The 72,089-nt window shown below is 38.9% G+C and overlaps 2 long non-coding RNA genes across 2 annotated transcripts; both read right to left on the minus strand.

Moving 5' to 3' along the window:
• Positions 1-4,071: 4,071 nt before the first annotated feature.
• LOC145723271 (uncharacterized) lies at positions 4,072-25,345 on the minus strand. Its single transcript, XR_014148197.1, has 3 exons — positions 25,147-25,345; positions 6,258-6,343; positions 4,072-4,683 (listed from the first exon to the last, which is right to left on the minus strand). It is a non-coding gene; the product is annotated as an uncharacterized LOC145723271 (long non-coding RNA).
• Positions 25,346-31,529: 6,184 nt separating this feature from the next.
• On the minus strand, positions 31,530-57,872 carry LOC145723272 (uncharacterized). The gene is made up of 3 exons (XR_014148198.1): positions 57,689-57,872; positions 37,344-37,518; positions 31,530-36,068 (listed from the first exon to the last, which is right to left on the minus strand). It is a non-coding gene; the product is annotated as an uncharacterized LOC145723272 (long non-coding RNA).
• Positions 57,873-72,089: the final 14,217 nt, after the last annotated feature.

Here is a 72,089-nt window from a genome sequence, read left to right on the forward strand (position 1 = left end):
CAGCATATGTCTTAGCCTCCTACTTCAAGGAGAAAATAGAAGCCTACTAGCAATGTTCTCAACTTCATGCAACCAAAGCAATTTCTTTGCACCTGCACTTATCCTCTCCTCCTTTCTCTCGCTCTCATTTCAGTGCATGAATTAACTGTCTAGTGCTAATATCTCCACCTGGGCTCTTGATCTCCTTTCTTTTCACCTTCCAGCATTCTCCCTCGATGAAAAGGGGAGGATTCCTTCTCCTGTACCTCTAGCTCTACCATTATATTGAGATTGCTCCCTATCAGTACTAATCAGGCTCAAGTGTTGCCTAACTTTAGAACAACCTCTTTGAAAACTCATTATTCTCCTAGCCACCAACTTCCTTATCATCTTTCTTACATAGAGGCAGACTTTGAAATTGTTAACCATCTTTGTGGTTATTCTCTTCCCACTCATACTTCAATCCACCATACAGTTGTTCCTCAACTTCTGATTGGGTTATGTCCCAATAAACCCATTGTATGTTGAAAACATCCTACGTCAAAAATGCATTTACTACACCTAATCCACTAAACATCATAGCTTAGCCTAGCCTGCCTTAAATATGCTCAGAACACTTACCTTAACCTGTAGTTGGGCAAAATCATCTAGGACAAAACTTATTTTATAAGATGGTGTTGGATATCTCATGCAATTTATTCACTACTGTACTGACAGTGAAAAATGGAATGATTGAATGGGCACAGAATCATTGTAAGTGTTTAGTAAGGGTTGTGTACCCTTGTGATGGCAGGGCTGTTTGGGAGCTGCAGCTTGCTGCCCATCCAGCATCACAAGGGATACTGTACCACATATGACTAGTCCAGGAAAAGATTTAAAAAATTCAAGTATGGTTTCTACTGAATTCATATCACCTTAGCGTCATTGCGAAATCAAAAATTCATAAGTCAGTTTATCATAAGTCAAGAACTGTGTGTATCCTAGCTTTCGCCCCTACCCACTATACTGAGACAGTTACGCTAAATCTTAGAATAAAGTCTTTGTAGCATAATTGATAATATTTAGAATCCTGCATTTTGATCCCCTGCATGTCTTCCTCAGTGTTTCTGTGCCCACCTCTCCCCTTCCTCCACACTCTATGCACACAGCTTCTTGTAAGTCTTAGGACATATAATGATGTCTCTCCTTCTCTGACTTTCAGGATTTCATGTCTTATAACTTTGGCTGATTGGTTAGCATTCGTATATTTTCCAAGTCTCATTTGGAAATTACTTTATTCAGAATATTTCTCTCCTTAGTTTTCTCCCAAGTCTGAGGTTAAGGTTGTCCAGTATGTTGTCCCATAGCAAGTCATATTTCTCTTCACATTGTAATTGCTCATTTGTCTATATCCCCCACTAGATCACAAATTTCATTATGGCATAAAGCTTTGTTTGTCCTTGTCATCCATGTTGCCAAACATGGACCTTGTAGGCCATCAGTAAACACACACACACAAACACACACAGTATGACTTAGTCATAGTGAAATTTGTGATATATACATATGGGGTGTGTGTGTGTGTGTGTGTGTGTAGTAATTCTAACAATAAACCTTTCATGTTCCCATTTGCAAACAAATAGAATTTGTGAAGCCAAAGATGAAAACATAGGGTTACACTGCCACTGTAAATCATCACACTGGCTTAATATTTTTGAAATACTAGAGAATCACTTCCATAGCTATTGTTAAATACAAATGTATTTTTATAATAATATAGGCAAAATTTAATATAATATGCATGTAATATTAGTATTTATTAATGTAGTATAGACATTAGCTAAATATTAGGGCACCCAGGACTTACTCCTTGATCTCATCCCTTTCCTGTCCATCATTCTTTAGATTTTTGTAATGAATCTCTTTGTTTAAGTATTCTAACAGTTATCTTGCTCTGTAACCAATCATCCCAAAATTTGGTGGTATAAAACAATAATTTGTTATCTTTCATGGTTCTGTGGATGGTTATTCCTGACTTACTCACTCAGCTGTGTTCACCTGGAAGGTAGGTTAGAAGGTCCAGGATGGCCTCATACATAGGTGTGGCAGTTGGTTCTGACTGTCAACTGGGATGTTTTTGTTCTCCTGCTTATTGCCTCTCATCCTCTTATTGATCAGATGGGCTTCCTTATGTGACAGTTTCAGAACAGAGTTCTTAAGAGGGTAGAAGGGAGAGCTGAAAGGCCTGTACAGATCTAACCTCAAAAGTCGTATCATCCCTTCTGACACAGTCTGTTGGTTGAAGCAAGTTGCTAGAGCAATGCACATTCAAGAGACATGAAAATACATTTCACTTTTTGGTGAAAGTAGAACAAAGTCATATCATAAAGGTAATTGTGGCAAACTGCTCAAAACACCACCTTCTCCATCCCAAATAATGGCAAATCCATCCCTCTAGCTGCTCTGGCAAAATCCTTGATGTTGTCCTTGTCTAGAGTGGCTATATAATTTATCATCCAAACTGGGATACATTTGGGTGAGAAAACAGAAATGAAAAATAATTGAAATTATATAGTTTTTGAAATGGGTATTTCTCAATGGAAAATTTGATTTTATTGTGGATCTAGAAAAGAGTTTATTCAAAACTACCTTTGAAAATAATTTTCTATATAAAATTTACATTTCAAAATACAAAATAGTAATTTTGAATTACTGATGCAGTCAGTAGATTCTTCTCTGTACACTATAATATTTTTAAATGAGAAGAACACTATATCCACAAGTTTCAAGGATCCCAGGAAGCTCAGAGAAAATTCTGTTGAATGGAAGAAATCTCAATTCTAATTTCTTTCACTAAAGTGCATATATGGTTCATTTGAAATAGGCCACAAGTACTTTCTTTTTGCTTCCATCAAGGGGACCTTTCTTTGAGAAATATTTTTATGATAAAAATTTGTCAAATAATTTTCTCTACATATTTTTCTTTTGAGTGTTGCACCAAATTTAAATACTGCAAAACCATAGGACTTTGCAATCTTATCCTACTGGCATAGAGTATACATATATACAATTAAAAATTCTATGAGGGGTGCCTGGGTGGCTTGGTCGGTTAAGCATCTGCCTTTGTTCAGGTCGTGATCCCAGGGCCCTGAGATAGAGCCCTGTATCTAGCCCTATATAGGGCTCCCTGCTCAGTGGGGAGCCTGCTTCTCCCTCTCTCTCTGCCTGCCACTCCCCCTGCTTGTGTGGGCTCTTTCTCTCTGTCAAATAAATAAATAAATCTTAAAAAAATAAATAAAAGTTCTATGAAATGAGTCTTTCTAGAGACACTTGGAATATTGCAAAGTGAAGTTGTAAAATTTCAAAATGAAATTGTGTACCTCATTTGACCTGTCATCACTTACTTTGTCCTGTTATTCCTTTATTTTTATAGAGATAAATATAAAAGTCTTTCTGTTTTCAGGCTTTAGTTTTAATAATTAGCTGCAATGCATTAATATCTTTAGTAGCTGGAGTTTTGCTTTGTTTTGTTTAGGTTTTCTCATTACTGAATACTTCAGTTAAAGACTTCCAATGCTTTTGAACAGAAATCAACCAACAATTAGAAGGCACAGTCAGAAAAATTTCATTGCCATTTAGAATACTGTTGTGTTTGAAAGGATCAGCTATGGGTTCCACCACTTTGCTGACAGCAGCTATTCGTAGCTGTTTTTTTAAATTAAATATCAGCTTTGTAGCTCAGTTTTTCTGTGTGCTTATAAATTATTTGTAAATTTGGACAACTTTCATTTTTATTTTTAGAATATCACCCCAAATTTGGACTCAGTTTTGAGTTGTGTGTGTTCCACAATCAATTCCAATATACTTCTACTTCATGAGGATCTTAATTAGGACGAATGTTGTTCTTTGCATTATGATTATGATACTGTAGTCCCCAAAATTTGCATTCAAATTTTCACTGCAAAACAAATAATTTTATCTTTATTGTTGCACTTAGCCAACTGGAATGTGAAATAATGTTAGAAATTTCACCTTCAAAGGGATGAAATTTTAAAAGCTTTACTTCGAACTAGCTGAATAAAGTAATCTAAGCATTACTGAATTAACGGACTTTCTATTTGAAAAATCTGATGACACTCACAGGGCACCAGCATCAATCATTCACGAAGCTCTTCAGCTGTTGGACCATAAGAAAGCTTGAAATGGAAGCTGAGCAAACGTAATTTAAAATAATGAACATTGGGGGCACCTGGGTGGCTCAGTCGGTTAGGCGGCTGCCTTCGCCTCAGGTCATGATCCCAGGGTTCTTGGATCGAGCCCCACATTGGGCTCCCTGCTCAGCAGGAAGCCTGCTTCTCCCTCTGCCTGCCTCCCTGTGCTCTCTCTCTGACAAATAAATAAATCAAATCTTAAAAAAAAATGAACATTGATCTAAATGAAAAGACATTCTTCATTTAGTGATCTGTGAACTTCCATCTGGGAGGTGCATATATAAAATCATTTTGAGGGACAATCTTCTTTAAATAAAAAACTTGATGTAGACACTGATGTTTCTTCATCTTTGCCCTCTGTTTTTCTTTTTCTTCTTCTTCTTTTTTTAATCAGCACCAGTACCACCACATTTGATGTTGACAGGATCGAGGATCTCGCTCCTGGAAGATGGAGATGGGCTTTCCATTGGTGACAAGTTTCCCATTTTCAGCTTTGACTGTGCCCTTGAATTTGCTGTGGGTAGAATCATACGGGAACATGTTCAGCATCGTGTCCCGTGGGCATGGCTGGCACTGCACCAGATGATGGGCTGTCTGTAGAAGGGGGAGGAGCAAGAGCTGTCCTCTGATTTTCATTGACCTGTGGTATCATTAATACCCCCATGGGGGCGCCTGGGTGGCTCAGTTGGTTAGGCGACTGCCTTCGGCTCAGGTCATGATCCTGGAGTCCTGGGATCGAGTCCCATATCGGGCTCCTTGCTCAGCGGGGGGTCTGCTTCTCCCTCTGACCCTCCCCCCTCTCATGTGCTTGCTCTCTCTCATTCTCTCTCTCTCAAATAAATAAATAAAATCTTTAAAAAAAAAAAAAATACCCCCATGGAAGATGGTAAAGATCATCAAGAGTTTATGTAGGTTGCATATTTATCATCAACTTTCTTGAGGAATGGAGACTATAGTCTTTTTTGTTTAATTATTAAACATGAATTTAGTGTTTTTTAGTTTAGTGTAGCCAAAAAAGTATATTGCAAACAATTACAAAATAGTAAAACAAATAGTTTTAGATCTATGCCATGTAATGTCTGACTAATAATACAATAGATGGTAAAACTATGTAGCAAGCATGCTCAGATTCTTTTCTATACAGGAATAGCCAATTTCTAATCTCTCATATTTCAGAAGCATTGTGGACACTGCTGACTGGTGATCTGGCAGCATGGTGTGCCTCCCAGGCCTGGTGGGCACAACTGGTGAGTACCCCAAGTGGTCGGCCGGAATGATGGTGCCGAATACTTCTGTCCACTGGAGAGCATGGAGTTACTGTTTCTAAGGGAACACACTTCATTTGCTCAGAGGAGCATAGATTTTTCTTTTCTCTACCTCACACCCAATCCATCAGCACATCCTGTTTTCTCTACCTGAATAATTTGTCTAGAATCTTATCGTATCTTGCGATCTCCTTGGCTACCTCTATGGTTCACATAACCATCTTACCTAGCCTGGATTCCTAGCACTAGCCTCTTATCTGGTCTCCATGTCTACCTTTGTTCCTCAGTAGTCTATTGTTAATACAGTAGCTAAGTGAAATTTTAAAGATTTAAGTTAACACCATCATTCCTCTATTAGAAACCCTGTACTGGCTCTCTAGTTAGCTCAGAGTAACAGCCAAAATCCTGCTCTTGAACTCCAAAACCCTACTCCATCTGGCACCATTCCTCCTCTGAACTCATCTCCTGTCACCATCCCCCTTTTACAAGCCAGGGCCAGCCACAGACAACTCTTTGATGGTCCCACATACTGTATGCATGTGAGGGCCTTTTGTCTAGTTGGTGCATTTATAGGGAATTCTCCTTCCCCAGATATCCCTTTGGCAAAATTCTCTCACCTTATTCTAGAATGCAAATGCAAATCTCATCTCCTCAGTGGGTTTACTTGATTATTCTATTTAATACTGCTATCTGAACATGCCCCTGTGAGCCCCTGAACTCTAGCACTTTTCAGTGTTTATACACTGTATGAGTTCCAGTACTGGTCAGCTTAGCCTATCATATTACTATCAGAGCATAGTAACAAAACACCTCCATTACTTACAATAACATTTTATTTCCATAGATTAACTGAGGCTGTGCTTCAATGTCGTTTTCATTCTGAATATTCCATGCTGAATTGCCTTTCTCCTGGTAGAGAGAAAAGAGAGACAACAGAAACTTCTGCTTGGAATAGCACCCATTATTCCCACTGACATTTCATTGGCTAAAACAGGTAATTTGGTCAAGCCTGAAGTAAAAAATGTAGGAAGAGAATCCTCCCATAGAAAGGGCTTAATACTAGTTAATGTTTATTATTCATTGTGTTCCCCCCACCAGCTTCTCAAGGGCAGTGCTCTTTATCTCTTCTGTTTGTGTTTTTTTCCCCCGATAAGTATTAAGTACACAGAACAGAGCTTGGCATATGGGACATATTAAGTAAAATTTTATTGAATAAATGAACAAAAATACACTACTATATAGTCTTACATTTCCATAGCTATCTAAAGTTCTTTAGAATTTCCATGGTTAAGGTAAATGCTATTGCTATTAGTTAAAAAAATATTGTAGGCTTGTATAACATTTTATTATTAATAACTAATTTCCAGTGAGAATATAAGAATATGGTGGAGGATAATGAATAACATTCCAATAAGGGGATAAGGGGCCCGTTGTTTCTATAGCTTTCTAAGTGGCTGCTTGGCCTCAGACATGTTTCCTTTGCTAATAGGATTCATATAGCACTGCGACTAACCCAAAGGGGTGTGCCATGATTAGTCTGGGCCAATAATGGCACTTGTTTTCTTCTCTTACCCCTTGCGGAGATTGTTCTAGGATGATTTCCTAAAGAAGAAATTTGGTGAAAGCATCTGGAAGTCAGTTTGCTCCCTAATGAAAGAGATAGTTGTGTAAGGAGAATATCTTCCTTAGCCCTATTCTCCTTCTTTTTCTAGTTGGGTGCTGTTGGATGAAGATGACATGCCTAGAGCTATGGCAGCCATTTTGTGACCATGAAGTGACAAATATGGGGATGAAAATAAACACATGGAGAATGAAGGATTAGCGCAGTGGAAAGAACCAGTATCTTTTATCACATCATTAAGCTGCCAAAACAACTCTGCCATTACCTGAATACAGCATTCTTGGTAAGTAAACAATATATATACTTGCATAGTGGTTCAAGACACTGCAGTTTAGACATTTTGTTCTGGCAGCTGAAGGCATCCTAACTGAGACAGATCTCTTGGGTCAAAAAAATCACGAACAGATATTGCAACATCTCACTGTATAGTATGCTTCAAATATGTTTCAAAAACATCTGAAATAAATAAGGAATCCAGATTTAAAAAAGTAACTTTGGCATATTGCCAGTATAATTGATACGGTCAAAATGCTAGAATGTAAACTGGTTTGACTAGCTATAAATGGGGAAGAACTTCCAGAACTGACCCAAAGAAGTAATCTGAGTTGTTGCTTGTCAACCAGCTGTTCTAAAATCATATTGATTTAATCATAAATTGAAATGTTCTAGACCATGCTATATTACCATATTAATGTAGAAATACAAAATACATGGTAATTATTTTACTATTTAGCATATATGCTTGACTTTAAAAGGATCTAATACTAATTTGGGGCTAAAAATGGTTTTATAATTTCATAGACAATGGTACATACCTTTGGAAGCATTTGGCAATCAATATGAGATTTTGAATATTAATGTACCACCTGTGGAAAATGGATGTTTTGCTCCAAAGCCAGGAAGACATTCTGAATTTCAGAAAAGGACATAGGAACCTGAAGAGCTCAGTTTGCCCCTATGAGAAGATGTTACTGACATGAGGAAGAGAGTAAATGGCATTTATGTTGAATTGAAGCATGTATTAGATGTAGTTATGAATTCACTTGGTAGTAAATAACAGACAGTTCTATTACCATGGCTTAAATAGGATGTTGTCTCATGAAACAGGAAGTTAAAGGTTGGGAAATTCAGGGTTGCCATGACAGTTCAATGGTACCATTAGGAACTAAAGCTCTTTCTATCCTCAGCTACTCCATCCCTACTATGCATTCACTAACTTACTATTTCCTGTCTCAGGGTTGAAGAATGGGATTTTTCACCTTATGTCAGCATTCCTGGACAGAGGAAGGGCAAAGACTAACGTTCACTAGGTTATGCCTTTTGATTTTGGGAAGCAAACCCCGGACTTCTGGTGATATCCATTGGCCAGAACTGTGTCACAAGCCTACCCAGGGCAGCAAGGCAGAGTGGGAAATTGGTTATTTTAACTTGCTAGCCTTTACAGTAGAATAATGCAAGGATGAAAGAATCACAAGTGGGTTCTGGACACTTGAGAAAGTATGATAATATGGAAAATAGTTATTAATTTTTATGGTCTGTCTTGTCTGAAGCTGAGAAAGTACTTATGAATCTCCATAAATACAGCTGGATAAAGTGTCCCTTTCTACCATACCCATTTTCCCTGCCTGTGATCCATTGCCTTTCTCCATTTCTCCTGTATGAACATTACCCATCTTTCGAATTAACTACATAATTTGCAGTGCCTAGCACAGAATGAAAACTCAGGGCCCTGACCGCGGGTCAGGAAGTCTGTCTCCCAGTCTGACGGGACTACCACCCCAACCCCTGGCGACAGGTGACCTCCCCCCAACCCCTCCCCCAAGGGATGGCATCCTCTGTGCTGGGACACGCTTTACCGAAATGGGGAGTTGGTGAGAAGCCTCTACTGAATTGCCACTGAATCTGCCTTTCCTGACTCTTCCAGGTCTTCGTAATCCCCAGTTGTGCCCTGTGGGTAACCATGATTCCCTAGCCTGATTATGAACTTCCTGGGTGGTTGCAGCTTTGCCTTACACCGTTTTTAGCGTTATCCCAGAACTGAGCCCTTGTAGATCGCTCACACGTCATTAATTGTTCCTGCCTTTTGTCCTTAACTACAGCAGGGATCTCTTAGTGGTAGTCATGAATCCTATTATTTGGTGGCCAGTAGTAAAGTCTTGACCTATATCATAGAGCTAAATGTTTGGCACAGAGACCTTTCCAAAGGTTTCCACCATGCTCTAGGTCAACACCCTCCTTGGGGATTCTATGACCAAGGCTTCATGGACCTTAAGGCCACATGCTGCATCTCCAATTCAAGAAGGACTGTAGAGACAGAACTCACTTACTCCCTCCTGGCTTTAGACTTAGTTTCTTCTTTAATTCCTCTTATAAGCTGGGTCCTGACATTGTCTATTTTCTCTGTACACTGTCACATTCAGAGAAAGAGCTCAGCAATCAAAAAGTAATTAGAAGCAATCCTACCTTTTTACTAGTATTTCTTGAAGAAGATCCAAGGGATTCAATGCATAATTCATATCAATATCCTCACACTCTGTCATTGCTCCCCAAACCTTTGCATCCACACCTTGTATCCTCATCCTACAAAAACTCTTAGAGAAACACATATTATTGGCTCTTGGAATCTTCACTGTCTCCCTCACTGTATTAGATCTTCTCTTTTTTTTTTCCTTTGAGTGTGAGTGTTGTTTCTTCTGATCCTCCTAGCTTAATGATATTCCCTCCCCACCCCCCACAAGATGCATAGAAAGGCCCAGAGTTTTCTCTTACAGGCTCAACATCTCCCTTTGAAGTTTGGAGAGACAGAGAGACCTAAAAGCGGTGAGACGTTACTTTTGAAGGAGGGAAGAGGGAGAAGTTTGAAACATTCATAATTGAATATCTTTTTAAAATCCCCATCTCTCTGAGAATCACTGTCCATGCTGCCCGGACTTCCTTCCCCCAGACAAGAAAGAGATCTGTCTCACTGAGTACACACAGAACTGTGCTTGGGGGCAGAGAGTCAAGATTGGTTTCTGTTTATCATGGGAAAGAGCTCAAGGTACTTAGTTTTAAACTGCACTGAATCTAGTATCATTCATCTGTTTATGTTCTTTTAAAAAAGCCTTTAAAAATTCAGTGCAGAACAACAACAACAACAAAAAAGCAAATTGTCCTTTGATTCCATAATGGCTTTTATTCCCCAGAACTGCAGTGTGCAAATAAAGGAAAGCAAATTATGTTCTGAATTAAACTTTTCTTGCTTCAGCTAGGCTGAGTCACCTTTGACGTTCCATTTTTTGAACAGAGCCAACCGCATGTCTAGAGTTATTTTCAAAGATGTCACGTACAAACCTGCAAACTTTAGGATGTTCCACTTCAGGCAAGTCATCTAAAGGAAGGTAACTGAGCTGCATTTACCCATATATTTCCCTAGGCTTTGGTTCCTTTCCAAATCTATTGGTATCTACAATAGCATCCAGAATATTAAAACACAGTCATTATAGATGCAGGCCTCTCTGGTCCTTTTGAACGCACCACAGATGGCAAGATGCAATTGGAGGGGGGAGATAAGTGCATTAAACTTCTCCTTGCATATATCCCATGGTAGGGAGATAAGCAAATGGTAAGCAATTTTTCAGTACACTATTTCAGAATGTTTCTTGGGCTTTCAAATAGCCGAGAAGCATTAGCCTATAGTCCTTATAACTTAAATAAATCCATGGCACATTCAGAAAGAATGTTCTCTGTAGAGGATGAGAGGAGAGTGATATAGAATGTACATAATTAACATTAAGCAGAGGACCTAACCAGTAGTATTGTATATCTCTGTGCTCTTTCTATAGAATCAGTTTTTTCACTAAAAGATAGACATGAAGGCATCCTGTGCAGTTAACAGAAGGTCCCAAATTTCTCAACGGGAGGGACTTGGGGCATCAATCTGGTGAGAGAGTAAATGCAGCTAGTCTGGAAACTGTTCATTTCTAAGTGCCTAATTTTATTTAGATAACATAGATATTCAGAGTACCTTGGAGAGTGCTGATGGGGATTATTCAAGGAGGGGAAGCTGCCTAGCACCCTTCTAAGCCACTCCTGCCTTGGTGCCCTATCTGTGCAGAGTTCAATCTTCCAAAGAGTGAAGGTATCACTTCAAAATATTTCTGAGAAACATTCACTTTCAGTGATTTGAAACAAACCTCCAGAGAAAGCCCTAGAATCAACTGAATACTTCTGATTTTTTGGAGTTTTAAAGGAGGCAGGTCGATGTATGGCTTGGGGCATGGATTTTAGAGTCAGAGAGAATTGTTTTTAAATCCCAGTTCCCCCGTTTAGTTGTTGTTTGACCTTGGGCAAGTCACTTTATCTCCCTGACTCTTAGATTCTTTATTTGTAAGTAACCTACTGCCTAAGATTATGTGGATCAAGATGGTATGTGCATAGCTCCTAAGATATTGCTTGGCACCCCATTGGTGCTTAGAAATGATGGCTATTATAATCACTGTCATCATTGATGTTATTATTATATTGAACAAGTATCTGCTCCAAAGTGTTGCCCTTCGATATATTATCCTCATTCATTCACTTGACAAAAAACAAGGGTCTTTATCTTGACCCAGGGCTTGTCATAGGTCAGGAAGACACTGAGTTGAGAAGTTGAAAGTTTGGCAAAATGGAAAGACTTGCACATGAATTTCTAACAATAACTTGGCAATTATGTATAAAGTGCTAGTGGTGTGCTGAGGAGCAGGCTCTGAATCCTGACTGTGGGGAGTAGGGTAGGATTTGTAGAAGAGCTGATGTACTTTAGCTGGTTCACAAGGATGGATAGAAGTTCACTAGTTGGGGATGGGATGGGGGTGGAGAATTTCAAACTGAGAGAAAGAACAGTGTGAGTAAAGGAGAACAGGTTTAGAGGTGCCAAGTTCCTTAGAGTCACCAGTCCTCAGAAACCAGAGCATAATTTTAATGAAAGGGAGAGAGTTGGGAGGTTGGGATAGGAGAGGAGGGGTGGGAGAACAGGGGCTATCGTCAGAGACCCTGTAAGGCCTTTGGGCTCCTGCTTAGTCTGTGTGTACCACAGAGCCACTGGGAGGTTTTTAAGCCAGGAGATGTCACAGTAAGATTTGTGTTTTGGAAGGATAATTCTGATATGCTATGAAGAGTTTGTGTGGGAGAAATACGAGATGAGATGCAGGGACACTAATTAGAAAATTATTGCAATAAGGAGGCATTTTAGGTCAGAGGCAGTGGAAATAAGAGAGATGAAGGTGTAGTTCAGGGAAGGTGTAGTTCAGAAAGGCAGGGCTCTGCAGTGAAAATATTTATACCTCACTGCCGAGTCTCTTTCAGATATTCTAAGACAACTGTTGTGAGCTTCCTAGAGCTTCCATTTGTCAAACCAAACATCTCCCCTTCTTTGTTTTGATTTAGAGATGCTTTGTCTTCCCTAGCATACTTTTTGTGAGTAATCTTAGTTTGTCATTTTCCTCTTTTATAATGAGGTGCTTGGATTGAAACCCATATTCAAATGTAGGCCTATCACCCCACCACAAATCAGACACTGTACGTTTATTAATTTATCATAAAACGGCATTATCTTTTCAAGAGTCTTATCATCATCTTGGCATCTTTTGAAACTGTAGTCAACTAATAGCCCCAGACCTTTTTTTTTTTTTTTTCCTTTAACTGTTATGCTACCTTTTAGCATTTGATTTCCAAGGTTGGGCAATGTCTGGGAAAAATCCCTGGAAGATTATATTATGAAGTGTTTTATATTTCTAAATAAGAAAGAGTGATTTATAGATAACCACATCTATTAAGCTGTTTGGTAAGCTGTTGATATAGACTTAAATAGAATAAGTCATGATGCAAAACATTTATCTTAATTCTGGAGTCTAAGACACCTAGTTCTGGAATGCACCCCCCCCACACAATCTATTTCATGGTAGAGGAATTTTGAGGCAGTGGGGAATCTATCTTTAAAAAGTACTTTTAAACTCCATTTGATTCATAGATCAACAAATTCACCTATAATTCCTCATTAACCCAAATCATCTAGATAAATATAAGATGGCATAATGATAATTCATGTTCAAAATAAACCAACTAAATATTTTTGTTGGTAAACTCCTAATGTTGCCTTGGGCAGATCATCCTCACAGTGCCTTAGTTTCTACTTTTGTAAAATAGGGAAAACAACAATAAAAATAAAAACAGTATCTCAAGGGGGCATTATGAAGATTAATCATATTTGTAGGATAATTTGAATTCCTCCAGGCTTATGAAAAGCACTTTATAGTAAACATAATGTAAATGTTTGCTAACTTAGGTAAGTATGATTTTCTTCCATCACTACCAAACTGAAGTAGCTACTACCCACATGGAGAAGGTCAAAGACCTCAGTTGTTTTCTCTGTTCTCTAGTTTACCTTCAGCTGAATAAGAATATCTGATCATTCACCGGGAAGCATTTACTAAGGACCTACTATATTCCACATGCTGTGTTTAACTTGTGCTTATAAAATATTAATAAGACATGATCTTTGCTTAAAAAATTTAGAGGCTAGGGATGCCTGGGTGGCTCAGTCAGTTAAGTGTCTGCCTTCTGCTCAGGTCATCATCCCAGAGCCCTGGGATCAAGTCCCGCATCGGGCTCCTTGCTCAGCAGGGAGCCTGCTTCTCCCTCTGCCTGCCGCTCCCCTTGCTTGTGCGCTCTCTCTCTCTCTGCCAAATAAATAAAATATTTTAAAAAATTTAGAGTCTAGTAAATTTTAACAAATACTTAAACCACAATTACAGCACAGGTCACATGGACAGATCAGTGCTTTCAGCCATATAGTACTCGGGTATCTCTATGCACTTACATATTTTCTCAAAAAATGTATCTAGAAGTATGACTATTGCATGTGGTAGGGAGTTGGGGACTGTAATGTGTTTTATCCTCAAAATAATCTTTAAAAATGTAGCCACTATGGATCTCTTAGAAACAGATGAGAAATACTGGGTACAGGAGTGACTAGAATATAATGGGGATAAAGCTAGTGCCAAATTAAAGGTGGAAAGAAATTGTGGGCATATTTATGCATCATGGAAGTTGTCCTTGCTAGACTGTTTCAGACATTGTCATCTCAAACCTTGTTTTCTGCAATGAGATAATAAACGTAAATATAAACTGTGCATATGGATCAATAAAACACCTCCTATCTGAGCCTTCCAGTACCCGACACATGAACCAGAGGTCAAGTGGCATTGCGCAGACGTTGATCTTTCACTACCCTACTGCGGTCGTTCCAAACACTTCCAATCATTCTTCACTGACAGCACTATTATGAGTCAATTCACCTTGCAGTACTCTATGCTTATTAGGATGACAGCTGAAGTGGTGCCAGCAGCTGGGTAGCACTTTCCTGCCTAGAGCCAAAGTCTACTTGTACTTCTTTCAAACACGGCAGAAGACGAAGCTGGTGTAACAAGGCTGCATCCAACCTCTGTCCTAGCACAGAGCAACTTAAACTGGTTCTAGCCGGTGCCACTCCCTTTTCTCCATCACCCGTCCTTCTCTTGGGATTACAGGTGTTCTGGAACATTGCAGGATAAATTGAGGTGATAAACTGAACAGGCCAAGCCAGGTCTGCTGGCCCAGAAGGGTGCCACTGGGGGACTTGCCATGGAGGATGCCCATGAAGGCCAGTGTCCCCCTGCAATGAATGGGAAGGCATCCCAGTTGAAGCCTTGGCTTCAGGCTTTGGATGGACCTCAGTGGAGTGAAGGCTGGATGTTTGCAAAGTATGATATGGTGTCCACAGAGCTTTGGAACACAGCAAAAATGTCTGTGCTGGGAATAACTTGGCTGAGACATCTGTCATTCCTGTATGAACCTTGTAGATTCAGCACGTTTCCAGGAATCTTTGTTTTTCATCCTTCTCCTCTCAAATGCATTGCCTCCATTTTTATGCTTTTGACACAGAGGCATCTAAAATAATGCATCTAACAGAATTTAAGCATCTGAGAACACTAGAGACAGATTGGCAGGCTATTTCTGCTTTCTACTCTGGCAAACTTAAGGACATGGACCAGGAACCTACTAACTGCTTGAATGGAGGTATTTAAGGGAAAGGAGGGACAGTTTGGGAACAGGTAAGAAATATAAACATGGAAGAGAAAAACTGGCCAGCATTTCAAACAACTCTACAATAGCTCAATCAGATATAGAGTCCTCCCTCATTTCATGGACCCTAGAATGAAGTTGCAAGGATTCGGTTCCTGTTCTGGAACTTGCTAGCTGCGTAACTTTCAGCAAGTGATTTCCTCTCTCTAGGCCTCCTCTGTGGATGAGGATAACAACAGCACTCTTTCTCATGGGTGGTTACAAGGATAAAGCGAGTAAATGCATAACATACTTAGAAGCATGCACTAATAAGCATGCAAAAGTTGAAATGTTTTAGTGACCTTTATTTTTTATTTAACAGACTCTGATAGAACCATTATTATAAGTGAATTCATTTTTTGGACTCTCCTATTTATAAACCTCAAATAATGCATATTACCAATCCTAAAATTGACCATGATTTGGAAGGGTTAGACTGGTAGTGTTGTGGTTATGGTCTCTATTAAAAGGTAACTACTAAGGCTCGGAAAAATACCAAGACAAAAGGAACTTTGAGATTGAGCTCAAGTTGCTATGGATGTAAAGACAAAGGAAAACTTCTCAAGTCTGGGGAAGAAGAGAAGAGTCTGGAACAGGGGCAGGAAAGAGATTTCAAGGCCGAGCCAATGGTGTAGAATGTCTTAATTTGCCTTAGACTTAACCACCCCCTCAACTACTTCATTGCTGGCAGGTATTTTTTTTGCTTTTGTTTTGTTTCGTTTGTCTCCGATTCTAACAGACGATATTTTCCATGGGAACATATTTCTGGCTATAAATAGGAAATCAATGGAAATGCAGGTTTCACTTTGCTGAACTTATCGATTCTATAAAATGAAAGCAGCTCATATATACGTCTGGCCAGGGCAAAGGGTACTCGGCAAGGAGCCAGGCTTGTTTCTCTCTAAACTGCCTTTCTTGGCCCTTTCAGATCCAAACAGGCTGAAAAGGAAAAGGGGTGTTCTTTAGCTTCACACAAACTCACAGCCATTTTGATGACAAGAAAGCAGTGTTGCTTCCCAATGCGTCTTTGTTCGAGTGATAGCAGGCGCATTGAAACCTCCTGATGGAGCTCATTGAAAATAATAGGCCCCATTATCTTCACTGGCAATGCTGCCATGAGAGCTTCAAAAACTGAAATAATGACAGCACATATTGGATGTACAGTAGAAAGGCATAGCGTGATTATGGGCAATTTCTGGCTCTTTCCTCCCCACCTCAGTGGATGAGGAGGGGGGCAGTGGGCCGCAGCTGGACACATAGGGAAGGGGCATTTCGTCGCTATGCCCTCTGGGGATGCTTGTTATCTTTCAAACTTAAATGCTTAGGCTTAAATAGTTTGCGAAAGTAAAATCTCAATCTCAGAATCACTTCAGAAACCGGGCTCTGGAAGTTACGGGTTCTTTAATGTAGTATTGAAATGCTGTCATCTTTGGTTATGCGGTAGGGCCCGCCACTGCGGAGTCAGTGTGAGCGTTCTTTCTGAGAGACAGCCAGTGTGGTCCCACGGGGTGACCCAGCAGACTCAGTCCATAGAGGATGGACTGCCTCTTCCCTGAGACTGCCCCGCACTTCCTTTCCCCGGGGTCAGCTCTCTCTGGAAGCCCAGACGTTCCCAGCAAATCGGATATTCTGGAATCGGAGAGGAACCAGTGGGAAGGGGACAAATCTGGACAGGAGGAAACCATCAGCCCCCAGAAAAGCACACTGAGCCGGGAAGAGGCCTGTTGGGCTGTGAGAAATCACCGGGAGGAAAATTCCCCTGAGAACCCATGACAGATGAGCAGGAAAGGGCTCCCTCCGTGGGAGAACAGGCCCTTGCTCGTGAAACGAGGGAAAAAGGGAAACACTTGCTTTTTTGGGAACCTTTTTGTCGCCTGTTATTATCTCTCTGTTTTCAGAAATGAAATGTCTTAAAACCACCAACCAACACACGCAGACATTATTTTTTCATCTGAAACAACTGGAAAGAACACAGAGTGCTGTGTACATCACCCTTGGGGCTTATATTTAATATGAGAACAAGATGGTCTCCCTACTTCCCTTGTGCCTGACTAGAGCTGGGGAGAGGCTGGTGGCAGTCGCAGCATCATCTGACTGTTGTGGCAAAAATGAGAAGTGACAAGAAGGGAAAGGATCTGTGACAGAAGCTGCCCACAGATCTGCCCAGTGGATGAGGCTGGCAGTTACAGTCCCCTAGTCCCAGGCCGGGGATACTGAGAAGCAACTACAGGAGCTTATTGGGACTTACATCAAGGAAGTGAACTTCCTCTCCCCACTCATCCTTCTTCTGGAATATGCTCTTCTCTATTCAGTCTGGTGTGTGGATGCTTCCTTAAGGCACTCAGTCCAGGTGGTGATGTTATTTTATTTGAGAGATGTCACTCCTTGGAAAGCATGTGCCAGGATACCTTACCAGCATGTATGTGCAAATGCCACACATGGCCCCGCCTTGTCACACTAACCCATGGAGGGGCCTCCCGCCACCAGCACAAGGCAGGGGGTGATCCTCTGGGCTGCTCGGTGTCTGCAGAGCATGGTGCTGAGCATGCCTCAATCCCTTTATGCACCTGTCTCTGTAACTAGACTAAAAGCCCCTTCAGAGCGATGGCGGTTAGATCTCCATGCATGGCACCTAATGGGTGTCCAGTAGATATTTCTGAATTAAGCTGCATATAAAAATCAATGGACTATAAAAGTCATTACTACTAAAAGTAAAATGTGAGAAGATTTTAAGGAAAAAATTATATTTCTTGTTTGTATTTATAGCTTCTTAAATTATGTAATGTTTGCCTTTCTAAAAACTCTCAGAAGTGAGATCCAATGCCAGAATTTCATTATGTTTATTAAACTGTCTTATTCCCCCAGGCTGATATACCAAAATATCAGATACTGGGTAGCTTCTAAACCACAGAAATTTATTTCTCACGGTTTTGGAGACTGGGAAGTCCAAATCAAAGTGCAGGCTGATCTGGTGTCTGGTGAGCTCCTGCCTCCTAGTGCATAGAAGGCACTTTCTTCCTGTGCCCCCACATAGTGAGAGGGGCTAGGGAGCTCTGTGAGGTCTCTTTAATAAGAGCTCCAATCCCATTCATCAGGGCTCCACCCTCATGACCTAATCACCCCCAATGGCCTCACCTCCCAATACCATCACTTTGTGGAGTGGGATTTCAACAGATGAGTTTTGGAGGGCCACCATCATTCAGATGATGGAAAGTAACAATTAAAATTTCTTTTCTTCACTTTGAATCTGGCAGGGTGCTTTATTCTCAGACCATTTCACTATTACAGGTGCTTTCCTGTGAATTATCTCCATCAACAGTAACTCTTCTTGTCTGCTCTGCTCATTTTGTCCTCTTACTTTGGAGGAGAGTGGGTGTGTGGGTAATATTTGTTTACTTCTTTCCTTATTTATTTGTCTGTTTGTTCTTGGTGCAAAATGCCGGTTTGCTGAATTAAAAGCATGGCAGTCAATAGGAAAACATTACCAAAAGAGTTCTACTTTTCTGAGACCTTTAACCTGAATGGAATCAGTGGTGTGCTCATTGAAATCACAGATTCCAGGCTCTATCCCAAATCTTGTAAATTGGAATCTTTGGGGATGGGCTTCAGGAGTCCTGCACTTCCACAAGTCTGTCCAGCTGGGAATATTCCAGATGGTTCTTATCCACAAAAGTATGTGAAGACAGCTAGAATCAGGCCTCAGAAAGCATAGCTAGACCCATGTTTCTGAGCAAAACCTCACAATTTATACCTTCCAAACAAAATGAATTAGCTCTGCATTATCTCTCAAAAGCCCTCTCACAGTACTGCACTGTTTTCTGCTCATCGTGTAAATAGCAGTAATGAAGAGTTTTCCAATACCATAGATTTTGTTTTAAGGGGTTGCAGGGAAGATATAGCACAATGTATCAGAGAACTCTTAGGGCACGTCCTACTGTAGAATTGACCGTGAATTAAAATCTGCTTAGTGTTCAATAGCACTAGCGATAGCACACACAAAGCACAAAACTTCCTTGAAAAAAAAAGTACTTAGGGGTCTTTTGATCTCTCTCCCTTTGGCATACCTAGAATGTTTAGCTCTCAGAGTGGACCAGTTTTAAGATCTTTCCCTTTTCTCTGACAAAAATATTTTCAGTAACGATCATCTAATAACTAGTGATACTCACTGATTTCTTGATTCATCCTTTATTTTTTTTAAAATAGTTAACAACTTAAAAAGAATAGATTCCAACTTGAAAGAAGTTCTTCAAGTTTGGTAAATTATGTCATGTATGGTCTAAAATTTGCACTTACCAGTAATGTGGAGTTCTCGCTCTGTTTCACTCTTGCAAGTTTTAAACACACATACCAACTTAAAGTCGTCACCAGAATGATAGAACTGAAGAACTTCTGTTCTTTCTTCGTGTTATAATCATGTGCTATCATTTTTTTTTTACTGTTTAAACTCAGGCACACGTCAAGCTACAGCATTTGGATCTGCACTTGGAGGATGCCGAACTATGATGAACTTCTTCTGAACCAAACTTGTTTAGCTGAGTCCCCATGTGTCAGGGGCTCCTGTCCAACTGGGAGTTCTCTAAAGTACCTTTCATGGAGAATAATAGTGTTTGTTAACTAATAAGTAATAAAATATGCTAATCTGAAGTTCACGTATATATAGGAATAGCACTCGGTTGTAACCTCTGTGATTGTTTAGAAATGAGCCCAAGACCTTTGCAGTGGAGTATTTCATCACTGACATTGTTTAGAGTTGCTGGTGCACAGTGATAATGAAAAGCAGACCGTCTTTTGGTCGCTTGTATAGTAGTAAATTTTTCGTTCTCTGTCAACAATGCATTTCCTTCTTGCCCGCATCTGGGTGGTAGATCACATTGCACAGCAGCGACTAGGTAGTGGGGTGGCGGGGGGAAAGTTCACTGTTTGTGTTTGTGTCTCTTCTAATGGGTCCTATGTGTAGTTTGCATAATTTAAGACTTGAACTGTCTATCTCACCTTGGTGGTTAGGGGACTCTTTTTATACTATTCTTCATGGTCAAGTTCCATTGGATGGTGGTGGTGGGCGACTCACACTCCCGTATTGATATCACTTGATGGCATACAGAATTGGAATTTCTTTGCCTGTAAGGAGTCCCCCGATTTTATACCATCCTATACCTCATTTAGCCTCTAGCGCACACTCCTGCTCCAGCCAGTCCAGCAACCTTGCAGCCAAAAGAACATCCTTTGGTGGAACAATTTGATATCTGTGATTTTATTTCATCCTTGTGTCCCGTGGAAGCCACTGAAGGGACTATTTTTTTCCTATTTTGTGAACGAGGAAAGGAAGGTTCAGTAAAGGTCTAATTGGCAGTTACAAGTAGAACTCAAGAGTTCTGCCTGTGTCCTCCATCTTTGCTCCTTTTATCTCCCTCTTAGGAAATATCACTCATTTACTGAACTGTGTAGATCTTTTCTTGTTTTTTAATTCTCCCTTTTTTTTCTCCTATAAAACATTCTCACATTCATGAAAATGATAGCATAAATGTGTATCTAATATTTAAGAGTTCAAAAGGTCTTCCATATTTTCTTGTCTTCTTAAATTAGCTCTTCCCTGAGAAACAGAGGTTTGTGGGACCATTTGTTTATATAGGGTAGAGTTCTGCAACTGGAGTCAAGGTTTCTGATTTCAGTCCTAGACTCTTTCTACCATGCATCACACCTTTCCAGTCCTGAGACACCTTTGTGCGCCCTATCTCTTAGCATTGCCTTCCATGCCATTCGAATATTGTTTACTTTTTTCCGTATGTGTTAGTCTCTTCTCGTTTCCCCAAATGGACTCTGACTTAACTGGCGAAAAAGGTGATGTTTTATGATTCTTTTATGTCTTGCTCTTCCCTATAAAGCACTTGGCACATTTCTAAGCACATAATAGTTTTCAAGAAACTATTTTTAGTCAATTGCTTAGACAACTGATTGAAAATACCTCTTTGCCATTATCAGTCCTTTGGCTGTTGGCATGACTTATTTTGAGTCTCTTCATCATATCACAGGTACTTTCATTAGCATATCCTTATCACTCCACTGCAAAGGTCTTGGGCTCATTTCTAAACAATCACAGAGGTTACAACTGAGTGCTATTCCTATATATACGTGAACTTCAGATTAGCATATTTTATTACTTATTAGTTAACAAACACTATATTCTCCATGAAAGGTACTTTAGAGAACTCCCAGTTGGACAGGAGCCCCTGACACATGGGGACTCAGCTAAATATTATATCACAGGTACTTTCATTAGCATATCCTTATCTGAATTTAGTAGAATATTTTGACTTCTACTTAAGTTAGCATTTGAGCACAGCATCTTTCCATATTTTGCAGCATCTTCTTGGCCTACATCCCTCCACCTACATGTTCAGTCCTTCTTTTGAATTGTACCCCATGATGTGTCACTATGCATTTGGTTTCCCAGCTCTAGACATGTGACCACCTCACACTATCTCAATGCAACCATAATTCAGATGAAGCATTAAAGAGAAACATTAGCAGAATTGCCTTTGTAGAGGGAAAGGTGAACTGTTCAGAAAATTCTGGTTTTGAAATGATGCTGGAAATTTCCATTCACATCTTAGTAACAGATGAAAGATATATCTTTTGATTAGGCAAATGCCCTTGAAATCACCTGCATTTGGAGTAAAAAAAAAAAAAAAGAATATATAGCTCACATAACAATGGCTATCAGCAAGAAGGTAGACTGATATAATTAAAATGCCACTGAATGGAGAGTTCAAAGATTATGAACCCACTAGACTGTGAGGTCCTTGAGAGCACAAACTGTCTAATCATTAATATTTATATTCCTGGCACACAACTATTTCTTCCTAAAATAGATTGTCAAAGTCTGTTAGATAAATGAATGAATGAATAAATGAACAAAGAAAGAGTGACATCAAGCGCAGCTTCAACTTGGGCTCTGCCACATACTCACTGGGCAACCCAAGCTAAGCCAACAACTTGCACTGTGTTAGCTCCCCATACGTTAACCTGGGATTTGGAGTGATTGACTGCCTTCACCTTGAGGTTATTATGAAAGTAAAATACTGCATGCTTGCTGATGGTAACTAGGTAATGGGCTTGTTAAATTGTAGTGTTATATATTTTATATCAGTTAAACATGGATTTGGCTGCAAGTAACAAAATTTTACTAACTGTTGTTTAAACATACGGTTCATTTCCTCTACATAACCTAAAGACAAGAGGTTAGCTGATGCTGGTACTGGTCAGCAGCTTGGTGGTATTGGGGTCCATGTCTTCTCAACTTTGCTCACTTTTCTCTCCTGAGCACAATGACCCCTGCAGCCCAGCTGCCAGACTGTGTTCACAGAGTATCTGCAGGACACAGGAAGTGTGACACAGCTGTCTGTTTTCTTTTATCTGGAAAGCATTAAATTATTTCCCCAGAAATATACCCGCATACTTTCCTTAAGGTCTCATCAGGCAGAACTTGTTACATGACTACTCTTACATTCCTAAGCAACAGAAATGACTGTCATGATTGGCTTTAGTCAATCATGTTTCATTGCCTAGGGATGGTCATACTCTGCCCCAAACACAATTAAGACACTGTGAGCAAGGAAAAGTGCTAAGAGGGGATCTTGGGTAGACACCTAACCATGTATTCCACATAAATATCTGGAGATGTTACGAGGAACAAGATTTTAGAAGGAGAGAAGAAAGAACATGTCAGTGCTTCCGCTGGGCATAAGCATGTATGTATCGTGATGGTGTTAATGATGTTGTGAGTTTAACCTTTTTCTCCCTTGATTACTAACTTCCTAGTTTGGGAAAGGACTGGCAGAAATTCATCTGGTATGCATTGCCCCGAAAGTGATGGATTTTTTCAGAATCAGCCAGTTATGATGCCGCCCTTTGGAAATCTCTGTTTCTAGCTTTGCCATGACAGAGTGATGGCCACAGTCTTTGCAAGGGTGGGAGGTTTAACTGATCTCTGATCTGTCCTACACTTCACTCTAACTCGTGATACTAACAAGAGAAGGTATTCCACATCATCGGTGTGAAGTGCCTATTGGAGTAAGAACGTAAGAGTGATAATTGTAGTGTATGGTAGAGGAACACGTTTAGTCTAAGATGCTCCTGACTTATGCCTTTTCCCTTAATTATGGGAGCAACCCAATAATGCCATTCCTGTAGTTTCTGGTGACCCACGGCTTCTTTTACATGAGTATGTCTGGCACACTTAAGTAGGGTATTCATTCCATCATCTGTTTGACTAGGATCCTAGTCCCCCTCCTTCCCTTCTCACATCCCCTGTTAAATTGCTCTGCTTACTTCCCATTATGGAAGTGACTAGAACCTAAAGTGCTCTGACTTCTGGCTCATTTATGAAGTCAATGTTTACTCTGTTGAACCCATCAGTGTTTAAAAAGGAAAGGAGAGGGACATCTATGACCCAGCCAACGACAAGAGGTCGCAATTTACAACTGCCATATTACCAAGTAATTTTATTAATACCAGCCTCTGAAGCACAAGGAACAGGTCCTTTTAAAGCCCTTTGGTCACATGGAAAGAATACAATCCTCTATGAATTATCAGCTAAGTTTTTTTTTTTTTCCCTGCACACACAGAAGAGCCTGGATTATTTACAGTTCATCAGGATGCTTCAGGGTTATACTGCTGTCATTCACCAGATTTCTTTGTTTTAAGATTGCAATAGATACTACATGGTTTCCTGTAGTAAATTTCTTATTTCTAACTATAGCCACATAAAAGCCAAAGGTCTTTCAAATTAGCTGGAGGTCTCTTGGTAATAATTTATATCGACCACCATAATTATAGCCCTATTTTTTTATTAATTATACACAGTCCCTCAAGATATTTCATTTGCAATACTGATGGAAGATTTCACTTTATTAGGCTTCTGTAGATTGCCTTCTGAATTCATATAGAAGCTCTTTTTTTGTTTGTTTTGCTTTCTTTCTTCCTTAATAAAGTAAAATCATTCTATTCTTGGCTATTCTTTTGAATTTGATTCTTTACATTGTGGTCCATTTGGAATTAACATGAATTGAACTACTTGTTCCACATGAATTAGTAGGTATTTTTGTTTGTTTGTTTGTTTTGTCTATTATTTGCCTTGATATTGTGGTTTATCTGAATCCAGGAAGAATCAGCAGAGCCCCAGTTGTTGATTTAAAGGTAAGAGCAGCAAGATTTTTTTCCTTAAAACAATATTAATTGAACAAATAAGGGATCAGAGATTCAATATTTCAGAAAGATGACTGATTATCTTAGTCTGCTCAGGCCACCATAACAATGTACCATAGGCTGGGCAGTGTAAATAAAGGTGTTTAATTTTCTCACAATTTTAGAGGCTGGAAGTCCAGATTAAGGTGTCAGCATGTTCTGGTTCTGGTGAGAACTTTCTTTCTGACTTGTAGACAACTGCCTTCTCACTGTGTTCTCACATGGCAAGGAGATACAGAGCAAGCTTTCTAGTATCTCTTCTTGTAAGAGCACTTAGCCCACCACAGGAGTTCCAACCTGATGACCTAATTAACTCTCAAAGGCCCTGTTTCCAAATACCTTCATATTGGGGATTAGGACTCCAATACATGAATTGGGGGGGGGGCACAATTTAGCCCATAACACTGACTAAAACAAATAAATACTCTCCAGCAATAAACATTTAATATTGTTAATTTTGATAGATAAAAAATATTTGAATGTCATTCGAATACACTAAAAGAAAAGGAAACCTTCAGATGCCAAAAACAAAGAACAGAGAAGGTACACTAACGGGTTGACGAGAGTGGGTGATTGTCCAAGTAACACAATAGATTAGGTTTTAGTTTTCCGCCAGAGAAAGAATATGAAGTTTTGGATCCATATAAATTGGTGTTGGTACTAAGATGTCTGCATAAGTCTAAGAATTGGAAGGATGAACTAGGAAAAAAAAAAATCTACCTACCATCTTAAGACAAGAACAAAGCTTGCAGGGCGCCTGGGTGGCTCAGATGGTTAAGCGTCTGCCTTCGGCTCAGGTCATGATCTCAGGGTCCTGGGATCGAGTCCCGCATCGGGTTCCCTGCTCAGTGCAGAGCCTGCTTCTCCCTCTCCCTCTGCCACTCCCTCTGCTTGTGCTCTTCTGTCTAACTCTCTGTCAAATAAATAAATAAAATCTTTAAAAAAAAAAAAAAAAGAACAAAGCTTGCAGTCTTCACCAGTGTCTGAGTGAGAAGAAGTCTTTCCTGAGGCTTGAAACACTGAGCGTGAGCCCTATGTAAGTTTAAGGTTCAAGTTTACATTATCTACATAATCTAAGAGCCCCAAATAATAACCCCTGTGGTGGAATCCCCGAGACTGGCAGAAATAAATTGAAAACTTCTCTATAGGGATTCTCCTATAACTCAGGCTTCACGGGATTGTCAAGGGGTGGGAGGGAGGAGGGATGAATTTATAAAGACAAGTTTTAATCCACCATGAGTGAAGTCCATAGGTACAAAACCAAGAATATTAAGGGCCTAGAATTTGAGATTATAGATTAACTATTACAAATAGAAAAAGAATTAAAGAGGCCTAAAGTAATTAAAGACATGAAAGAAGAAATCTAATAATATAAGGTACCATTAAATAGGCAAATTTCAAGTTAATAAAAATAGAACACATAAAGAATTTTGTCACTGAAGTTAAAAATTATCAAGATAGGGTTAAATAGTAGATTGAACATACATGAGGAGATATTTGTAATCTGTAAAGTAAATCTGAGGAAATTACCAGAAAGAAGCAAGAGAAATAAAAATACAGAAAACATGCATATGTGCTTAAGAAACAGATAAAATAAGGTTGTCCAACATTCTACTAATAGAATTCTGGGGGCGCCTGGGTGGCTCAGATGGTTAAGCATCTGCCTTCAGCTCAGGTCATGGTCCCAGGGTCCTGGGATCGAGTCCTGCCTCGGGCTCCCTGCTCCTTGGGAGCCTGCTTCTCCCTCTGCCTCTCTCTCTCTCTCTCTGTCTCTCATGAATAAATAAATAAAATCTTTAAAAAAAAAAAAAAAGGATTCTGAAAAGGAAAAATAAAGGGGCAAAAAAGAAATATTTGAAAACAGAATGTCTAAAAATTAACTGAATTGATTCATGACCAGAATCTTCAGATCTTCAGAAGTACAACTCAATATATATATGTATATTCATATATTCACATATATATATTCATATATTCATGTATATATATTTATTTATACATATATATTATATATAGGACTATCTGCATATAATATATTTATTCTACACCTAGGCATACTGTAGACCAAGTATAGAATACCAAAGTAAGAGAGCAAATCTGAGAAGCTAATAAGTAGATCTCAAAGGACAATTTGACTGATGACAAATTTTCAACTGTAATAGCACAGGTAAGATGATAATGGAATGATGTATTCAAAGTGCTGAGTAAAAATTATCTTTAAGACTAGAAATTTATATTCAGCCTAGCATTCAACCATGAGCCCAAACTGAAATTAATGAATGTACTTCTGGGAGAAAGAAAATTAAATTAGAAGTAAGGTGGGAGATGTAATAAACAATAGGATGTAGTTCATTATTTTTTACACTTTTCTGTGTGTTTGAAATGTTTCATAATTAAAAGTAAAAATTATAAAGACCTTTAGACTAAGGATGAAAACACGGTTTTCTGACTCTCTCTCTTTCTCTCCTTGCTTGATCTTTTTTCTTTCTCTGTCTTTCTGTAGAACTTAAAACTTATGTAAGACAGTTTCAAACATTATGCAGTATGGGAATAATATCTGTAAACTTTTCAAAAACTTTTAAGAATATTTGCAACCTGTGGATAAACTTTATTGACTCCAAAATAAGCAAAAAATGCAAATTCTAAAATGCTTATTAAAATCTCTACAACACAAAATATTGACAACCTCATTAAACATTAAATTTAAATTCCACGGGGCACCTGGGTGGCTCAGTTGGTTAAGCAACTGCCTTCGACTCAGGTCATGATCCCAGGGTCCTGGGATCGAGCCCTGCATTGGGCTCCCTGCTCCGCAGGAAGCCTGCTTCTCCCTCTCCCACTCCCCCTGCTTGTGTTCCCTCTCTCTCTCTCTCTGTCAATTAAATAAATAAAATCTTTAAAAATAAATAAATAAATATAAATTCCATAAAGCTTCCAGTTCATTAGAAAAATTACAGATTTTCTTACTTTGAAGAAATTCCTAAAATTCCAAGTCAATAAATAGCAAATTAATTTAGAGCCAGATAGTTGCTGAAGGGGAGGTGGGTGGGGGAATGGGGTAACTGGGTGATGGGCATTAAGGAGGGCACGTGATGTGATGAACACTGGCTGTTATATGCAACTGATGCATCATTGAACACTATATCTGAAACTAACGTACTATATGTTGACTAATTGAGTTTAAATTTAAAAAATTTAAAAAAGCAAAATTAGAGAAAAAAATAAACTTTCAAAACTGTTTAGCTTCTGAATTTTTCTTTAATGTGGGGTTTGAGTGTATTTTAATGAAATGATGTGGAATATGGCCTCTGAAAATAGAGAGCATAGGGTTTATGATGGTTCTTCGAGGATCCTATTGTTAACTCAGTGGTCTCCTCATCAAGGATTCTCATTGTTCAACATGTAGAAGAATCTTCATGGATGGATTTGGTCCAACAGCTATGCCTTTATCTCTGACTCCTTTTCTTCTTCCTATGGCTATCACAAGAATAATGTTTATTGAGTTATCATATGTCAGACACTGTGCACCAAGTTCCAAATGCTTTCACTCCCTTAATCCTCAGGTTAGCACTAGGAAATAGGCTCAATTATCTTTAGTTCATAGCTTTGGAAATGGTGGCTTAGAAAGTTATGTAACTTGCCAAAAATCATACTGATAGAAAGTATTAAAGCGAGTTAAGAAATGAGCCTTTCTGATTTCAGAGGCTTGCTCTTGCCCATTATGCTACGTTTCCCTCTCACTCTCTATAGAAAGTAAGAATATTGTTGGCAGGCCTAATATTTGCCAAATGAATTCAATTCACTTTCATTATAACTTCTAAAGGATTGGACAGAAAAAAATTCATGTAATGATGGTTTGAAATTTCTAGTGATGGCCAGGAGGCAGGCCTTTCGAGGTCCCAAGCACTAAAATATTGTGGTGATTATGGAGATTTTTTTGGTCGTTCTCCACCCTGCATCTAATCAAAATACAAAAAATGCTAAACTATAAAATAAGGATAAGATAACCAGAATCATAGTTTTATCCATGATGGTTGTTTTTTTTTTCCCTGAAATATCACACACTGAGTTATTTTTAAAATATTCTTTTCTTCTAATGTACCTTATTTTGCTGGTGTCTTCAGTATAAACTCGGTCTGTGTAATGGTTAATTTTATGTGTCAACCTGCAGGGCATTTTTGGAGATGAAATTAACATTTAATCGGTGAGCTGTGGGTAAAACATTTTGCTCTCCACAATGTGGGTGCACCTCATCTGATCATTGAAGATCTGAATAGAATGAAAAGACTGGCCTTCCTGTTCCAAAGGGAATTCTTGAGCAGACTGTCTTTGGACTTCATCTGCACCTGCACCTGCATCTCCTGCGTCTCCAGCCTGCCAGCCCACACTGCAGATTCCACGTGCCAGCCTCCATAACCATGTGAGCCCATTCCTTTCTAAGAAATCTCTTTCCATATATTCACGCATCCTATTGGTTCTGTTTCTCTACAGAACCTTGAATAATACAGTCTGTCTGCTGGGTAATCCATATTTCCGAAAGGCCAGCCCTCAGTCAAGTGTTCTATCTTTTCTTTTTTAATGTTAATATTTGAATTCTCAGTTCAGTATGATCCCACCTACTTTGCAGAACATGCAACAAAGTATTTATTTAGAAAACTGGAATTTGTCCCTCTTACCTCTGTGGTGCTAAGGACACACTCCACAATTTCTTTCTTTGGGTCTCCTATGGAAATTTAACCTTGGTTTAGGAAACAAGATAACATAATTGTGACCATGGGCTTTGGAATCAGTCATTTATTCCAGTCCCAATGTCCCATGACCTTGGGCAGGTCACTTAAGTATACTACCCTCACTGGTAAAATATGAAGATCAAAAGAGATACTGTCTGTAAGGTGGTTTCACAGAGCTATGCTAACACAAGTGTTCAGTAAACACTGATTATTTGGATTATTATAGGTATCAGTAAGCATGTAAGCGTGTGTATCATTTTTCATCTTTAAGCTATAGTCTTTTGCCATTGAAGTGAAGGTAGATTCATAAACAGCTAACTAAAAGGTCCTTTTGAAACTGTCCCACGGGCCTCTAATGGAAGGAATTTGAGAACCTGAATATTAACTGAGAGACCCCAAGTATGAACTGGGCATATATCTTACTTTTCATCTATCTGCTGTCCTAAGTATGGTGGCAGTCTCCAAACAATTTAAAACTCTCCAGTAACATATTACTTCTTATTCTCTAGTCACCATTTTCCTTAGCTCCATTGCTAACCAATCAAGGTTACTCTCCTGCCTGCTCTCCAGCTGCTGAAGACTTTGTGGGAGATTGTACTTGATGCCACTGCTGCCTTTTCTCATCTCCTCCCTTCACTGGTCTAGCAAATGCAAGTTTGGTCACTGCCTACACAAAAGGTACCCCTGAGCACTGAGTAAGAGCCCGACCCACTTGCTTGTGGGTTTTCGTGTAATTTTCAAGCTCATGAGAAATGCGTTCCCTACTTTTTAATATACCAGATAATTCACTGGTTCTAACTGATCCCATGAGACCCTACCTTTCACTAGGAAAACACCAGAACATTCAGTCCAGTGCTCCTATTAGAATTTATTTTTTGTGTGTGTCCAGATTTTTTTTAATATAAAAAACAACTTCAGGGTTTTTTTTTTTAAGTATCTTTATTAGTTTATTTTACTTATTTATTTTTAAATTAAAGCCCCAATCCAGCAAGTTTCAGCCCTGGTCAGAATTTGTCTCCATCCTCAAGAACACAGAAATAAAGGGAGCTTCCATTTTAAACCCTTTGAGGCTCCTGTGCTGTTTGAGTAGGGGTCCTGAGAGCCATGACTTATCATGCGTTTGCCATGGTGTTTCGTTCTCAGAGACAAGGGTCAAAATGACTTTCCCAAAGGCTGGCTTTCCCGAGGGCTATTTTTTTATGTGGAAGCCCTCATCTCATAAACAACTGAATTAGTTCACATTAACCACGATCAATGGCAAAAGTACACAAAACATAGAGAAATCACCTAAAATAATGTTTTTGAACCAGCTGCTAAATTAAGTAATGTATTTGTTTTATTGCACATTTGCATAATAGGGCAAACTAGAAACTCTCTGTAACAGATGTGCTGGTGGCAGGGAGATTTGATTACTGGCTTCTGTTATTAATCACTGCACAAATCTTAAATGATTTGTTTCTACAGTTTGATCAATTTACATCTCAGAACGTACATTTATGCACACAATGTAGAGATAAAGCATCTGTTCACACCTTTCTGGAAGCATCAATATATTTATGGGAATTGAATTTTTGTTAACCAATGCACAGGAAACTTTGGCCAAAGACTGACAACTTTTGGACAGAACCCATTATTTATTCCTTATAGTTAATAAATAACCATTTTGCCATTTCCAGAACATTGTATTCTGATGTCTATTGTTCTGTCTCTTCTGTGAAAACAAGTGAAATGTATGACATTTGAAACTCATAGGACTTGAATCATGGGCATTCCTATTTCTTACAAATCATCCCAGAATTTTGAAGAAACAGGGTACTATGGTATCATTGAGAACTACTACATAGAGTTTTAAAAATTATCCTTTTTCTTTCAGTTTTGCATTTGACATTTTATAATCCTATATCTGTGATTTCCATCAGCATTTTTTTTAAAGATTTTATTTATTTATTTGAGAGAGAGAGAATGACAGAGAGCACATGAGAGAGGGGAGGGTCAGAGGGAGAAGCAGACTCCCTGCCGAGCAGGAAGCCCCATGAGGGACTCGATCCAGGGACTCCAGGATCATGACCTGAGCCGAAGGCAGTCGCTTAACCAACTGAGCCACCCAGGCGCCCCTCCATCAGCATTTTAAGTGGGTGTAATACATTTTAAGATGGCATGCCTAAATTTAAAAAAAAAAGTAAAAACACAGGCAATATAAATATTGTTTCATTAATTTCCAATTAAGCATGATAAATGCATTGGTTCTACACATAAATGTTTCCCCTGTCAGTCAAAACACTAGATAATGTGATTTTTTTTCTCCAATTGTGAGTATTGCAGTTATTTTGTAAGCAAAAAAGAAAAAAAAAAAAAAAACAGTCAAAATACCCATAGAATAGAGTTAACATTAAGCCCATTTATTTCAGGGGCTGATTTACATTACAACAATTTTTTATTATCATTACTTGCTATAATGATTTACCATTTGGAGTCTAACGTTTCTCTTAATAGTTTATACATTTTCATTTATATCCTATTTGATTAATTTTGGTCTCTTCCAAAATCCCAATAACCAAGTGGTACAGAAGAGAAAGCTTAGGGGATTTTGTTTCTCATGGTATTCTGTTTTTCCAGTTTGGCCTCCTGTTTCTACACGGTGGAGAGAAAAAAAAAAAAATGTGGGTGAGGGAGAGCTCAGTACTGAAATTAAATGCATCATTTCTGAAAACTGGATGAAATTTCAGATAAAGGCTTTGTTTTTAATGCCTAGGAAAAAATTAAAATGTATATATTTTTCTCAGTCAGAGGCAAGACTGTTATGGTTGCAACCCCTGCCTTTTTATAGTTCATCCTGGGAGCTAATGAAGCGTTGCATATTGGTTTCAAATTCAAAGCATATGTAGTCACTGAGGCATTTTTTCTTTATATAGCATGATTTCAAAAGAAGCCCCAAATGTGGTCATCTTAGAAAATGTAATTTGGTCGAGAACTAAAGAACTTTTTCCCAGATGACAAAAACCTTTCCCTTTGAGTTGCCTCTGAGAACACAAACTAGCTGTGAAGTACATCCACAGCTCTCTGTGAAAAATGCACAGAAGCTGATGAAAATGTATGAAAGGACTGGTGTGTCAAGGCCATGAAGGGCATTGGGCAAATTTGGATAAATGTGTCCAGGTCTCACAGATTCAGAATCAGAAGTGAGTTAGAGGACAATGTAAAAAGATGTTGAGGAGGATAATGTAATCCAGACAACAAACTTAACAGCATTACCCATCCAGAGCCATCTCCGAAGTCATTAACGCTGTTGCCGGGGGTGTCTGCCAAAGAGCCAGATGTCATTCTGCCACAACTTGGCATCTGATGGTTGTCATTTATAAGAGGGAATCGAGTGAGGACTGTAATTAGGTGTGTGTTGAGTGGAACCCTTCCTTCTGACTCCGTTGGGGGCTTTTCTCGTGCTGAACACATGGAGGGCTTCAAAGCAGGGGAACTGATCTGCCCTTCAGATTCCTAAAAGTTCATGTATTTTTTTTTCCCCCCTGGGGAAATGTACGGCTTACAATTTTATTTTTTTCCTCCATGCATTTAGCATTTGTTGTGCTCTTTGGAGATGATAAGGACGTGTTCCTGGACCCCCCAAAAGCATACACCGCAGTGGAAGAATCATGCAAACAGATCAGTTATGAACACACCCTGGTAAGTGCTGTGTTGGGGATATTGGTTTAAAAATGGTGTTGTGGGGGCGCAAGAGAATGGAACAACACCTCTTTGGAGATTTGGGCAAGGGCTTCCCAGAGGAGGAGATATTAAAGGAAGAACAAGCATTTGGCGGGTGGGTGAAGAAGTGAGGGGGTGGGCATTCAAGCAGAAGAAATCACGTGTGGACAGGGATTATGAAATCACGGATGGAAAGGTCTGTTGTACTCTGGGAATGGTGAGGGTTTACACATGGTGAGAGTCTGAGGCATGAAGACATTCTAGAAGAGGGTCACCTGAGTGGGGCTGAGATGAAGAATATGCCTGCTGAATCTTTAATTCCTGCTTTTTTAAAGGATAGTTAGATGACAGGAGGTAAGTATAAACTCATGGTAAAACCCTTAAAACTTTAATAACAATAGTAAACGTAGCTCACATTTGAGGGCCTGCTTTCAGTTCAGAATTAGGCTCTTGCGTTCCCACCACAACCTTATGGAATTACTTCTATTTTTATTTTCATTTTACAAATGAGGAAAAGAAGAATGAGAGAGGCTAAATGGCCTGCTTAAGTTCATCTCAGAGGCAACCAGGAACGGGCGGGGCGGTGGGGTGGGCAGAAACCCTGTGGCCATGCTCTCAAGCACTGCGCTGTGCAGAGCTCCACAGAGTCATGTGGTCAGTACGGGCAGACTGTCTCCCCATTGGCTAGAGCATGTTATCTTCCTAAGTAGAGAGAACGTGGCCTAGCAGCTCAGCCTTCAGAGTCATTCATCCCTTTGTCAAGATTAAATCTAGAAGTGGTACTGAGAAATAGAGTTTTAAAAAAATTAAGAGGGAAATTATCTGCCTCATCTCAAGTACCTTCACTGCACACTGGAATACCTTGGAGGCATTGCCCAGACCAAAGGGTATTTTTTTGAGCTTTAAGAATATATTTAGTAATAGGTAGAGATGCTCATAATAAATAGAGTCATGAGTTCAAATAATGGGATATAAAACTACAGATACAGTATGACGTCAAATTTTCAAAAGGGTAAATATGAATCAGAAACACATACACATATATAGCATATATGCCATGGCAATGCTAAACATTCTCTGAATGCTAAGATTTAATATTTTTTGTATCTTTTTCTCATTAACAAGTGGAGTTTGTGTGAGCAGAAAACATAAAACACCAAGAAATGGAGAGAGTCTGTAAGAGAACATACTCCAAGATCAGAGGAGACTTAGAGAACCATCAGAGCAGTGGTGCCTGATCTTCCCTGAGAAGGTCAAGGCCTCCTGCAAATCAGCTGAGAAATGGGGAGCCATGTGCTATCAGGACACATTAGGGTCACTAGGAGCATCCCTCAGCTGCCTTGGTCCCTCTACATTTTAAAATGTTGAGGTTACTCTTTGAGTAGACTTTCAGGAGCCCAAAGCCCTTCTGAAACACCAAGGGAATCTTCTCTCGCCCACTAAACCAGGTAGACAACCTAAAGCTGAGGTAACAATTGGCTTCAACCATAGGGAGCTTATCTCTCATAAAAGGAGTCTGAAAGAAAAGGAGTCTAGTATCTCCTAGATAGACTCGAAGGTGCTCAGAACCCTGTCTGTCCACCTTTCTAATCAGCTCTGGCCTGCTTCCTTCTCAGTCCTGAGGCTGCTACAGCCACTCCAAGCATCCTGTTCAGGCAGGATGTCCAGAGACGGTCATGGGTCCACCCCTTTCTCATGATTTTAAGAACGAAGACACCTTTCCTAAAAGAGCCGGGCAGCCTCCTCCTTGTATGTTGTCATGTCCACTAAAGAACAGGTTTTGAATTGAATGCATTTTTTCAAAGTCCAGTTTCAGCTCCCCTTCTTTTGGATGTGAGCTGTTATAGACCTCCTGGAGGCCCAGTTTTGAAGCAGCTGACTAAGCAGAAATGTGCCCATCATGTGAGAGAAAAACAGATGAGGGCAAGGAATCCTATTCCGTCAGTCCGTGTGGCTATAGTCATTGTGGTAAAAGCTTAGCAGGTAGATTTTCTCTTTTGCTGTGTGAGGAACCAGGAGGTGATAGTAGATGCAGGTGAACACACCTTTGCCGCATGATTTTTCAAACATCTGCACACGGGTGCCTGGCTGGCTCAGTCAGTAGAGCGTGTGACTCTTGATTTCAGGGTCATGAGTTCAAGTCCCACATTGGTTGTGGAGCCTACTTTATAAACAAACAAACACCTGCACACAATTTGTTGGCTCTACTACAAGGTTTCTGACTTGGCAGCATCTATCATGGGAGGCATGGGGCAGTTTCTCTGCCTCCTGGCATCTGAATACTTTGGTAAGCTGAAACCCAGGCATAAGTGGCATAGACTATGTGCCACTTATTTACTTTGCAAGCAGCACAGGTGGTAGTGGATGAGGATAAACATGGGCCCAGCCCTGCTGATTATGATTCCAAGGCAGCCAATGGGACTGAGGTTGGACCTGAAGCAAGTGGGATGAATGAACCCTTTGTCAGCAGGCCAACGTATTTCCCAGTTGTAGAAGCAGGCCTACCCCAAAGCGTGTGGCCTTCCTGCCCTTTTAGAATTGCCTTTGCTCAAATCCCAACATTATGTTAGGGGAGGAGACAATGTTCCAGAAGCTATGGAATTCATTTTTTTATCCATGTGGTATCTAGGGATCTAGCCTGCCATCCATCTATACATGATGAGTCACTCTCCTGGCCAGATTGTTTACCTTTAATAACAAAGTGTCTCAACTGTTTTTCTTAATAAAGCAAACATGCCAGGCTAGATCCTATGGCGGTTAGAGCTTCTTGACATTGCAGAGGAGCAGGGACCGCTGCTGACGGAGAAGCAGATAGCTGTGTTGTGGAGGGTCACCTGAGGTGTCACCAGCGTGTGGCTGGCGGAGACCTAGAACATCCATAAACTTCATTCATCAGCAGCCCTCTTCCAAGCCACCATAAATAAAACAGCATCCAAAGAGAGAACAATGAGTTTCCTAGGGGGAAAAAAAAAGCGGTACTCTTTCCAGGTTTGATCTGAGGCTTACAAGAGCAGAATTCCAGTATTCTTAAAGCTCAAAGGGCTGCTAAAGGGGCCACATCAGATTGCAGAATGGAAGATTGGAAGATTGTTGAGTTCTCTCCAATTCTGCTACTTTACCCTTATTCAGGCAAGTATCATCTCTTCTCTGAGTTACTGCCAACCACCTTCTGACTCCATACTCCTGTCAATCCATTTTCCACAGAGCAACCAATGTTCTAAAAAAAATTTAAACAAGCATATCATGTCACACTCTTGCTTAAAATCCTTTAATGTCTTTCCTTATACTTAAAATGAAATCTGAAACCCCTTCCCATTAACCCTCAATGCCTTCCATGACCTGGATCTGTCTACCTTGCTAAGCTCATCTCATCCTATGCTCCCCCTTGCTCCAGCCACATGATTTTCTGCTCATTCCTGGAACAAAATAAGGTCATTCTCACATAACAAATTTTGCAGGAGCTCTTTTCCTCTTCTTAAAATGTACCCCCACTTCCTTGCTCCCAACACTGTTTGCATATCAGCTCTTTAGAAAGCCTGCTCATAATCATTCTACATAAAATTAGTCTCTAGTTCATTCCTTTTGTAATTTTTAATTCATTTATTTATTGGTGCTTATTTGCCTTTTTTTCTTATTTCTATAATAAGAGTATAAGTTCCAGAGTGGGGAAGCCATGCCTGTCTTATCCTTTTTTTGTGTGTCCCAGTCTCTGGCAAGGTGTGACTTACAAGACATTAATGCATATTTATAAAAGGAGCAAATGTATCAGTGAGTCAGGAGAAAAGTAGGAGGTAAAATCTTAACTCTTCTAAAAAACATTTTCTGACTATACTACCTGAAGTTATCATCGTAGCTTCCCTCCTTGTTCTTCTTTGCGTTATTATCATTGTTAATATTAGCTCCCATTTATTGAGTGCACGTTGTGAATGCTAGTCGAGGGATCAGATCTACTTAGTGATGTAAGACTTATTTTCTCTCCTGATGATCTAACTGAAGTGTAAACAATCAATGAGAAAAGAGAATTACTAGAGGACTGGAATTTTGAGGGGATCGTCATGAAGGATGCTCTTGGGATTTAAGATCAATATTGAGGGAGGAAGTAGGAAGTAGGAACCAAATAAAGAAGAGGTAATGATACTCAAAAGAAGGCAAATAGGAAGTTTGGAAAGAAATTGGAATATGTGAAAAGATAATGGGATTACAAATGCCATTTATAAATTTGGTTTGACAACAAATGTCTGGACAATTCTTGCTGAAGATATAATTTGTACCATTTATATAGCCATTAATCGCACCCTACTTTGTAAGTATCTTCATTTGGTTTCTTGAACCACAATTTGAATTGAGTTGTTTATATTATAAAACTGTTTTTCTTTCCAATGGGATTGTAAACGTAATACAATGGCCACATCCCATTCATCTTTATATCTATAGAATTTCAGATTATTTAAATTAGAAATCACTCTGGTTATCCTTTAGCTGTGTCTTTTACCTGAGAATGATGCTTCTCTGTGGCATACCTAATAAAAGATTCTCCAGCCTCTTGATAAACTTCTCACAGAAAGATTCTCAGAAGGCAGCTTGTTTCAATATCAAATGGTTTTTTATGGCAGCAAATTCTTAAATTTCTCTTCTCAACTTTCCATCATTAATCCTAGTTAAGTCCTCTGGAATTATATAGAAAAAAATTAATCCTTTTCTGCAAAATAGTCCCTTGCATATTTGAAGGCATAATTATTTTCCCTTTTGTCTGTTTTTTTTAGGCTAAATATTCCTATTTTCATTAGCTATTCCTCGCTCATAGTAGCACTTATGTTCAAATACATCTATTTTCTTAAGCAATTGCACAATTGTTGTAAGCTCCATGATAATACATACCCTTCCTGTTTTATTCATACTGCATTCATCTTACTTCAAATCATGGCTGGTATATAATAGGCAATCAAAACAATATTTGTTAAATGAATAAATGAAGGGCCAGGAGTACAAGCTTTAGCCAGTGTAATAAAGCAAGAAAAAGACATAGCAGGCATCCAATTGAAAAGGAGCAGTAAAACTCTATTCACGGACAACATTATCATTTATGTAGAAAAAGTACAGAATATCTAAAAAGATACTAGAACTAATATGTGAGCTTAACAAGATTGCAGGATATGAGATCAAGTCTACACAATTATATTTCTATATACTAGCAACAAACAATAGGAAATTAAAATTTTAAATATCATTTATAATAATATCCAAAAATATGAGAAACTTAGGGATAAATTTGACAAAAGATATGTAAAATCTTTAAACTAAAAGCTATAAAACATTATGTAGTGAAGTTAAAGTGAACCTGAATGAAAGATAACCACCTTTATGGGCTGGAATTCTCAATACTGTTAAGATATGAGTTCTCCTTAAATTGGTCTATAGATTCAACACTATTACAATCAAAATCTTGCCAGATTTTTAAGGAAATTAATAAATTGATTCTAAAAGTCCCATGGTAAATGTAGAAGGCCTTGAGTAGCCCAAACTTGGAAGAATTAAAAAAAAAAAAATCAGAAGGCTAACAATACCTGAATTCAAGACTTAGTAAAAGCTAGTCATCAAGACTTTAGAACTGGCTTAAATGTAGACAAATAGAGTGAAGGAACAAACAGAAAGGCCAGTATAGACCCATACATATGTGGAAAGTACCAAAGCCAAATACAGTGGAGTACGGATAATCTTTTTAACAAATTGTGCTGGAACAAAAAGATACCCATTAGCAAAACAAATGAACATCAAACCATACCTTAAACTATAAACAACAATGACTCCAAATGGATCATACATCTAAATGTGAAAGCTGAAATTATAAAACCTCTAGAACTCATGGGAGAAATTCTTTGTGACCTTAAGTCAAACTGATTTCATTGGCTAGACACCGAAAGCATGATGCATGAAATAAACAAAACATTGATAAATTGGACTTATCAAAATTAACCATTTCTAATCTGTGAAAGACACTGTTAGAAAAATGAAAGTCTTTGAAAGACCCTGGTAAGTAAATGAAAAAGTATGACACAGACTGGTAGAAGATATTTGCACATCACATATCTGGTAAAGAGAACTTGTCTTCAGAATATACAAAGAACCCTTAATATTCAATGATAGACAACCAAATTAAAAAAAAATGGGCACAAGAACTGACACTTCTTCAAAGAAGATACACTGATAGCAAATAAAAACACAAGAAAGATGCTAAGCATCATTAGTCACTAGGGAAACACAATTTAAGACCATAATGAGATACCTCAACAAGACCAGCTAGGTTGTTATAATACTAATCATACCAAATATTGGTGAAGATGTGGAAGAACTGGAATTCTCACATGCTCAGAGTAAATGGAAAATAGTAGAACCACTCTGAAAAAGTTTTGCTGTTTCTTAAAATAGTAAACATGTACATACAGTATTGCCCAAGAGAAATGAAAGCATATGTCCTACAAAGATTGCACATTGCATGTGAATGTCCAGAGCAGCTTTATTTGTAGTAACCCCAAACTGGAAACAACCCAAATATCCATCAGTTGGTGAATGAATAAATAAAATTTGGCATATCTGTAAAATAGAACACTATTAGGCAGTATATAGGAATGAATTATTAGTGCACATAACAATATAAATAAACCTCAAAATAATTATGCTGAGTGAAGAAATTTAGAGAAAAAGAGTATGTACTATAAATATTCACTTATATAAAATTCTAGAAGATGCAAATTAATCCATAGTGACAGAAAGTAGATGAGTGGTTGTCTGGGGTTAGAGTGTCAGAGACAGGAAAGGGGGAAATATTATAAAAGGGCATAAAGAAATGTTTGTTGGTGGCATATATCTTCATTTTCTTGACTGTGGTGATACTTTCATGGGTATACAATATGTTCAAACTTATCAAAATTTACACATTAGATGTGATATATTGCATGACAATGACAACTGTACCTCATTAAGACATTACAAAAAAAAAGAGAGAGAGAGAGAAAGAAAGAATACAGTCTTGAAGTCAGTTTGGTCTAGATTCAAGTTACACCTTGTCCACTCATGTGCTGTGTACCTTTGGAAAAATTATTTAACATCTCTGAGGGTCAGAGGATCAGATTTATCTTAAAATGATTCTATTAGAACCTTTTCAAACTTCATAGAAGTGATGTGAATGTACATAACAGGGTGTCTTAGGTTAGGGGTCAAGCTCTTCTGCCGGTGAAATTACATAGGCTCCACCCTCCCTGTTTGTATCCATTGATTTGCAAAGGGTTGAATGGTTTCCTGGGGAACATGATTCCTGTCCTCCATTGAGCTTCTGCTATATTCACTTCTGTCTTATGCACCGGCAAGGCAGTGAAAGAAGTCGATAGCTGGAAGGACAATGAGAAGCCCCTGAGGTGGAGCTTCCCAAAATGGAAGGAGGAATCCAGGTAGTGATGCATAAGGGAAAAATATTTGCCAGCTGGAGCAATGGAAGATACCAGAGCCCATGCTAAATCCAGCCACCCTGAAGACAGGTGTGCTTTCTGAGGATAGGAGTAACTGTGTGTGGGTTGATAGGACTGCCTCACTACATTATATACACTTTGGTGTCCAAGTGGTTTTATCAAGATGTATTCCCAACTGAATATAACAGAGGAGTCTATCTGACTCTAGTCAAAAACACGTCACCACAGCAATCAGGTCTTCAGTGTTGTGCACCACTGTCATGTTTCATTGGAGTGGGTGTGATGGATTTCCATTCCCACTGCTGGCAAGGAATGGCCAGTACTGATTCATAGATAATGTCAGCATCCTTGGACATGCTCCAAATAATTAAGGCATGAATTTTCCTCAGGCAAATGGGGATATTCTTCAAAAAAAAAAAAAAAAACAGCCAGGTATAAATTTTGATAAAACTACATCTGTAGTCATTGCAGGTAACAGCTAAGAAACTGAAGTTACAAATAAGAAAATAAAAGGTTGAAGGTGTTTTCCCATAGCATCTCACTAGATCATACCACATCTCCAAACCTAAAGGAACTTTTCATTCTTCATCTTACTCAACCCTTTAGCACCACTCAACACATTTGCTAGAACATAACCTTCTTGAAACATTTTTCTTGACTCCTAGGACACCACATGATCCAAATTTTTCTCCTACCTCCCTATTTACTTTGTTCTTCTACTTCCCCATCTACCTTTTTCCAAATGCATTTCTCCAACTCAAACTTGTCTACTGATCTCCACATTTTCATATCCAATTATCTACCCAATATCTCTGCATGGATAGCTCACAATATCTCAAATTTAATTTATTCTTTTCCCTCTTAACTTTTTCCCTTTCAGTCTTCACCATCCCACAATTATCCACCAAGTAGTGGATGAGACCAAGTCTTCACCATCCCACAATTATCCACCAAGTAGTGAGCTCAGAGACCTGGTAATCATCCAGAACTAGAAGTTCTCTTGTTCACTGGTCTAGCAACTATAGACAATAAGGTAATAAATTCATCACGCCTAATAATTATCAATAAATCCATATGACCCTTACATCTTACACCTCCTTCCCATGAACTTAAAAACTATCAGTTCTAGGAAATATTCAAGGAATCATTATAAAGTGTTCTGATATATAGTTTACAGCCTAACTTCTATTTCCTCAGTCCTCTATTCACCCGCACTGAAACATTTAGAGTTTTTATTTAGCTCATTTCTCATAAATACTGAATGTGTAATGTCACTTCTATTGGATTTTGAACCCCATTTGTGGCCTCCTGAGGCATTTTATTTTATCTCCTCTCCTTCGCTAGCAGCCTTGATGAACCTGCCTATCCAGGACTGCAAGTTCATTTCCAGAGGTAGCATTACCTTTAGTCAGTGTGGCCACTGGGGAGTGAACCAGGATAATTGGGATTAAACTGAAACAGTAGGAGGTTCAGGTTAAACACTAGGAGAAACATGTTGAGAAAGGGTCACTTAGACACAGGCCCAGTTTCCCTTGAGAATGTAGGAATATCTTCATTGTGAGTGTTTTACCATAGTCTGAAGCTCAGCAAGAGTCCCCATCTCACAGTGGGCAGTTCAGTTGTTTTCCCTCCTTAATGAAGAGATGAGAGGAGTCCATACTACTTGGGTGTGAGATTTAATACCATATGGAAAAGAAGCATTTCATGGCCCATCCTATGTAAAATCTCCCCTTCTCTTCCTCTTAAGCATCTACTTGTGACTCTGGAGAACAAGCTGGAAGCACCAGATTTATTACTAAAATTAAACTCCAGGGACGCCTGGGTGGCTCAGTCGGTTAAGTGTCTGCCTTCGGCTCAAGTCATGATCCCAGGGTCCTGGGATTGAGTCCTGCATTGGGCTCCCTGCTCAGTGGGGAGCCTGCTTCTCCCTCTGCCTGCCGCTCCCCCTGCTTGTGCGCACTCTCTCTCTCTGACAAATAAATAAATAAAATATTAAAAAAAAAGAAAACTCCATATCTGCTTTGAATCCTGGATTACACATTTGTTTTGAAGGATTTGTTTGAAGCTATTAGTCTATGACTGTTTTACAAGGCCTGATGGAGTTGTCTATACACACTTCGCACTTAGTTTCTGTTGATAATGCTGTTAAATGAAGTTAGTTCTCTAATGAAATCAAATCTCTCTTCCCCACAGGCTAAGGCATGATGCATTCCTCTAGCAGAATGGTGGTGTCTATCAGTCAGGGGATTTGTAATCAGATCTGCAATCAGACAGGTAAGAAGTGTTGGTATGGGAGCTTGCCTTATCATTACTGCCCCTCGCTTTCCATCTTCACTGGTCAGAGGCCCTGTGCAAATCAGATCAATTGACTGCATTCTCAATTGTTTTTCTTTTAACCCATCAATTCTTAATTTGGCATTCCCTCTATTGACACATGTCACCCTTATTGAGGGCTAATCATGTTAGTTTTAGAATAATAAATATATCACTCTGACATAAACAAATTAACATATTTAATAAACCCACAATAGTGCAATTCCCCAGCTTCCCCTGGCTTCACCTGTGGATTTGCAATGAAATTCATTAGAGGTGATGGGGAGGAAACAGCATCCTTCTTCATAGCTTTTATAGATGTTGAATGGATCTGAAGTAAAGATTACATGCTGGTTGCCTGCGGGCAGGATTGAGTTTGTACATACATTTTGTTTGGCCCACGTGATGCTGTCAAGAAATTTGATGGAGAGCCCTGCTTCTCTTGGTAATGGTTCAGAAGATTGAATTCTCCGATGAAACATTCTGATAATCTCTAACGGTAGTGCCTGGATTGGCAAACTAGATTTGTACAAAGGACAGAATTATGTAAAAAAAAAATTACAGATTTTGAGTGAGTTACAACTATAAACTGTAACTCAGGTTGTGAGTTTCAACAATAGCTGTTTCATCTATTGTTTATTCTTTGTTTATCCTATGGTTTATATCTTTTGATTTCATAATATACTTCTATTAGTATTTTTTCCAACTGGTTGGCTTCCTACACATTAAATCTCAGTTATATCCCCTTATTTCAACTGATGACTTACCTCCTTATTTTACTAAAAAGACTGAAGGCATCTTTTAGGAGCTTACTTAACTTTCCTCTTCTCCACTGCATCTTTTCTCTGTTTCTTGAGGATTTGTTTTATCCTCTTACAATTTCCTTCCATTCTGTAGCCATGCTTAGAATTCGCCTATCAGTTTTGTTTTCTTTTTTACTATTATTTATCTTATCGCCTTTTATTAATTAGTCAATAACTTAAAAGAAAACATTTATTGAACTCATATTTGTAGGTATGTTTCATCAATTGCCTGGTTCTATATCTTTATAACTAAATCAAAATGAAGATCTATAGGCAAATGACTTTTAAACCGTTAACAGTACTATAATGAGAAAGTACTTAGAGAAGATTCTTCAAGGAATATTACAGAAGGAGAGATGAGGGATTAATTCTGCCTATAGTGCATGGAATGTAAGGAGCTAGATATGGGGGATAAGAGAAGGAAGGAGAGCATGTAAGATGAGGCAGCTTGAATACATCCAGAAGTAGATTTACTGATGAAACTTATCTTTCACTGCCCTGAACCTGCATGAGTCTCTTTCAATGTATGCTTATGGCAACATGTTTTTGTATAATATATTTAACCCCTGTTATTTAAGACCATCTTCTCTTTCAACTCCAATATCCCCTCCAACATACTTCCCTTTCCCTTGGCTCAGGTGGCCTTGGAGAAGACACAGGCATTTTAAAGATACAATTAGGGGAAAGTTGACCTGGAAAAAGTTAGGGTTAGTGAGATATACTTCTGTGGTCTGCTGTTACATATATATGGGGCTACTGCCAGCCATCTCAGGGTAGGCATCAGTTCCAGGATATTCCTCCTACCTACTGTGCCAACTCAGCCAGAGCTGGGAGACAAAGGTGCAGGGCCAGAGGTCATATCTTGAGATGAATGTTTTCTAGATGCCTGATACTACAACAATGTAGATAGAGGAGGAGAAACAAGATTTAAAATGCGCAGAACCAGAAGTCAATTTGTGGAAAGTTCTTCCAGGAATTTGATGAATAAATTTATAAATAAAAGAGGATTTGATCTCATTGATGAGTGGTCAAAATGAAAGTCCTCTTCTGACAGGAATATACTCAATAATACCTCTTAGAACTTATATGAATTATACTAGAAATAATTTTTCCCAAATTTAACAACATTCAAATAATTGACATGAACTTATCAATAGTAAGTTGTAAAACTTCAATGAACTTTTCTAAACTATCAATTAAAACATTTTCATCCATGCTAGAGGAAAGCAACTCATTTTTGTATTCTCTCTACTGATGACAAGTTTACTAAATTGTTTTCGTATAAAGAAACAGAATATATGGGAAACCAATATTGAAAAAATTGTATTATAGAGCTCTGTCATAAGATTAATTCATAAGAACATTTTTTGATTCAGGAAACTTTGCCATATAAATTATTTTTGAAATTTATACTGTGTTGTAATTGATTTTCTCATTCTCATTCTAAATATTATTTCTCATACCTAAATTTATATTTATAAATTTGTTTATTTTTCTTAAAGAGGGCTCCTAAAATTATAGCAGCACAAGCCAGACAATTGTCCCACTCAAAGCAGGCAAACTCAAATTGGAATAAAGCAAATTCAATAAAGGGACATTTTTTTAAGTGTGGACAAGACATAGGGGAGCCATAAGGGATAATGCATCATATCTGCTATCTATCTATGATCAGCTCTGGCCCAGAAGAAGTGAAGCAAAGCAAGAGTACTGGAACCCAGAAGGAGAGAATCTTGTAGGGAAGAACCCGATGTGGCTGGGAGTTGAGTACTTTGTTTGGGGAATCCAAAGAGACCAAGATAACAAAACTGGGATGGGGTTGGGGAAACACATATGCAGACGCTCACTCCCTTTGCTCCCTCCACTCTCCTGCCTTACTATCCCACCTTCCTAACCCTACTATAGCACAGGGGAGCTTATGGAGGTGACCCAAATATATCAGAGAGCAGGAGGCAGAGAGCAAAGTAGACCAAGTGTATAAAATGGGTTTGAACAGATAAACAATAATATCTGGCTGTATCTATCATTGTGTACATGTGTATCTACATGTATATCTGTATGTACACATAACTGTACACACCTGTGTATGACTGTGGATTGTACACATATGCATTTACAAATAAAATGTGTTTGTGGTATATATTTACACTTGAAAATGAAATCACACCTTGCTTCCTGTTTATTACCTGTTTAATTCACTTAATAACAGACAAAAATTATGAACTCTTTTCTATATCACAAGCTTTTTTTTTTTTTTAAAGATTTTATTTATTTATTTGAGAGAGAGAGAGAATGAGAGAGAGCACATGAGAGGGGGGAGGGTCAGAGGGAGAAGCAGACTCCCTGCCAAGCAGGGAGCCCAATGCGGGACTCGATCCAGGGACTCCAGGATCATGACCTGAGCCGAAGGCAGTCGCTTAACCAACTCAGCCACCCAGGCGCCCTCACAAGCTTTTTTTAATATGACACATTTTCATAGGGATATATAGTTCTATGTCCTGTAGTGGATTTATCAGAATTCATTTAGTTTACTTCAATTTTTTACCATTATATAAAGACTTGTAATAAACATCCCGTAGATAATTTTTTAAACGATCAACAATATTTCCTTAAAATAGATTCATAGAAAATGTAATTACAGGATCAAAGGAGATTCCCATTTCAAGTTCATATGACCAAAATGCTCTCCAGAAAGCTTTTGCCTATTTACATTGCCATCATCTGTGTATTAGTTGCTATTTTTCCAACATCCCCACCAAGTTACATTAGAAAATATGTTAAAGACAGAGCTGAGTCTACTTCCCTACCATCTCTCACTCCTTAATGTTTGTAATCTGAAACTCTTCTCTTGGCAGTGAACAACTACTTCGTGATTTTGAATCCCAATGTCTGTGTCTCATTCTTATCATTGACCTTATAGCATTTGATATTATTGACTTTGAGCTCCTATTTGAAAAAAAAAAAATCCTTCTTTTTGGTCCCTTGATAAACTCCATGCTGATTTGAATCCTCTTTCTGTTCTTTCTTTGTCTTGCTTTTTTTTTTTTTATTTGTCATCCTCTTCCTGCTTTCTATTGGGTATGGTTCAGAGTTCTGTTGGCTGTTTGTAACATCTGGCACAGGGTTCAGAAAACATCCCAAGTTTCTCCCATTTGTGTGTCTTTCTTCTGCAATGCTCCCATTCTCATGTGAGCTCTTGTTATTTTTACCTGGAATATCAAGTGCCCTGAGTCGCCGCCCCCCGCCTCTAGTTCCACGTATATCTTCCTAAAATATTACTTGCTTAGAGAACCCTCCAGAGCAATAGCCAGTATCCTCTATGCCTGTCCCCTATCAAATGAAATATAAGCTGGCATTGGATAACCCTCTTCCACTCCCTCTGAACATATAGCCTACATTCCAGCCAGCTCCAGTTTTCTTTTCTTTTTCACCCACCTATAATTCTTTTCCTTATCCCTGCTCTTCAAAATTCTACCCTTCCAGTAAGACTTGACTCAAAGGCACGTTCTATAGGAATCTTTCTGTAGTCACTTCCGCTAAAATGACCTCGGTCTTCCGGGATGTGTAATTCAGATCTTTTTGATACTATAGCCAGTTTGGGAGGCTGATAACCTCCACAAGATTATAAAATGATTGAAAGCAGAATCACATACTGTTCATCGTCCCGCTAAGCATCCAGCATGAAGTTTTATTGCTGCTAGCTGATGAATAAACAATAATTGAGTGAAAGAACAGCCCTAGAGTAATTCTACTGAGACTTTGGGTTTAAGAACAGTAAGGAAGGGGTGCCTGGGTGGCTCAGTCATTAAGCATCTGCCTTCAGCTCAAGTTATGATCCCAGGGTCCTGGGATCGAGCCCCGCATCGGGCTCCCTGCTCAGCGGGAAGCCTGCATCTCCCTCTCCCACTCCCCCTGCTTGTGTTCCCTCTCTCACTGTGTCTCTCTCTGTCAAATAAATAAATAAAATCTTGAAAAAAAAAAAAAGAACAGTTAGGAAAAGTTCAGAAATAAGGTCACTGGCCATAGATCATCCCCAGAGACTGTCCTATGAAGTATCTGACTTAAGGAACTACAAAAATTTAAATTTCAGGTCTTGGATTAAGCAATGAATATGTCTGATACGGCTGTATTGGCTGCCCCAGAATTCCGAAAACTGCAATGGATTTGTATTTGACTTTCAAAGATCTAATAACTTACTCACATTTACACTGCTGAGCAATTCAAAGCTGAAGAAATTCTTAGAAGGTACGTGGCAACATTTGCCACATGCAAACACAGAACAGGCAGTTAACTTCTCGGTCTCCACTTCCAGGTTTGGTCTTGCCCAGAGGGGACGGACTTCATTGTCCCTTTTCCCCCAAGAGTGTTTCATGAGGAGAAGTTAAAATACATAATGGAAGCATGTCTTTACCACGGGATCACAAACAGGGAAGGAAAACCTCCTGCCCATCATGAACAACATAAAGGCATTTTATTTTGCCACTTTCACGAAGAAAGAAGAGATACAGCAGTGCAGTGTGGAAGGCACACAAATGATTTCCGAATCCCTTTTAACTCTGTGCATGCCTTTTCCTTCCTGTGTGATTTCAGACTAGTCATTGCACTGATTAGTGCCCGGTGTGAGGAGTGTACCACCTCCCCACCTCCCACTCCTACCTTCTAGGCTGGAGGCCCGCCAGTCGCTAATGCTGTGAGATCTTCCTGGCCTGGCTCAGACTCCCACACAATGAGACATCCTCTGTGCAATTTGTACAGCACCTTTCCCCAGCATGGAGATGTTGCACAACCCAGCCGCCAACAATGAGGCCGCAGGAGGCAGCGCCGACGGGCGACATCTAACATGTTCAGAAAACAACCAAAATTAAGCAGCAAAGCTCTTTAGACCAAGAGAGGCTTGTAAAGAGAGTTGTCCCAGGTAATGTAAGCATCTGCTTTCTCACTGCCCTCACAAGGACATGCCACGGGGCCAAACAGGCAGCCCTCCCCGCCCCAGGAGAAAGAGCTGAGCGCGATGGGGACCAAATCCATTTATTTTCATGTTGCAATGAAAATAACTGGCTAGTTTGGAAATCATACATGCTCTGATCACATTCCTTTTAAGAATACACAGCAGATTTTCTTACTCTGGGCGCAGCCAATTTAATCACATAGGGGAAGCTTTTGATCAGCCTCCCTACACAGGGATTCTCAGATGAATGTGGTTGCTCCGGTTCTGACTACATTAGGAGTTGCAGAGCAAGTGTGACCAGAGACTGAGTGCTGGGAAGGTGTAGGGATTTTCATGTGGAAAATTTGGCCTGTGAACTACAAAGACTATGCAGGTGGGAAACGACATTCATGTCTGGTCAGTTTTAATTTCTGAACCCAGTTTACAATCTCTAGGTCAACCACATGTTGACCCGCAATTAAACCATGCCACGGAAGGCCCCAATGGCACGAATACAGAGAAATCCCATTCTCTACAGTGCTGTCAGGAGCAGAACAAAATGGTAATTTTGCATTTGGTCCTGTTTGTCAGCCTGCATTTTAATGCATTTTCTAATATGACCACCCGATCCAGAACCAAACCCACATTGTTCTCCCTGATAAGCCTGGGGGAAAAAATTCCTCTAAGGCATCTTTCAAAGGGACTTATCTTTTTAGGTTTGCTGAGTTTCTGAGTGGGTGGAATAGGTTATGCTTTGCATTTCAAGAAATAGAACGAAATGCCACCGACAACACAGAATTTCAATAGTGGCATAGCTGGAGCTCAGAGTATGCTCTTCAAAGACAATGTGAGATTTGACCCACACCTGAGATGTGTGCCGTTATGACTATCAATCGGATCCCAAGTCATTGTTCTAAAATGATTATCAACACAACTCGTATTTGCTCAGTAGCCGTGATGGATTTTCATTGGTAAATGACTGGGGCTAGGTAGTGTTAGCTTTGTACAAGAGAACAAAAAAAAAAAAAAAAAGACTTTTTTTTTTTTTTTAAATTTTAGGTTTCTTAGCTGCTGTGAAGCCATTGTAGCTGGTGCGGTGATTAAGAGAATAGGCTCTGTAGGACAACAGACTGGGTTAAATCCTGGTTCCATCACTTGGTAGATTACTTATCCTCTCTTTGTCTCGGTTTCCACCTATTTGAAATGGGGTGGTAATAACCTCATTGGACTGGCGTGAGAATTAAACAAGATAAGTCATCTTAAGTGCTAAGCACTGTGCCTTCCATAAAAAGTGCACATAAATGTTTATTTCTATTATGATTAAAGCTCAAATTAATAATGATTGAGTACCTGCTAAGTACCAGCAACATTGCCAGTCTCTGTCTTTGAAAACCTTACATCGAGGAGGGCGGCGCATTCTTTCGCAGTCTTACCACTAACCATTTTACTATTGAAGCTCCCTCAGCCATTTCACTGGTGTACTTAAGGGCTTCCTTCCCTTATTTCCCCTGCTTCTGCATGCAGCCTCCTTCAACCAGGGGTTACTGCCTCTTCTGTAGCTCTATGCCCCTGTCACTCATTCAGCTCCTAATACCTAGGACCTTTTGTTACTGTATATATATTTTTTTCCTTCCATGTCTCTCTCTTTAAAGATTTAATTAATTAATTAATTTATTTATTTATTTATTTATTTAGAGAGCATGTGAGTGGGGGAAGGGGCAGAGGGAAGAGAATCTCAAGCTGACACCCCGCTGAGCGTGAAGCCTGTCACGGGGCTCTGTCTCACAACACTATCACGACCTGAGCAGAATTCAAAAGTCAGACGCTTTACTGACTGCACCACCCAGGTGACCCTCATGTCTCTCCTTTCCAACTAGAGTATAAGCTCTTGGAGCACAAGGACCTTATCTGTGTACACCACTTTGAAGTTTGTTGGGTGAATTTTCTCTTAAGATATAAGAGGACAGGAACTAGCTCTTAGAAAAATAAGTCTGTTGCTGCAAGTACCTTCCTAAGCCTAGAGAGAAATTAGAGAGCTTTGTATACCTTCCACCCACTCAGCCTGCTTCAGCACTGGGAAGGTCTCAGGCCATCCTGGAGAGATTGTCAAGATGGAAAGACTACAGAAGTGAGGGGAGGAGAGGATTAGAAAGACATATTTCAGCTCTTCACACTTGTGCTTTAAGCCTCTCCACAAAAGACCTCATTCTCCACACATGGAAAGAGAGTTAGGTTCATTATATGAAATTAGGAATTCAAGGCAAAGAAGCTATGAGCTGACACATAAAATCCTATCACCTATCATCTGTCTATCTATCATCTATCATCATCTATCTACCAATAGTCAGTGCCTCCTGTCGGAGTCCATGCAAGAGTACAGCAAAGCTGAGGGCATGGTCCTCTTTTGCATTGTCCTGATCATCCTAATGAGAAAGCCATTTGGACATAAACATAACTAGGGCTCCGATTCTTACAGCGTGGGTCATTGCTCTCAGCAGTCGGCTGAGAGTTAGCTTTGTACAAGAGAACTAGCCTTCTGCGCCTACGGAGACTCTGCACTCTTGCTTTCACTGTGGTGCCGCTCATGCAATCTCTGGGAAACAACTGCAAGCTTGTGGGTGATGGACCAGACGTCAGCGGTGAGGAGTGCATTTCCAGTGTGTCTGCCACTGTTTTCTTTAATGATTTTTCAAATGAATATGGTCTCCATCCTTCCGTCCTTTAGACCGTGTATGTTGGGCTTCAATGATTTCAAAGCTAATGGTAAAATATGCACTATGCGGCACCGCTCTGCCGAGGAGATCTGAATCATTATTTGTCCTCTTCCTCTGGACAGACTGTAGGGTTAAATGGCTGGGGTTTTGAAACAAAAGATTTATACTCCATTTTCTTTGTGCTATCCATCCACGCCTTCTGTAATAGGAGCTGGTTGGAAAGCTCTGCATCGGGATTGTCATTTCTCTTGCACGGTATATATTAGAGTCCAAACGACCTCTATACCATCAAGGTTCCACAAACCTTAAATTTAAGCTACCTGCTCTACCAAAGTACCTAAAACAATAACTTTTTTATGTTGCAACAAACATTACATTTAATGAGTACAGTGCACATGTAATGATACAGTGAATCAGTGTGAAGCCTCAAATAATGATTTCTGTTGGCACTATAAAAGGAATGTAATTTTTCTTGTTGAAATACCATTTTTCAGTTACTGCATGAGTGATGTGGTAATTATCCCCTACACCTGGGATTTAAATCCAATCCTACAAGCCCATTTTCTGTTTGCAAGCTGTCAGGCTGATGCATAGGCTTTGTTCTTATCTGGCAGTAGGCAAGGAATCGGTAATTCAGAAACAACAAAGCCACTGATGGGTCATCATGTAATCTGCACTGAAAATTGCAATCTGTAATGAGATTGGAAACGCAGATGAGGTGACTAAAATTGATTACCTACCATATCTGAAAATTTCAATTTTATTGCACAAATATGATCAAACTAGTCCATAAGTTTGGGGATTAGTTGAGAAAGAATAAAGATTACTTTTAAATTAGGTGAATGCAGGTAAGTTATTTAAATGTAAATTATTTGCTTTATAGCAATATGGTTGGTCTGCAGGGTGATTCATACAGCCACATATTTTAAGTTCCCTGATGGCATCATTTCTGCCTGGGAGTTCCAATTAGAGATGACATATACACTTTCAACTCTTAAAGAGAGTCTGGCAGAGCAGACCATGAATGAAACTCACGCCAATCCCCAGACCATAAAAATTCACCTTCATATGCTTATGATGGAAAAAAAATAATCATCTAGAAGTCTTGGGAGCTTTAAGAAACACGCGGCAGACTGTGCTTGGAATATTTGTAAACATTTAGCCCCCACTTATACTATCTTCCGAGGGGTCGGGCTTTGTGGGTTTAGCTCAGGAGCCAGGATGACAGACTCACAGCCCCCTGCTTCCCACAGAAATATGGACTTCATATAATCTCAGAATTGTAGGAGCTATTGGTAGTATTCCAGTCCAACCTCCAACCTCCTATGAACATCTCTATTTCTTGTCAGTCACACGATGATAAATCTTACCACTGGAAATTTGGCAGAACTTAGCGATCGTGAAACAAACAAACAAAAATCATCATGATGACAAAATTCAGCAATGGGTAACAATATATTCATATTATGCCACCAAAATATTTTACTTGTGAATTTGGCTTCCCGGAAAGTAACCACTACAGCAGCAAGACAGAGCCCTGAGAGATCCATTTCTGCTTGCAGGGAACATCCTCTGGGGAAAACCATATGCCACCCAGGCTTAACTTGCCTTGTCTTTTTGGGGTGCTAAGGCAAAAAAATATATATATTTCCATCTGGTGGGCTATAATTGCTTCTTCGGTAGCTGCAAAGCACTTTTGGAAGTGTTGTTTTTTTTTTTTAATAAGAAAAGAATTCCCCTCCGACTGTCACCCTTGTGATCTGTACTCATAAGCACAGTTGTTGAGGAACTGAAAGGACGTCTTAGTGAGCAGCTGGGTCACGTGCTCAAAATTACTCTCTAGCGTGAATTTCCTAGAAGTGCCTTCAGAGGTTCACTGGTCTCCTTCCCGTGTGTGCAGTCTTCTTAGGCTTTTTTTTCCTTAACCATCCCTATTCAGAAGGGTCCTTCTTAGGAGAAATATTTGGTAGTAGTGGTAGGAAGTAGGTTTGTTTTACTTTGTTTTTGCTTTCAACTTCTTACGTTGTGACTTTCCTGTTCAGTTCTCCTGAGAGCCAAAGTCCAGTGGCAGCTGATGCAGTAAGTAGCCACTGACGTTGATCTGCAAGTTCCAGAATGAATGAGGCTCTAGTGGTACAAATTAATATTTGCTAGGCTTTATGTTCCATTGTTATTTAACAATCATGTATGCTCTTCCAGAGGAGAAAGGAAAGAAAGAAAGAAATTGCTTATTCATTGATGAAACAGTGTAAAGGTTTACAATATTCCAAGCACCATCTGTATTCATGGAACTGCTTTCTTTATTCTTGCTCTTTTCCGTTTCAAATGTTAAACCCTTTCCTTCTGCAATGAACTCTCTTTCTCCTTTACATCCATTCCTCTCCTCTGAAAATCTCAGTCTTGCCCTACATGAAGATTTTGTAATGCTTCTCATTTCTGGCCATGCAAATCTCACATTCGAAGCATGTAAGCAAAGACAACGTCTGTTGCCCTTGCTTCCACATCACCCATCTTCTTCCTCCCAATACAGATCTGACTCCCAGCCTCTCTTTTTTATTGAAACTGTTTTCTTCATGAACGCTAGTCCAAGCCATGACAGTCTCTAGCCTTGCAGGGTCCCAAAGGGCCTCTCTGCTTCCCATATCATGCATCTCTAGAATTCATTCTCCATAAAGCTGTCAGAGTTTCCTTTTAAAACATAAACCTGACGATGTCACTCTTGTGCTTAAACCTCTCCAATGGCTCCACGTCACGCTGAAAATAAAATGCTGGCCTACAGTTTTATGGTCTCTGCCGATCTCATCTCATACAATTCTTGTTCACCGTGCTAGAGCCAGGCTCTGCATCTTTGAACTCAACCAGCATGCTCCTGCAATATGGTCTTTGCCACAGTTTATCTGCTTTGTATTCCTGGCTCCTTCTAGCCAGCTTGATAGCATCTATAATTTCTGGTACTCCTTTTGTTTATTTGTATTGTTATTTTATTTTTTGTCTTCCCCAGCTCAGTGTAAGTTGCATGAGATCAGGCACCTTGTTTGTCTGCCTCACCTTTGAAACCCGAGCTTTGAAAATTGCATGGCACACAGTATGCATGCAGTAAAGATGTTAGAATAAATACCAGCACTTATCTCCCACTTGTTTTGGCCAATTACCTTTTTATTTATTTTATTCAGGAATCACTTTTCCATATCTTAATGCAAAACTGATGCTGTTGACATCTCCCTTCTTGAAATTCTCTTGGCCTTTAAATTGCATATTATATATTCTGGTTTTCTTTCAACTTGTACAATTCTTTCTCTAGTCCTCTAATTAAAAAGTTGAGTTCCCCCAATCTACATAATTGTCCTTTATCTCTTTCTCACTGCCTTTCTTGGGTATTTCAAATACCTCCATGAATCCAATGGATATATCAAAGGAAAATTGCACTATATAAGCAGCTAAGAAAGACTTTATTCAAAACCATTGGGATAGAGGAGAAATATTGAACTCAACTCTGTAGAAACAGAAGTCAAGAGCATTTTAAGCATTTTAAGCACTGGGGTGAGCTAGTGGAAAAGAACTTGAGAAAGACAGTATTAGTGGGAAGGTTGATCAATGTGATTAGCCCATCTGAGTTGGCTAATTGGTGCTTATTGAAGTTAGGCTCATACCCTCCCATAGAGACTGAGAGATAAAAGCACTTGTTCTTGATGATTCCATTTCAAAGGGATGCCTCCCAGGTCCTTGAGAAAGACATTCCTGGGTTATAAAACTGGCAAGAGGCTGGGAGAAGATTTACATCTCAAAGGGGCAGAGAAAGAATTTACAATTGCAGGTTTCTTAAGTAAATGCCCTAAGAAAAGGGAGATCAGGATCTTTGGAGTGCAATAAATCCATCTAAAGTTTAGTCAAACTGAAGAGAACATCAAGAACATTTGGTCAGATGCATTTATCAGGTCATCTTCTGCATTTGGATGTTCAGGCCTGATGTCCTTGACATGCTCTGATCCTGCCCTCTCAGTTGCCTGCTGAATACCTCTCCTCAGAGACCCCATGTTCACAACAAAGTCTTCATGTTTAAAACCAAATCTTATTCTTTTTTTTTTTTTAAATTGAGATGTAATTGACATAAAACACTATTCGTTCTAGGTGTGCAACATAATGATTTGATACATGTATGTACTGCGAAATGATCACTGCAAGTTTAGTTAACATCCATTGCCACCCCGTTACACATTTTTTTCTTGTCATGAGAATTTTTGATTTCCTCTCTCAGCAATTTTCAAATATACAATACAATACAATATTGTTAATACGGTATTGACTACAGTATAGTCACCATGCTATACATTATATCTCTAGGACTTATTTATCTTATACCTGGAAGTTTTCACCTTTTGTCCACCCTTACCATTTTGTCCATTCCCCACCCTCCACTTCTAGTGATCACCAATCTGCTCTTGGTGTTTATGAGTCTAGGGTTTTTGTTCGTTTGCTGAAGATTCTCCATATCAGTGAGATCAACAGTATTTGTCTTTCTCTGCCTGACTTATTTCACTTAGCACAATGCCCTCAAGGTCCATCTATGTTGTCCCAGATGGCTGGATTTCCTTTTTTTAATGGCTGAATAATATTTATACACACACACACACACACACCCCCCACATCTCTTTAGCTATTTTTCCATCACTGGACACATAGATTGTTTTCATGTCTTGGCTACTATAAATAATGCTGCAGTGAACACAAGGGTACAGACATCTTTTCAAGATAATAATTTCATTTTCCTTAGGTAAATACCCAGAAGTGGAATTGCTGGATCATATGATATTTCTATTTTTAATTTTTTGAGGAAGCTTCATACTGTTTTCCATAGTGGCTGCATCAACTTACATTTCCACCAACAGCACACAAGAGTTCCCTTTTTTCTACATGGTCACCAACAACTTGTTATTTTTTGTCTTTCTGATAATAGACATTCTAACAGGTTGTAAGGTGGTATCTCATTGTGGTTTTGATTTGCAACTTCCCTTATTTTCTTTTGAAATGATTCCTACATTCATTATTTTCTTTTCATCTTCATTGGCACTACTTTTATTACCTGTATGCCATTTTAACCACTTTTCCTAGCTTCTTTCCTACTCAAATTGGTCCTCTGATAATTTTCCTAAAATACTCTTTAAGCACAACCCTGTTCTACAAAATCTTCAATGACTGTTCATTGTATGCATGGTCATAATAGTATCCATTCTAGAGCTAAAAATATTCCTTAATGCTCAGGATATCAAGACTTCATAATTATATAAGAGACCCTACTGGTTTTAACCATTAGGGTGCTTGCAGAATTCTTGAAGTAGAAATAATTAAGTAAGAAAAATACTAACAGGAGGAGAAAATGGCCCTATGTATTGGAATGGTGGCTTTACAATGGCATAAGTGATATTAACAAAAACAAAGAGTTTAAGAGAAGAGAGAGTATTTCCATTCATGGTCTTTAAAAAGTCTCCATTAGGTCAGACCTTAGTATTTAATCTTTCTGTTGTCCCCAGTCCATCTGGGTTATCTTCTAATGCTTCCCACTACCTAAATCAAAAGCAACTTTTACCTGTTCCTTTATTTCAGATATAGATATATAGATATGTAGTATCTATATATCTTATCTTGCAAAATGACTCCTAGAAATTTATTCACTGGTCAGTCCAATCATATGACTATGAGATGCAATTACTCGTAAACTTGCTTACAAGTAAGGAGAGGGTGGTAAAATCAGCTACTTATTATGCTTAGTCAAGAGAAAATTCTAGGATTACTAATGTGCCTCACAGCACCAATTGGCATCACAGATAGTCATGGGAGAAAACATGTAATTCAGAGAAATACATATTTCTGTGCTTTTGCTGACTTATCTCCTCAGACATTTCTGTATTTTAACCAGGACATTTTCTTTGTTAAAATACTGACTTTTATGGTGAAAATCAGGATGCACATGACATTCTAGGCACTCAGAATACAGATGCCAAGTTTCTCTATTTGTGTATATGGGTTAAATACTCAAACTAAGCCTAAGGAAAGGCAGTTACAGAAATTAAATTGGTCAGTGTGTAACTGGCTAGCTCCATTTAAGGATGAGAAGCCTCCTAGATTTGAAAACACTCTTAATTCTGTCAATACAGAGGAATTATCTATTCTGAAGTAGTGATATTTTATGAAGTCATTCTATATATGTAATCAACTATAATATCTAAACCATTTTGCATTCATTAAGCATTGACACATTTCATTATATTATATTTTATTATAGAATAACATTCATTGAAAGACTTAGTGATTGTAACATTCATTTTCAGAATTTTAATATTTCAAATATAATGTGCTATTTTTCAATTATAAAATACTAGGAATATATCACCAAATATATCAGACTCTTTTTGTAGTTGTTTAATATTTTATTAGTTTAGGTAATACTAACAAATAGAGGCTGAGTCTTGGTGACTGAATCCAATAGAAATTTATTTCTTACTCAGATAAAACCCATTCAACAGTAAAACCACCTTCTAAGGTCAATCTAGGCTTTGATATCAAGTCTGCTGAGTAAAAGAGAAACTGTGGAGAAAGCACACCCGCTTCATAAATGTTCTTACCTGGAATTGACACAAGCAGTGACTGGTTACACAGCCCCAGTAGGCTTCAGGGACATAGGAAATGTGCTTCCTGTCCAGGCATCTGCTTTCCAGCGATTCTACAGCTCGAAACAGGATCATAGATCTTCTGTATCCAGCTAGCTAGTCCTGCCACAAATCCTCATATTTAGGTATTTAAGCAAAAATCTCTGACAACTTAGTTATTTACATCTTAAAATAAAGATCCATGACTCATTCAAGTTATGCAAAAGAACACACATTTGCACAGATTACAAGTTTAGATAGACCCATCACTGTATAGTTTCATTACTAAAAGCTTATGTTGGAAGAATAATTCTTTCTTGAATGTGAAGGCTTCCAAAACTGGTATTCAAATTGATACAGGTAATTCTGCAATAGAATTTCCATCCACATAAGAGAAAACTAAAGAAAATGAAGAAATTTGGATTTTTAAAATAAAATGTGTAGTCCATTATGAGCTTTAAAATGTTTCTTTTCAATAAATATCTCATTTAAGTTATAAAGTAAGAGAGGGGATTATTTAAAGTTGGAGTCAAAAGGAAATATTTGGAACTAGCGCACTGGTTGGGAAACTATGGCCAACACAACAAATCTTGCCAATAAGCTCTGTTGTAAATAAAGTTTTATTGGGACAGAGCCATACCTATTCACTTACATGCTGCTTATGACTACCTTTACATATTGCCTTTTAAACATAATAATAGCAGAATTAAGTAAAGTTTGCAAAGTCAAAAGTATATACTATCTGGCCCTTAACAAAAAAATTGTGCTTACCTCTGTACTACAGGAATAATTCGCCTCACCTTTCCACCTGACTAGCATAAAGGAAGAGGTTTATAAGCATCTAGAAAATTTTGCACAAAAATGCTTTCTTTGAATGATGACATGTTTGACTTACTTTGTTTTTAATATCACACTTTAGAAAAAGATCAAAGAATATTATTTTATTTTTCATTTTAGTGACTAATTAAATTCCCTTCATTTTAGGTACCACTTATCTTGTTTTTTGGAGAATACTTTATCTGCTGAAAAATTATATCAGAAAGATAACATACTTTAACATGTATTATACATTTTTGTTTTCATTTTAAAATTTGCAGTGTGTTTATTCATTTTGTATTTAAATTGTATTAGATATTTGGTTCAGTAAAATATTTATAAATTCTAGTCAGAATATCTATTATTCTCATTAAGCTCAGTATTTTAATCACTAGAAAACCCACTATTCCACTGAGATGGATGTTTGAATTAAAATTAAAAGAGGTATTAATCCAGTTACTTTGAAAGCACCTATCTATTCATTCAATGAGTCTCTGACGAACATCCATTCATCCTTCAGGAAGCTTCTAGAAATGACTAGTAAATAAAATCAGTGGGCACTGAATGAGTGAAGAGCTCCTGAAATCTGGGGAGAGAAACCAGAGTAGAGTTGTCACTGTCTTCCCTTGTAAGAGTTGGATATGAGAATAGCTCATCATAGTGGGTGTTACTCTTAATGACCACAGGGAGAAAGTGGAAGTTCGGATTCAGCTCTTAGTTAACTAACTAATCTTGGAAAGGTGTTTTGATTCCTCTGTCTGAGTTTTGGTTTCTTCAACTATAGAGAAGAAAGAAGAGGCTGGTGGTTTCTCATATATAGTAAATCTAATATAAATTACAGATGTGTGTATTTCAAGGCATGCTCACTCTTCCAGACAGATGATAGATAGTGGTTCTGAGAAAGAGTGATTAGCTGTGAGTGTTACTCAAAGGGACTAAAGGAAGAGATGGAAAGAGAACTGGCATGAAAGGCAGAGCTTTAGGGTTCTAAAGTTCAGATTCTGATTTTATGTATGAATATATGCATAGAGAGGGAAAGTGAGACAGTGAGAGGAAGAGCAAAAAAGCCATGGAAGCCCTTTCCCCATCCCCTCACAATCTTATAAAATTTAAAATACAATACAAACAGAAAAATCCAATGATTGAAGTGGAGGATGAGAAGTCTATGTCCCATCCTCTAGTCCATCCAACTTTTCTATGGCTATTAAGGCCTTTTTTTTTTTTTTTTTTTTTTTTAGGAATCAATAATGGAAAGCAGTATTTGAAAACTACTTTAAAAAATACTATCTAGCCTTCTGCCTTTTGCATTGTTTAAAGTCTCTCTGTTAGTGAAGCATTTCCTGACCTTTTCCATTCTATTTCTTCTAACCACCTCTCCTGGTTTCTGAAGTACTGTTTTTTTTTGAACTGTTCCATGCCCTGCATTTTGAAAGATCATCTATGATTTTACTGCCTTCTTGAATTTTTAATTACTTTTCAATTCATTTCGTCTAGTCTTACCAGTAGACTGTAAGGTTCTCATTTCTCCCCTGCTGCGACCCCAGCATGTAACACGGTGCCTTACTGACCACTGTAGAATGTTAATACTTACAGAGACTGGAAGGAGGTATGGCTTGATCCATCACTCTGTACTATATCCACACTTCTGTTGGACCTGTTCTTGAGTATAGGGAGTAGTTTAATTCTATACTCTAAGTGCTGTGAAAAATAAACACATAGTAATCCTGCAAGATTTCCTTTCCATATTATATTTCATTTTAGCCAGAAAAATGGAGTTAGCTAATCAAATTATTTAATGTCATGGTGCCCTGTACCACTTGCCCCTTACCTAGTTCTTTTGTTGGGGAGGGTAGGGGGTGTTAGTTGTGAGGCCTATGAGAACTCTCAACAGTATCTATGGTAGTCAGGCAAATCGAATTCCTGGGTCCTGCTACTGAAAAGAGTTCTGATCATTATTACTCATCCCTGAAAAGTGAATGACCCAAAAGAGAGTATCTAAATATTGAAATAGTAATTTTGTACTTTAATGGATTGTGCTGGAAATATAGTCCTAGCTGATAGTTCAACGAGGATCCCCTGCAGCTTAAACAAATTAAAAAAGATCACTAAATATAATGGCTATTTGAAATTTAGAAACAGAAACAGAAAAAAATAATATGTGTGCATGTGTCCATGTGATTTAAAATGAAAAAACACATATATGCCAGAGAAGGTAAGTGAACTTCAATCTCAAGATGAACCCCAGCTAAGTTACATAGATACTAGGACATTATGAAAGGTCTACTAAGCTGTCCCGAGTCTTATTTGTACATTACTGTCAGGTAAAGCAAAGCAGAGCATATTTCAGCATTTGAAATCCCTCTAGTGACTAAATCGCTTATCTATAGTCATTTTTCAAAAGCCATAAAATCACTTGATGTATTAAAAACAAAATGCTCCATGTTGGTAGTCTGGAAATACTTGTAGGGACCCAAAAGCTAAAATAAGCTGTTGTCTTTATATAAAGTTGTTACCAATGCCTATTCAATAGCTCAGGTATTCTGCATTTCTATTTCAGTAGTGAGGACAGATGATCCATCCACATCATCTCACTAGTTGTTCCTTAGTATAATGGCCTTTATTTGCAAGATGAGTGATTGTGGAATGAGTTACAGTCTTTGGCCAGAGAATAGGATAAAGCTACCAGTCTCTTCTGATGATAAAATGAACATTGGCTATATTAAAACTTACTGTAGGAGACATATTTCTAGCTCTGGTGGGTTAATTTGTAAAGACTAGCTTTTCCTCCTATAAGAATTAGAAGCCTGGATAAAACAAAGTGAAAAATGAAAACCCATTTGAATGCATTGGAAAAAGTACAGAGTCAGCAAGGACTAGAGAAGCCAAGATTTTGGAGAAATACTGGAAAGAAGGGGATGACAGAGAAGTGAGCCTAATATTCAGTTCTGCTTTTTCCTTCCAAGTGTTTACTTATTCATAAGTGGTGGCTGAGTCATGAAAAGCTAAGCAGACCTTCATTCAGTCTCCTGAAGCGTGAGAGACAAAAATTGGAGTTAGGGGCTGTCAAAATGGGACGCCCTGGGCCTGTCATTGGGATTTCTAAAGGTACCTCTTCTGAGAGCAAGAGTGAGGGAGCCACAGAACATCTCATGAGAAAAGGGCAAATCAGAAAATGTATCAGTCTTCATAAAACTGAAACCTAGCTTGAATCAGCTCAATCACAGATTGGATTAATCTATTTTATTCCTAGCCTAAAATCACGTCAAAAACAAAAACAAAGGGAGGGGCGCCTGGGTGGCTCAGTCGTTAAGCGCCTGCCTGGCTCCGGTCATGGTCCCAGGGTCCTGGGATCGAGGCCCGCATCGGGCTCCCTTCTCCGCGGAAAGCCTGCTTCTCCCTCTCCCACTCCCCCTGCTTGTGTTCCCTCTCTCGCTGTGTCTCTCTCTGTCAAATAAATAAATAAAATCTTTAAAAAAAAAAACAAAGGGACAACAAAAAATCCTTGATAGTAGAGAACAAAATCCTTCAGGCTCTCAAAATACTTCTACAGTTTTTCTCACACACTTATTATCGTTTGGTGAAAAGTCACCATACTTTCCAAGAGACATTGCCAAATGACAAAATTGTAAGAATACAAGTGACAGTAGGAAGAGACCCACAGGAGATACCGATTTTGCAGTTACTAAACACAGACTTTTAAATAACCATGACAAGTATATTCAAGAATACAGATAACAAGTTGGGTAATCTATGAAAAGGCATCAAATGAAAGTTATCGAATTGAAAATTGCAATAGCCATAATTAACGCAATATATGGATGTAATGTAATAGAAGAGCCAACAAATCTATCTTTGTTTATTTTTCTATCTTCCACCTCTAGCATATGTTTTGTAAGAACGGGGACTTTGTTTATCGTTCCTCGGCAATATATAAAATAATGCCTGATAAATAGTAGGTACTCAACAAATACGTATGAAATGAATGAATGAAAGATAGCTTGGCAAGAGGCAAGTACAGTGGAATAGCCTTTTAAGGCCAGAGTTGTAAGCAAGAAGATGAAAAAGGAAAGACATTGGGGGGAAATATTTGTTGGCAGAAGGGCAGCAAAAGATGAAGATAGAAACGAGCTGCAGATTCATAGACCAAGCCTTCACTTGATTTGTTCTCTTATTTGCTGCCCGCTACTGCTCTCAGCTGCCCCCGCAATAATGAGACTTCTAGTTGAATACAGGAAGAAATGGTTGAAGGCCACCTGTGGTTATGCACCTGCTACACAATTATGGGCTGCCCAGAAGAAAGAATGAGTTACTAAGTTGGTTTGAACCTCAATAGGAGACTGACAGGACCAGAATGTGCCATGATAAAGCCTTCCTCATTCAGATAGTGCTTGTCCCTGAACCTCTTGTGGAGGGGTTAGAGGAAAATCCTGTCTTATAATCCTCTACAGCTTTGCAGTGGACCAAGGAAGGGAGTTTTGCATGATCCACTTTCCTTTCCCAAGGAGATAAGATGCCTCAACTTAGGCAGCAGTCAGTGTAGTTTTATAACACCTGTGTTTTTGAAGTTAGATGTTATTTAAAAGGAGTCATAATAACTGGAAAAGCAGGTAGAAAAAAGGGGGAGGGCTGAGAAATACAGAGAGGAACCAAGCAGCCCAGATGGTTTATAGGCAATGGTTCTAACTTCAGAGCCTTCTATTGAAGCTTCTCTAAATACCTTCAAATTAATAGTAAGAGGGAAAGAAAAAGACGAGCTTTAGTTGCAAAGTAGTTAGACGATAAAGAAATGCTGAAAGCAAAAGATAAATAAATAAATAGATAATAAATAAATAATTGACCAAAGTTAAATATCTCCAAATAGCTTTTCCTAGTCTCTGTAACACACAGATTTCTTTCTTTGAGAACTTTCTCCTTTGAAGTGCAGTGATCATGTCGGATGAGCTTTCCGAATGAACCTGCTGCTTGGTTTCTTTACTTCGATTATCAGTGCAGTATTAGGCCAGTGTCACACATCCATGTTGGACTTAGCTAGGTCAAAACAGAAGAATCCGAAAGGACATAGTTGAATTCTAAGTCCAGCTCTTAGGTAGAGAGATGTTGGGGTCCATGGCCAGGAAGCCATTCCTAGAAGAGCCAAGAAGAGATACCAGAATCCTAGAAGTCAAATACATGAGGTACACTACCTCCAGCAGTCTGAGGGAAGGCTTCTTAGATCAAAAACTGGCCAGGGGCAGGAGGTCAGGTCATGCGCGGCCAGTCTAGAGCATTCTCCCTAATTTACAGACACTAGAACTCTGTTAAAGTATTGGAGCTACATTTTCAAACTCAGCTCAAAGGGGCAACCCACTCTTTCACTGTACATTTTCTAATACAAAAGTCATAATGGGGAGCTGGATTCTCTCTCAATCAGTCCAATTCCCAAAAGCTATGTAGAGCAATTAAAAGAACACTTGGAGGAGGCCTGTGAAAATATTGTGCTTTCCAGAGTTTGAGTAATTGTTTTTTGCTTAGCTTAATCTGTGATTTTATATAGTTCTAGTTATAAGTGGTGTTGTTTTAATTACAGAAAAGAGGGCTCTCTTCATTGAGACATGGCAAGAGAGGAGGTAGAAGTTAGTGACAGTGGCTTGAAGGATTATAGATAACTCTTTGTAAAACTGTGCTAAAACACACACATACAACACAACCTATGCATATTAAGTACATACACAGCAAAATCCAAGTGATTCCACTAGGGCCTGTAAGCTATTTATTTTATTCCTTTAAAACAGTGCCTTGCAATCCAATAACACACTAGGAAACTTGGTAAGGGGGCTGTTTTTCATCAGTCAGTGTGTCATGGTATAATTTTACCTATCATTATTTCAGCTGAAGGTGGCATTTAGGAGTTCATTAGTGATTAATAGAGCCCTCCATTGCCCAGAGATGATCTTAGATAGTTAAGGAAAGCATTTAGTTCATACTGACAGTTTTTCTACCCTCACAATGTGGGTAAAACAAACTAAAAAGTTATGGTGAATTCTATTAAGAAACGGATATTTCATGTAAATTTCCCATAAACTGTAAACAGCAATGACAATAAGAGATAGCTCTCTCTCTCCTAGAAAGCTTCATTTCCCTATCAAAAGAGAGCAGTGCCTGCAAGGTCTGAGTAGAAGACTCTTAACCATTTTTCAGCACCGTCACTCTCTCTTTATGTTTTGTTCATAATGGCAACTGTCTGGCTTGATACATTGGTTCTGATGCTTTCACCTGCTTGTTGTCATTCAGGTGCTAAACGAGGAAGATGAATATGTATAATCCTTTCAAGAGTGCATTAGAATGACCCATCTTGGCATATTTTATGACACATCCCACCAGACCCTGATTATTTTGTGAAGTTGGCATTCAAGTTATACTGGTTGGCTTTTGATAGCTTTTGCCAACTTCCTCTGAGCATATGATTAATCAGTACAATAAAATAGGACACTCTAAAATGCAGGATTGATGCATGGGTAAGGATTTTAAAATTTTCATTCCTTTATCAGTCATCTGAGACAGTTTTAGTGGCTCGTTACCGGAAAGTACTTTAGGAAATTTTCCCTGTTTGATCACTATGCCAGCCTTGTATAGCCTCTGTGGGAAGAAACAGATCTTTTGATTTTGATCAAGTTTCTTCCTTCCAGAATGAGGATGTAGTGTTTTCTTCTTTGGAATATTGTCAGGTGCCTTTTGATAGAGAGAAACCAAGAGTAGCTGGGGAATCTTAGGCCAGATTAGTTCAAAAGGCCTCTTGAGAAAGAAGTCTGGGATAAAAATTGGAGAAGGCTCTTCTCTATATGCGCCAAGAAGAAAAACATTGCAAGTTGGAAATCTGCAACTGTTTTTATTCATTCATTCACTGAACACATTCTTAGTGAGCCGTATATGTCAGGGACTATGAGAGAAATGATAGTACAAAGTCAATGGAGAATCCCTGTCCTTAAGATATTCATAGTTTAGTTGTGAAGCAAGACAGGATGAATGTATGGAAAATGCATTCAGTCTTAGAGCATCACATTAAACACAATCTTTCTGAGTTTAAGGGATGGAAGAAAAGTGTTCATAGAAATCAATTGATAATCATTCAGACCTTAAAACTCTGCCTTTAGTAAATGCCTTAACAAAAATCATGACTTTGTATTGATGACCCTAAGCCACAAAGCAGCAAATGTAGACCAGACCAGCTCATCACGTAGGAAGACAAAAGTGTATATATTATAGAAAAGAAGATTCAGGGGCGCCTGGGTGGCTCAGTTGGTTAAGCGACTGCCTTCGGCTCAGGTCATGATCCTGGAGTCCCTGGATCGAGTCCCACATCGGGCTCCCTGCTTGGCAGGGAGTCTGCTTCTCCCTCTGACCCTCCCCCCTCTCATGTGCTCTCTCTCATTCTCTCTCTCTCAAATAAATAAATAAAATCTTTAAAAAAAAAAAAAGAAGATTCAGTTTGGACCGTTATTTTCTTAGTCACATTGTTTAAAAGTTACCATTTCCTTCCTCTAAGAATTTGGAGTTTCAGTTGAGAATACACTATGTATCTTTCAAATTTGGTTTTCTTTAGGTATGTCTATTGGAGTTTCTACACTTTTTTTAAAAAAGATTTTATTTATTTATTTGAGAGAGAGAGAGCGCACAAGCAGGGGGGAAGGGCAGAGGGAGAAGCAGATTTCCCGCCAAGTAGGAAGCCCGATGTGGTACTCAATCCCAGGACCCCAGGATCATGACCCAAGCCGATGGCAGACACCAACTGACTGAGCCACCCAGGCTCCCCTCTATGCTTTTTTTTAAGACTGACCATTAAGTGATTTGGGGGAGATTATTTTCGTCTTCTTTTTTTGTGGAGCCCAATGCAGAGCTTTAACTCACGACCCTGAGATTAAGACCTGAGCCGAGATCAAGAGTCAGAGGCTTAACCGACTGAGCCACTCAGGCGCCCCTATTTTTGTCATCTTTATAGGGTGCCAAGTCAAAGAATCTTTTAGCTATTTCATGTACATACTGGGACTGGGTGAATAGCCCTAACTAGTAAGATAGAAATTCTGGTTGCCAGCAGCACCTTCTGCGGAATCCCACCTCACCTGGGACAGTTAAGTATGGCCAAGACTGAGCTAGAACCGCTGTGGGTTTTCATTCCTTACAAAGGCTCTTCAGGGAGAGGAGAAGTGAAAGAGGATCTGTGGGAGTCCAGGAAAAAATAGAAGAGGGCTCAAACATTTCTGGGATTTTAGTTTGTCGTATTTTATTATTTCTCAGCAGAAGTAGCAATACTGATTCACCAAAGCACTGTTGTATGTCTCTTTCCACATCTCTTTGTATTCGTCTTCATTCCTACTCTTGGCAACACCAGAGGGTGATTGAGTTGGAGGAATTTTAGTTCCCTGTAGTTTCCATCTGTGTCCCTTCAGTGACCCCAAATTAACATACTAAGTAAAAACATATTTGTATATAAAGTGTCAGTATGATTCCTCTACCTCCTCTCCTCCAACTGGATTTGGGCCCTAAGTGCCTCTTCTATAGAAATCTTGAAGACATTCCTGTTTCTTACATGTTTTTGTTCCCACTCAGGGTGATGAATGAGGACTATGTAGAATAAACCATGGCAGGTAGAAAGTTACATGCAAGGTATATCCACTCTGTGCTCGCCTATACTACCCTCAATGGATTTCATGGAATGAAATGAGCAGAGAAAGAGCTGCCCATGAAGGAAAAACAAGTCACCAAAAGGCAAATCTTGTGAACAATAATAGTAGTCAATGTTGATTTAACACTTGATGCAGTTTCTGTTCTGTATGCTTTGGTGCATTTTAGAACATCAACCCTTAGCTCATTTAATGCACATCTGCACCCTCAGTACGTGGAGGAGCCAAGATTTGGACCTAGGTGGTCTGACCCTGGAGCCATGATCCTATACCTGGAAAGCAAGTTCATTTTCATCCCACCGACTACTCTCTTTAGCAACTCAAAGAGTGGCCAGAATAATCACCCTGATTTGTAAAATGTCAGTGGCAGTTTCAGCTTTAAGTGAGGAGGTGCTTTCAGATCCTTTTTCTCAAGATTTTGAACTTGATTACTCATTTAATATTTAACAGGGAGTCAGTGCTCCTGAAAACTGGTTGTGGTACTGCTGGCTCTAGAGTCTAGGAGATAGAAGAGGCTCTATTTTCTTAATGCTCTATGGAATAGACTACAAAGTTAAAACTATTAAGTTGCTGATTTCATAAACCAAGATTCAGAGAGGAGGCCATTTTGAAAATGCCAGTGCATTCAGATGGGGAGCTCTTCAGCGATAGGAACTCATTCCTTGTTTGTGGAGGATGGGTTTATCAATGTGAGATTAAGCGCATCTGCGCCTGTTCATATCTTGGGGAATCTGAGAATAAGCAGATACTCTGGGCAGACTCTAAGAGGTAAGATGCCACCGAATGTTTGATTTCTTATTTTTCTTTTTCACGAAAAATAATAGATGGAGGTGCCTAAAATTAACACACCGTGTTCACAACAGAAGCTTGGAGAAACCTTTGCTAAGCAGGGGCTGACTTTCCAAAACGCAAATGCACAGGGCTCCAGACAAAACTGAGAAACAAAAGCCCAGGCTACTTTTTGCCCTGTTAAATAGTTACATTTTGTAAGAAGCAACTGCAATTGGTAAAACATTTTTTTTTTTTAATCTATAGGGAAAAGACATCTGATACCACCTATCCTCGGCTTTCTGGTCTTTTGAGTTCATTTTCCAAATCTATACACTAAGGCAGCCGAGAATATGATAGAATAAATGTGTCCAGGGAAGAAATAAGTGCATTGGGGAACTGGATGGAAATGATAAAAATCACTCACACTTCTTTATTGAAATAATTAAATATGAAGTGGAGTGGAGAGTGGCAGATGAATTCTAATAGTAATTGAATTGGCACTTAGGAGTTACCTTATCTGCATTGCCACAATTCAAAACTCCCTACAGTGTTTCCACTCAGTCCACATCATATTAATTATGCCTCTCATCCACCATCTTGTTTGTGAGCAGAGTAGTTAGTATGCATCAAGAAGCACCCAGCCCTCCTAATGGGGTTCAGAAAGTAGTTATTCTATCCCTCATGAAAATGACATTCATTTCTCTAGCACACAAGAAACAGCTAACACACATACCCACTGCCATAGGGGACTTCCCTTTCCTGCTTCATGAAAAGAACAAAGGTTTCTGTTTTGTATAACTCAGATAGATGATCCTGCTTCCTCTATCTGAGACAAAATCTTGGGGCTTGATTCTTGTCAACTCCATCTCCAGAAGTATTTAGCTTTCCACAACTAAGTTTTCTCTTTTAAGTGTATCTTCACAGATCCCACCTATTGCATGTTGTTCATGCAGAATACTTACTGATATCTTATCTGAAAGTAGATTTTTAAACTACAGTTATTCTATGATATTGTTTTAGTATACTTCTCTGTTTCATTTCATAGAGAAGAGAACATTATTAACCCAAGTTTCCCAGCCAATCAAATGATTCTTCCTCTGATTGTCATCCTTCCTCCTTGGATGGGGGAGTATAATGAAAGTGATTCCTATGGTATACAAATTCTTTCCAACCTAGACTGTATGGACCAGTTTCCTGTTTTGTTTTAGGATTAGCCAGTGGGAAGAGTGGATTTGAGGAGTGAGGATTTTGCTGGCTGGAATCCTATTTCTTTTGTTGTTCTGCTTGAACAGCTCCAGAAAAAAAAGGGGGGGGTGGATTAACTAAGTTTAACCTAAGGCCAATTAGTAAATTAATTGCTAGGGGGAAAAACAAGAACAAACAGAGATGATAATAGGAAACACTGTGTATGGAACTGACCTATAGCCTCACTCACCCCTTTGTCTACGTGTGCATAATTTGTCATTTGAAATGACTCTTGTTCCTTGTCAAAGTTACTTTATTGGCCAGCAAAAAATGATGAAGACTTAATTCTTTCAATCAAGGTACTGAGAATGCCATTTATACAGTAAATTCCCTTTGAGGGTGGGGGGTGTGATGTGATAATCAAGCATTAAAACCTTAGCCATGAATATTAATTATATTGTCTCTCCAGCCATCCAGCGGGTGACCCAGTAATACTAGGACAGGAGGTGGAAGGTTTTGGGGGAAGGGTATATTTTGTGAGGCATTGCTTCACAGGTCAGTACAAGGGAAGATCATAGCAACTACTGAGGAGAAGATAGGCATGAACACACTGGTTGATTTTTTTCAAGATCAACTTTGTATCCATGTTGCTATAACGGCATTACTCTAGGTGTCCTTTTCTGCCACTGTTATTTGACTCTTGCTGAATCTTCCTGTATTGTATATTTTCCTTAGTTCCTGTCCAGACTAAGTGAGGATTCAACCAAGAGTAGATTTTCAGTACCATTTGGGACCCCCAGACATTGATTTCCATATTCTGGTGTGCACAATGTAGAACAGACTGAGAGGCTATGTCTACACTCTTGTTATTCACTAAAATGGATAATGGGGAGATGTCAGATTGCCCAAACAGGACTTTAGAATGTGAAGCACTAATTTCAAATTTTAATTATTTTTTTAATTTTAAAAATGTTTCTTAGTGGGGCACGTGGGTGGCTCTGTCTGTTAAGTATCTACCTTCAGCTCAGGTAATGATCCCAGGGTACTGGGATCAAGACTAGCATTAGGCTCCCTGCTTAGGCTCCCTGCTTAGCAGGGAGCCTGTTCTCCCTTTCCCTCTGCCCCTCCCGTTGCTTGTGCGCACACTTTCTCTCTCCCTCCCTCTCTCTCTCTCTCAAATAAACAAATAAAATAAAATAAATCTGTAAAAAATATTTCTTAATATTTTAAGGTAGTTCCAACTATGATACAGTGTGTCAACTTTGGTACTCTTCCAACAAAAGGTCTAATCTGCCCTAAAGTAAAAATATGATACCGAATTACCTGATTAGATCATCTGTATTTATCAAATTAGTTAGTTATTTAGTAAATCCACACTCTTGCCTAGACTTGCAGACATGACAGAGATTGTACAGGCTTCAGAGAGAACAAAACTATAAATGCTGTAGAAAATGAAAGACTTAACACCAAACGGTGTGATTAGCTAATGGAACTGAATTGCAAATGGCAGCACAACAGGAAAATCCTTGCAATAATGTGGGGGAAAAAATTAAGATGGATAAAACATATTAAATCCTACAAATGAGAAAGAAAAAAGTTGTAAGAAAAAAATCTTAAATTCTAGTGAAGGAAAATCAGCTTAGTGAAAATTGAAAATGCATGTAATAAAACTAATTCGGGCAGGATATTAATCTTGTGTAAAAAAGATAAAAGCATGTTAAAGCCTGATTGTAAAATATTAATGTGCTAAACCATCATAAAACTTCACATATGCCCTTTAGCGAAAGTATTGTTAATGATGATAAAAACTTATTTGCAAATTCTTCTTTTATGAAGTCTGGAAACCGAAAAACCTGAAAAACGACTAATGTAGACATCTACTGTGTGTAGAAGATTGGGAATGGTGAAGGTTAATGAGGTTCAGGGCGACTGGTCTCTTGACATTTAATTGGGTGACCATATCAAGGGTCCTCTGCAGTGTGTGAGTGAGGTGATTCCAGGTAAACAAAAAGGGTTTGCACCTTGATAAAATTGGGGTATTCTTAACTCTGTTCCTAAATTGTTTTCTGATGGCCCAGGTGAGCTTGGAATTACGCTTACCTTGGCCCAGTGTATAACTATAAGGCATCTACATTCCTAGCCTTTCTCTTTCCATTGAAGCCCCATTTAACAAAAGCAAAAAGGAAATTTATCTTGAGCTTTATTCTGCTTTTGTGTTAATATATTACTGGTTCTGAATTGTGGGGCTAGAGTTGCTGAAATTCTGTGGTAGCTCAGGGCACTCTGTGTGCACGGGGGAGGCAGCATTATAGAGCAGGAAGACCTGAACTAGACTGCGACATCACCTGGACTTGTATGCAAATCCTTGTCCCACTTACAACAGGGTGCTGATTAGTTTATTGAACCTCTCTGGGTCATGCTTACTTCCTAGGAAAAACACATACCTACAGAAAAAGGGTTAGCAATCCCTATTTGCATGGTTTTGTGAGGGTCTATAGTGATGTGTCTGAAGCTTCTGTCATGCTACAGGTTCTCAAATAATTATTATCAAAATGTTTATTATTGTTGGGTTTTTCTCTACTCAGAGAGTTCTACTAGCTGACCTCCCTCATAGGACATGTATTCCACGTGTCAAGATTTCTCCATCCATTTCTGTATAACTGGAATGCTTTCCCTCTTCACCTATGTTTAAGTAAACCCTATTCATGTGTTGGCACAAATTATATCCTACTTCCTCCATGAGGCATTCTCTCATTCAGTGATCAATCTCCTACTTTCTGTTTGTTCTCTGCACTCTGTTACAGTTACCTTCTCTGCATCTCTAGCTGAGTCATGTTTTATTTCCCCCTTGAGAGCAATGACTTGTACTTTTCTCATATCTCACCTTCCTCACAACCCCCTAAAATATCTAGTGTGTTACCACAGTCTCCTATTTAATTAAGAGATAA

The sequence above is a fragment of the Leptonychotes weddellii genome, chromosome 9 (assembly GCF_054177405.1).
Source record: "Leptonychotes weddellii isolate Sample4059 chromosome 9, ASM5417740v2, whole genome shotgun sequence".
In the NCBI taxonomy this organism is placed as follows: Eukaryota; Metazoa; Chordata; class Mammalia; order Carnivora; family Phocidae; genus Leptonychotes; species Leptonychotes weddellii.